The following is a 72089-nucleotide window of genomic DNA, read 5'->3' on the forward strand; positions in this document are numbered from 1 at the left end:
CCGTTCCCAATATTTGATCTATCTCTGGTTTTGCCCTACTAGAGATAGGAATAGCTCACAATTGACATAAAATATATGTCAAAACCAGAGATAGATCAAATATTGGGAACGGCCGTAAGCCGACCACATGACGTAGGTCCGTCAACTGCCTATAAATCATTTTCCTCGATGGTACAGTAAAAGAAGTAAAATATTTGAAAACTATCTACCAAATTTGTGGTTACTATTTTTTTTAATGTATTTAACTCAGGCATCTTGGCCCATATTATAAATACCTTATAGACTAACATACATACAATTATACTAAACTAACACTAAAACACGTATTAAACACGTACTTACTATGTACAATATGTAAATATAATATGTATAATAGTATGTATAATATGTAAGCTTCGTTGCATCTAACGTAATTTTGCTGTATAATGGAGCTGGCATCTTTATGAATTTTGGTTATTTGAACTCCTCCGTCGTAATCGGTTCTTAAATTGCGATACTTTTCTAAATTAGTTCTCTGGAGGTTCTATAATCTACGCTATTATCGTCCCATTTCTTTAGCCCTTTTATCTCAATGAATTGCGACCAACACAACTTCAGACCCAGTTGTACAATAATAATTGTACCCTGCAATACCGCTCGAGACGATCGCTCGATTGAGTCTTCTGCCATTTGCAGATAGTCGCAAAGTCGTCAAGATATGGTGCATGTAGGTCTCGGGATCGATTGATATAACAAGTGTCGTCGGTTGCCGCGCGCGATGTCGCCCCTGACACACAAACGTACTCGAGTCTCGAGCCCAATTGTTTCCAATTCGACGCACGATAATAGTCGACCCCGATTTTATTTCGCGGGCGTCCGGCTCTATCCCCGCGCCGTAAGGTCGCGAATCGCCGCTTCCTAGCTCGCATAATTTCATATATTTTAGTAAAACGATCGCCGAGTCTCCTTGATAAAATTTATCAGCAGCGGTTATTGAGGTCGCGTTTCGCTCAAATGTTTGAATTGTTCGCAGCCCTCGAAGCGGAAGCCGTACAACTCGTCGAGCGACGAGGCTGACGATGACTTCGACCATGAGACGGAACCGGAAGTGGAAGTCAAGATGGAGCCGCCGGACGTCCTCGTGGACTTCTACGATGAGCCGACGAAGATACACACGAAGAGAAGGCTGACGCGGAATCCGATAAAGTCTCCGCCGAGATTGGTCGAAGTTAGTTTACAATCTGCAGTTAGTCGAGACTCTGAAGTTAGTCGAGAGCCTGAAGTTAGACGAGAGCCGGAATTTAGACGAGAGCCCGAAGTTAGACGAGAGCCCGAAGTCAGACGAGAGCCGGAATTTAGACGAGAGGGTGAAGTAAGACGAATTGAGAAAGACGAGTGCGACAGCTTCGGTGAGTATATCGCGATGTCGCTTCGAAAACACGACGAGAGGACGAGAGCCACCATGAAGCAAGCCATCAACAACATTATCTTCGAACTAGAGATGAAGAAGTATAGCAAAGAGACTTACACCATCAATGAAGTCAATCCGTTAAACGGATAAAGAACTGTGATTAACTATAATTACTAATTAGCGTAAAGTTTGCAATGAGTTATTACTTAATACTTCATATTATGTCAGCATATCGTTATATTTTTTAGAATGATCTCTTGACTCATAGCGAGCTTAAATTAAAAAAAAACTTGTACATAACATAAGTATAATAATATGACAGTAATTAGATTCTAAGGTATATTCTAATATTATTCTAATATTTAGAACCTACTTAAATAAAGATGTCCCTTTTTTCAGTCTGATGTTTTCTTTCTTCTTATTAACACTAAAACACAATATTTTAATATATTAAATGCAAGTAATTCTTGAGAAAGCCTGTATGTATTTGCACCTAGAACTACTAAGTGTGTAAGTAAGTACTTACTTTAGCATAAGGCATGTCGCATATATTATGTCCGTCCAAACTTACTGTTCTAAAGTCAGGTCGTCTGACACTAGAAACGAGATATTTGTCCTTGTGAAAGAGACAGCAGCTACAGGTCAATAACCAAATTTCTCTCTATCAGTGGACCGGTCAGCTACTGCCTACTGCTGCCATCACAAAGGCTTGTGACCCAACTTTCCTCTGTCAGTGTACAATCAGTTTCATCATGCACGCTCTAATTCCTCCTATGTTATTAGCACCACTACCACATTAGCACATTATTCATAAAAAATCTCTTATCTATCGGAAATAAAAAGCCGATTTTGATGTTTATTTTCTATACTTGGCGCCCAGCCAGAAATTTATTTAACGCGTATTATAAACAAAACTCTGAATGATGAATTACTTACACTAGAAAACCCACACCTCCATACTAATATTTTGTCTTTGTCTAAGTACTCACATGCGGTTTTGCTCAATAGTTTTACTCCAAATCGAATAATAATTACTGTGTGGACCGCAAAACTGTCAGCTCGAAGGCTCGCATCGAGCCGGCTCGATGGAATTAAATATATCGATTTAGAATAAAACTATCGAGCAATGCTGAATGTATGGACGAAATCCCGAGCCGCTGGTTTTGCTCGACGTTATTGCTCAATCGAGCAAAACCGTATGTGAGTACTTAGCATTTCTCCTGTTTTATATCTTTAAAGCCAGCTAATCCAACTGATGACATTTGGGCCCCCGGGAATGAACGTAGTTTTCATTACGCTTTAGTCAATCCAATACAACCCGTAACCGCCTTCTTGCTTAAAAACATCATCATCAGTCAGGTAGAGGTGATGACGTCAGCACACATCTGCCAACGGCTATCACCAGATGATCGATTGGCCGACAAATCTTCGCACATGCTGGGCAGGTGATTTCCAAATACCCGGTTATAGAAATACTTAATAACCGACGAGAAATGTTTTTAAGACAACGTTTTTATGATATTCTAATTGGTGTAATAGTGCCCTCATTCAATCCACGCTCATAATATAGCTTAGGTCTACTGGCAGAATCTGATGGCAAAAAGTGAGAAAATAAATTGACTCTAGCCCCCCGGTATTGCTAGAGTCAATTTATTTTCTCTTTAATTGGAATAAAACATTTTGATCCATTTTTAGGGTTCCGTACCTCAAAAGGAAAAAACGGAACCCTTATAGGATCACTTTGTTTGTCTTATAGCGGCTTATTCTGTGTGCAAATATAAAAATTTATCCAATGATCAAGGAATAGGATATTTTTTGAAAATCTGCTGTCAAAAATTGCCATCAGATTCTGGTAGACCTATACTTTAGTAATTTGCGGCTAACTTTTAAGTTAGATGCAAATTCTCTTACTCATGATTTGCTCGTCGCGAAGAAACCGTATTTTTTTTTCAGGACAACAAAAAAGTGAGTTTACCGGAGGCCCAATCCCCTAACCTATTCCCTTCCCTTCCCTCCCCTATTACCCCATTTCCCTCTTAAAAGGCCGGCAACGCACTTGCAGCTCTTCTGATGCTGAGAGTGTCCATGGGCGACGGATGTTGCTTTCCATCAGGTGACCCGTTTGCTCGTTTGCCCCTTATTTCATAAAAAAAAAAAACTCCATAATTTCCTGCATTTTTTGTTGTGTCTACGTGCCGCGGCTCATACAACACACTTTTTTCATATTTCTTATTCTTTACCGATTCCATTTCACACTTCTCTATCCATTTCTGCTTTTTAATCGGACGCTGGCGATATATTAGAAGGTAAGCGCCATTGGATAACGTAGCTCTCCAAATTCATACGCTTGAGTCTCTCTTATCTTATCATTCTCGTTTCTGAGAACGATTGTGACGCGAACAACCGGTCGATCTTTAAAACCAGTTTACGGATGATTCGATATAAATTAATATTAATATTATTTGATTGCTGTTTTTGTATTTCTGTTGACGTTTGTAAAAACTTTCCTTAGTAGGATAAGGAAAGTTTATTCTGTAATTGGACGAAATCGTTGTTTTGTTCGACTAATAATATTTCCTTTGTAGTTATAAAAATGATTTTATGGAAATAAACCATAATTTTATGAAGTATATGACTAGATTAGGTTTTTAAAGATTTTTTTGCTATCATACAGAGTGGTTTAACGAGCGAAAAGTAGAATCTAGAACCAAATACAGTATCGGAAAGAGTAAAAGACGTATAATTGCTGATATTTCCAAGTTTAAAAGCAGCCAAAACCCTTTTATAGACGTCTGTGAAATAATAAAACCAGATAATAGTTATGTTAAGCATTGGAGTCACAAGAAATTGTTTGCCATTGCCCATAATTAAATCAATTATTTGTATGACATCACTTGTCAATCCTGTTTCTTGATAACGATTAAATACTCGTTAAATTTTGTTTTTGTTTTTTGCTATTTTTTATATTCTAGTCGATGAAGGCCGCAACTCCGTTGAAGTTGGAACCTTACATTTTTCCGGGATAAAAAGTATCGTATGTCTGATGTCATTTCCCGGCTCTCAAAGTATCTCCATACCAAATTCTAGCAAAATCAGTTCAGAGGTTTAGGCGTGAATGAAATTGGTAAGGAATATACAGCGGACAGCCAATGTATGTTCGACAACAAAACTAGTTACCACTTCTCAGCTCAATTTCTTGAGAGTGTCACATGTCACTTTTTAGCTTGGCTGTCGACAGTGGTTCACAGATCTATTGTCGACTGTGCACCCGAAGTGCCCGAAGACCAAAAGAAGAATAATTTGTCTTCTTAAAAGTAGTGTTTGGGGGAGTTGTCTACTTAGGTCTCAATTTTAGCGAGGTTTTTCTTAGAGACAGGTGTATCATTCAGGTGGTTTTATCAAAATTGACTATCAAAATAACACGCGTATTCGCTTATCTTATTAATAAATTAATCATTATTTCACTATACTTACATAATACAATCAGGATAAAGCTAAAAATATAATATGCACTCTATACTATTTTCCTCACCAACTCCAACATAACCTCACTTTTTCCTATTTCCTGGCGAAATTGATTCATTTCCAGCAATTTGGGGAAATTTCCGCCGCGCTTCGGTGTGGCCTTACTGCCAACTTTATACAACTTCATTATTATATATTATGTACTTGGTAACTTTTATCAGATTATATCGATTTTATACTCGATTTGAAGTAAAACTTAGTCTTTATTTGAAGAGTTATTTCCTGATTTCTGAAATTTGATCGCACAGAAATCTGTTTATCACGCGGTAACCGTACATTTTTCTGCAATAAAAATCTTGTGTCTTCTCCCAAATATCCTACACTTACTAATAGGTTACTTGACCAACTCTTTTTCTTCATGTAAATAGCTTCTTAATCATTCATTTTCACCAAAAAAAAAAATAATATTTTAATATTTTAAATAGTAGAAACCCATAAAAATGTTGATTGCAAAATATGCCTTTTTAAAATGGCGCCGAAAAAACTGTCCGCCATAGTGTGACGTCATATTTCTTGTGTTTTATAGTTTTCTTTATTGATTTTTTTTATGTGCTAAACCGGTAAACGTCTACGAGTCTAAAAAACATCCAAATCGGAAGTACCTATCGCAAAAGCGTTTTCGTCAGTAGGTTAGACTATCTATAATATAAAAATGAGTCGCTGAATGTGTTGCTAAGCGCAAAACTCGAGAACGGCTGAACGGATTGGGCTAATTTTAGTCTTAAAATATTCGTAGAAGTCCCGGGAAGGTTTTTAAGTGATACGAAGTTCACCGGGACAGCTAGTTACAAATAAAAAAAAATATAAAATCAAATTTTCAAATCGACTTTATTTATCAATCATAAGCTTTTATTTGATGATAAGGGTGAAATACGTTTTCCTAGGCCAAGTTCTACTAGAAATATGCATTTGTTCAATGAAATTGAATATAAGTCAAGTAGCCTATTACTACTAAGTATAAGTAAGTACTCATTATATTTGAAATCAGTTCAGCGTTATGACTAATATGAGGTAACAGACAGACACAATTTCGTATGTACCTACTAAGTAATATTAGTAATAACGTGACAGACGTTTTTCTAACTATAACAAGAACGACAGTTTTTTATGTAATTTCTGCATTGTCATGTTTTTATAACCCGTGGAATATTTTATGAAATTACCGTGTTCTTATGCAACTGTGACTCATGTGGTCATGTGGCATTTTCCTCCTTTTTTAACCGACTTCCAAAAAGGAGGAGGTTATATGTCCGGCTGTGGATATATTTTTATTTTTTATTTATTTAGTTAATTTGTTGTTACAATATCATAAACACTCGCAAATTACTGGCATAGACAAATCGTCGCCGATCACCGTGTATTACAATATAAACCTTAACTGCAAGACACAAGATTGAAATTCCAATAAACGTGCATTACCAACGTTATCTTTCCGGCGTGTTAGCTCTGAAAATGAGCTAAATAAAGTTGAATTTGCTTCAACAGTACAAGACACTTATTTTGTTTTGCAATAATGCAATTTAAACAAATGGCTCTTACACGTATGACGTTAGAGTTTAAATTTAGAACACTTTTTGCATCGCGATTCGCGAGTTCCGTTTATGATAAATTATTATGTTTTTGTCTGCTGAGGATAGGTATTATTATTTTTGCTGCGCTAACAGATTCGTTGCCATGGTAACGGCGTCCATGTTGCTTACGTCACAGCTAGGGTTGCCAGTTGCCACCTTTATTTTTTGCAAATAAAGTACATTGGCTACTTTAGGTGAGAAAAAAACAGTACACAGTATAAAATAAAGTAAGTATGATTTATAAAATTATCTGTAAGTATAAATAAAAATGAATGCTGTACTTTATTATTTTCGTAAAGTACAAAGTACAATTGCCTGAAATATCAAGTAACGTACAATACTTTATATTAAAGTACGGGTGGCAACCCTAGTCACAGCTAACGTCCAATCAAATGCCACTTTATGGAGGCACGGCAGTGTCCACGAAAAGACTAGAAGTTTTGTCGAAATTCAATATACTTCTTAGGTAAGTGTACTGTAAGACGTAAGTAATAAGTATACATGCACTAAAATTTCAGCTGGCATTTAAATTTATGATTATGACTAAGCAATAAAAATTTAAAAGGTTATCGTATTGCATAAATTCACAAGAAATACCCATTGCTCCAAATACATAAGTAAAACAAAAAAAAAACTGTACTTACCTAACTAATTTAATTCGTTGTTTTCGCGAAAATTAAAACTTCTAAGAAAACTCATTGCTTCTAGTTTTATGAATAGAAAAAACATCTTGAATTTCGTTTATGATTTACTTATCTAAGTACTAAAATAAACTTTATTATATTGTTCAGATATCAGACTTCGCCGTACTGAGTGGTGGATTCCTTGGAATTATGATTCATAATAATTAGGTCAGCTTCGGTATACCTAAGGATATTTTTTAACTATAATATGATTTTTGCATTCAAAGTAAGTAAGCTTTCCAAATAATTTATTAAAAAGAAACATAGTAGGTACTTACTAGTAAATATTATAATTTATTAAAATGATATTTTTCTTTTGCTACTATTGGTAGAAGTGCCAACTGCTGAGTCACAAGAATCAAGACGAGATTATAATAGGTACTACTAGATGACCTGATGAATATTGTATGGATTTCCACGAATATTTCAAGACTAAAGTTAGCTACATCGGTTTTAGCCGTTTTCCAGATTTAGCGAGACTAACAAAATTTAGAAAATCTTATAATAGATAGATAGATATTATGAACAGTGTTTGTGTACATGCAGCATGCAGTATACTGTACAGGCAAGATGTGATTTCGGCGTCCGGCATTGAAAAAAAATCATTTTAAATATTCTCATCAGTTATCCTTCTGCCTGCATTCATTCCCTAAACACTTTCCTCATTTATCATAAGGAAAATATAACCTAAATAAGTGCTCAGTAATATCTTTGTGTCCAAGTAGACTTACCGGTAATTACGAACCTGTAGCACTTGCCATCAGGTGTCACGGTAATGACACCGGCTCGTCACGTCAGTCGGCGTACGTGCGAGCTGACACGCGACCCGCGAGTTTTATCGATGATTTTCCTTTTGATCTATAGATCATATGTACATATCGAAAAAATCTGAAATAAAAATGTAGTACGATTTGTACATATTAAGAATACTATCTGTTTGACCGAGCAAGCTCGGTATTTGATGAAAATGACATTTTCTAAAAATGATTCCTAGCTAGATCGATTTATCGCCCCCGAAACCCCCTATACATATAGAAAATTTCATTAAAATCGTTGGAGCCGATTCCAAGATTCCAATTAGGTATATAAGTATATACAAGAATTGCTCGTTTAAAGATATAAGATATACTAGCTATTTGACCGAGCTTTGCTCGGTATTTGATAAAACACGAATAAAATGACATTTTCTAAAAATGATTCCTAGCTAGATCGATTTATCGCCCCCGAAACCCCCTATATACTAAATTTCATGAAAATCGTTGGAGCCGATTCCGAGATTCCAATTATATGTGTATATATACAAGAATTGCTCGTTTAAATATATAAAATAAGATAAATACGGTAGGTACACAATTAGTACTACTAGTATTAAGTATATCCCACAACCTGAGCACTTTTGTGGTATTCTGGTAAAAATTGATAGCCCATTGGCCATTTATCGAGGAAGGCTGTAGGCTATATTTTATCATGCTAAGACTGAAAGGAACGATGAAAAAAGAGGAAAATGTGGAAAAGACGGGGAAATTATTTGAAAGAGCTTATCTCACGAACTACTGGAGCAATTTTTATGTTATTTGGCACAGATAAGAAGTAGATCACGTGAAGGAGCATAGGCTATTTTTTGTAAACTAATTTGTCTGTGAAATATCTAATTTACGCGGGCGAAGCCGCGCGGACCGTCTAGAGTCTAGAGTCTAGTCCATCATAACTTTACCTATGCTTAAACCACCGCACGGATTTCAATAGTTGTAGAAAAAAAATCCATGTGGCCGGTAGCTAACTTATTTCATAGAAACTAACACATAAAATATCCTATAAGTAACAATTATGTGTTTTTTTTAATATAATATAAGTAAGTAATTGTTTACAAATATTTCCTGTAATAATCCAGTGTAAAAATCCAACAACAATAATTAGTAAGTATCTATGAGTTATGTTATGAGTTATGACATTGGAAATAAGGAATAGTACCCAATGGTCAATAGCTTTTGTCATAATTTTGAGAAACATAACAGCAGTCTGAACATTCTGAAATGTGTGGAAAATATCCTCGCCAGCTGTAAGTGTGGATTGCTGTTGCATCAGACATCATATTATTCATCATCATTATCATCAGCAACAATGCTTGTAAAACTTTTTTAAGCTATTAAAAGAAGCAAGTAGTTTATTGAACAAAAGTAGAGCTAAGATTAGGAATAATATGAAATTATTTTTGCTGGTGTTTGGTTGCTTTTGCTTAGCTGCTTTTTAGTTCCAAGTCCAATTATTATTTTGCAGATGTACGAAATGTTGATGTAGGTAGGTCAAGATCAAAAGTAGGTACAGATTCTAAAATTATTTTTTTAAATTCTTCGCAGAAAAACGTGGAAATTATCTACCTTACTATTATAAGTGTACTTATAAAATATGATTTATGAAATAATTAAGTACTTACAACATTAAGTACATTCCATATTAATTACAATCTTTATTCTTTCCAGTTAATTACAGAATTGTAGCAAATGGTAAAGTTCCGCTAAACAAGCCCTTATTCTGAGAACTTCTTATTTCCATCAATCAAACATAAGCAGCCCTCAATATTTATCAATTGGCTATTAAAGAAAAATTGAAAATTACAGCAGCAGCAGGTACGGCTACCTGAGGTCCTTCACCTCCGTCCGTCCCGCTCGCACATCCCCCGTCTCGCTCGCACGACGCACGAACAGTCACGTACGCAACAAAATGAACACCAACGCGAAACTAGGTTACACATTTTTAGACAGGATTTGGGCTATAAAAAGATATTTATTGTGATGAAAATAAATGTAACATAAATAAAGTGGACACAGTTTTTATAATAGATATAATCACATTTATTGGCAAAACCGCTGTCCGCTGTTTTTAAAAATAAAAATATTTTAACATCGAATAAATATAATATACAATGTTTTGCTTGTCTTTGTCTGGCATACTACAAAATAAGTATATCATAATACAGACAAAGAAAAGACAATGGACCTTGAATAGTTATAGCTAATAGAACTTTATTCTCTAAATATTTGAAATTGTTTATTCATATAATGGGGAACAAAGTATACTTAATAAACACACTGTCGTTTTTGCAAAGTCGGTTAAAAAACCGGCCATGTGCGTGTCGGACCACGCGCATTTATAGGGTTCCGTAGTACCACTAGTTTTTGATAATTTTTTATGGTCAATGAATGTACATTTATAACGTGTTTTACACCACTAACAACATCTCAATTACGTTCAAAGGAATTTGAACGAAAAGTTCCTTTTTACTTCGCCGAATACATTTATAGTTGATCGACTATTACTCAAAAACTTATGAAGTCTTCTTAGCCGCGATAGTTTTCCTTTTAAATTCAGCATATTTCTTACTCCTAAATTTTTTCACATTTCCAGAAGAAACCGTTTAGCTTGTTACGTAGTATAATTATATGACATTGGACTCTAACGATTTTTTCCACTTTTTTTTCTTTTTTCACAGACGGACAGACGGACAGACAGACAGACGTACAGACAGACGGACGGACAGACCGAAACTATAAGGGTTCCTTTAATTTTTTTAATTAATTTCATCAGCAGCTGTCTCAATGCAAATGCAGTATCTCTCAAGAAAGATGAGAAAACATGTATGCAGTTTTTACACGATTTCTTTGTCACTTCTTTAAAAACCGGCCAAGTGCATGTCGGGCCACGCGCAATATAGGGTCCCGACTTCCGTAGTACTTTTAGTTCCGTAATATTCCTAGGCAGTTGCCAGACCAACATCATATTTTGGTCGCATCATCTCAATTGAATGTTAATAATTGTGATCTTTTGGCTGGGTTTGACGCGCGACGCGACCAAACTACTTAGGTCCTGTCCCCCATCTGCCTTGGAATCAACTTCCCTGATAGTATATTTATAAAGTGTTTTACATTACTAACAACATCATCTCAGTTACCTTCGAAGGAATTTGAACGATAAGTTCCTTTATGCTTTGCCGAATACATTTTTAGTTGATCGACTGTTACTCAATAACTTATGAAGTCTTCTTAGCTGTGATAGTTTTCCTTTTAAATTCAGCATATTTGCTACACTCGTGAATTTTTTCACATTTCCAGAAGTAACCGCTTAGGCGTTTAGCTGGTAGAAGGGGCCTCTTACGATTTTTTCCACTTTAAAACTTACTTTTTCACAAACGGATCCCTAAATCGGAAAATGATCTATTCATACTCATAATATTTAAAAAAAATATCCAACGACACCCCACACGATGGGGTGGACGCGAAAAAAAATATTCAGCCCCGCTTGATGTGTACAGTGTAGGGATGGTACCATAAAAATATATATTTTAAGATTTTATGTACCATTTTGTCGGCATCATTAATATGTGCATTCATGCCAAATTTAACAGTTTGGAGGTCCTATAGTCTCTGAGCAAAACCGGGGACAGAAAGACAGATAGACAGACCGAAACTATAAGGGTTCCTTATTGACTACGGAACCCTAAAAATCAATAATATTATAGATACATTTTATGGAAATGTCGAAAGAAATTACTTGGGTAAATACCGTGAGTGCGTAGTCAAAATACGTTCGCCAGTTTCAAATTTCAATTGAATGTGAGGGATTTGTGATCAAGTAACAGTTAATAAATAATTTGTTTATTATTTGTATCAGTTATAAAACATCGCAAGCGCCATGATAATTCGATGCGTTATGTCAAATCCCATGTATTTTTGTCATGAAACTGGCGAATGCATTTTGGCTAAGTACCCTAGTCCTCAGCCCTTGCAGATTGCCCCCCGCTGTCGGGACCCCTCACCCCGACATGACAGGCGGAACGTGTTTTTGAGGGCCCGTCAATTTGAGATTCGTTCCAGATTAGTAGATACACATTATATTTTACTGACGGCTAAAATGAGGAGTATTTAATGTTTTTTTTAAATACTAACTTAGGTTGGAAAACTCGGAATTGAATTTTTAAGTCTGTTTCTTAACAAACTTTCATTAGCTTTGTCCAAATTGTGCCTTTTTTGTTCAATGTTCATCAAGGGCATAGAGCAGTCAACAGAGCACGTGAGGCATGCCCGCGACGCATGCGCTCTGACCGTATCCAAAACTTTCCCCTTGTTCTATTTTTCTGGAATTTCTTATGACCAAATAAGCCGCACATATTAAACCCAGTAAAATGTTCTCGTCGCACATGTTATAAAGCTGACAGACACTGCTACTGAACAAAAACAACAACGTTGGCGTCGCATTCAAGTATTGAAAGCGCCAAACGAAAGTAGAATGCAAAGAAGATGACGAAGATTGAAGACGAAAGCGCATAGTGTGGACATAGCTACATACAGCTATAATACAGACTCCTTAGGGAAGCTCTATCAAACTATCTGGGTAGTTGAAATTGTAAGGGCCACACTCAGAAATAGACATTAATTTAGACTGGGTTGCACCAGCTAACTTTAACTGTAACTTTATCTTTAACTCTAATTACAGTGCAAAATGTCAAATCTTTGGTTAAAGTTAAATATGGCGTCCTTACCTTCGCTCATACGTGAATTTCTCCGGTTAAAGTTATAGCTAAACGAAGCCATATTTAACTATAAAAATAACTTTAGTTAAACTTTAACCACGCCTCTGGTGCAACCCAACCTTAATCAAAATTGACAGAAAATGTATGAAATAATTATGTATCATTCTGAGTGTGGCTGAAAAAAGTCAGTGTCAGACTAGTGTCAGATAGAAAGTCCAACTAACCGTTGAGTTTTCCCTTCATGTTTAAACTTTGAAGTTTGAACCGACGACGCGCCATATCAAAAATTACGTTGTTAAAACGTGATTATGTAGGTATGACATAATTTGTGGTTTTAATCTCAAGTTACCTATTCTTGTTGTGGGATTTAATCAACAGAAAACAACATCATATACATAATATGGATTTTCGTGATTTAATTCCCTGAATTTCCTGGTTTTTATCGACAATAATATCTGTATTCATAGTTATTACATAATTTTGGTTATTACCAAGGATAAACCAAAACCATAGCACGGGCCAGAAAATGTTTCCGTCTCTTTGCCATTTCGACTATTACATAGACTTGCATGCACAATAGTCTAATTTATTGCAAAACATGGAGAAATAGATTATTTTGCCGTTTGATTTGGTAAGTCCAAACTCTGCTAAAAACTACAGAATTCTTAAGGATCTTCTTCACGTTGTGTCTTGAATCATGATAGATAGCAATGATTGTCACCAAGTTTGCTCAGCAGTATGTACGACTTACCACAGGGAATATTCTAACTGCCATCCTCACCGTCATCCAAGAATGTTTATTTTTGTCTGTCGTTATTTTCAGCAAATCAAACACTAAGACAAAGCTAAAGTAAATAAGGAACTAAGTTAATACAAAGAACCTTCCGAATTCACTCCCTGTTCAGTCGCAGATAGAATACTGATCAGGCTGTTTCGTCATACATATGCATTATGCATAGCATGGTCAATAAATGTAGGCATATTGTGTTAAAACTAGCTGTCCCGGCAAACGTTTCTTTACCATATAAAGTATTTCGCCCGAATTATTTTATTGAAGTGTCTAAATAAGTATGTCACCATGGCAACGTCCATCGCTATCCCGTCGCACAAACAATTGTCGCCGTCAGTCTCGAGTTGTAATAATTTACTATTATTTATTCAACAAATGCACTTATCAATATGAAAAGTACCCAGTAGCCGATTCTCAGATCCACTGAATATGCATATAAAATTTGGTTAAAATCAGTAAAGCCGTTTCGGAGGAGTACGCGGCCTAACATTGTGAACGAGAATTTTATACAGGATGTAACAAAAACAAGTGATAATACTGTAGGGTGTGTATGTGTTCCTTATAGAGAGTTCACTGTGAAAGTAGCAGCGCTGAAAGACCAAATTTTTTTTTCACTTTTGTATGAGGAAACTCGTGACGTTCGGGCGCTTGCCCATACAAAAGTGAAAAAATTTTTGGTCTTTCAGCGCTGCTACTTTCACAGTGAACTCTCTATAAGGAACACATACACACCCTAAAGTGTTATCACTTATTTTTGTTACACCTTGTATATTATAAGAAAATGTAAGTAGCTTTTGTTTTGATGAGATGAGACCCGATGATGATAAATGCTAAAGACATTTTCAATTTTTCTAATCGGGAATTTTAAGCAGAGGGCACTACTAGCATGTATACAGTAAATAATCCGACCAAAATCCGATATATTTCTGGGATATTTCACACGTCATGTCAGAATATTGACAGAAACGTTATCAAACGTCAAACAAATTTTTTGTTTACTGCTGCGGGCTGCCTCTAGCGTGAAAACATTGCACTTACATCTTTTTAAACAAGATTAAAATTGGTTTCGTCTATGTCTTAGCTACAATGGAACGAATATACACACAAACACGTCAAACCTCTTTGTTTTCGGCGGTCGTTAGTAAATCTGAATACGAACTACGAAGTAAGTAGGACAATATTAGAGCTTCGGAAACGAACGGTTACAAAATTAAATTCAAGACCTACTTATATCAAAATAGTTTATTTACAAAAACACTTTATACCATCTTCTCTTCAGATTTGGCACATTTTGGCTGCTTCTATTACATTATTATAATTTCAAGCGTTATTAAAATCGATTAAGAATACACACACACACCACAATGCCACAAATCCCTATTTAAAGTAGATTATAACTCCTAGCTTCTTCCTATGATTTTCCTATTGTATGGGAACCAGCAAAACAAATAATCGGAGTCTAATAATTTGGTGGTCTCGAAATTGTGCTGTTTCTCTTCAATGTGTCCTATCAAGGAAAGTCTTATTTTTTTTCTTCTTTATAATTCTGTTTTCTTTTTTTCGATTTTCGTGCACCACCAACGTCATCAATTACCGCCACCCGCCGTATGAGATTCAAGATGGCCGGCTTCAACTTGGCGGAGGTGCGCGAGGGCAGCCTTCTCAGCTCCGATGCCACGAGTTTCCCGTACAAAGCGAAAGGGTCCCCTTTCGATTTTCGATTCCCCTTCTTCACCTGGTCAAGGGCTGCGATAACCCTGTCCTCCCAACAGTCCTCGAGGGAATCACCAGACTGCTCAGAGTCCGAAGCCTCCTTTTTAATGTCCACCTTTACCGATGATGTCTGGATCTGGTGGATAAACAAGGGAATGAAATAAAGCAAACATTACGACCATCCATCGATGACATGCATGGGTTGCTAGTTGCTACAGCCTACCGTGGCCTTGACGGTATTTTAAAATTATATATTCAACATATGCAATTGCATACGTTAAATAGCTAGCGACAGAATCTACACAAAATATGAAACTGAAGAATGAATTCAGAAAGCGAATTATGGTTACCGGTTCTGGCAATTTCTGGCGTTTGGGCTTCGGACTGGAGGTGGGATCGTCGGAGAAAGTCGCTCCGGCGATCCTATCGTTATCGTCGTCCGAATCGGAATCTTCTTTCTGAAAATGATAGGACATATTGCAATATTAAGGGTTGGTTGGTGGATTGTCTAGGGTATAGGGGTAGAGTTTGGAATTGCGCAATTCATATCATGTAATCACAAGCAAACTGAAACCCACCTCAATTTTAACCGTCACTTCTTCCATTTCGTCGCCAGCCTGCCCCGGATGGCCGTCTATCTCCAGGTTTCCCGAGCTACTGATGCTGACCATCATGCTGGGGAGTCTCCCGGTCTGCAGGGTGGGGACGCTGCCCATCCTCAGGATCCTGTGGCCCCGGACCAGGCCGTATCTGAAGCAGGACTCCTCGAAGTGGATATTGCAGAGCGCGGTCCGTCGGTTCACTGGACCAGTTTTCCCTATGGCATCTAGCCACTGCTGTTGCAGATTCGCATCGGTAGGAAATCTAGAAATTGGTGCAATTTATTAAAAAAATTGTCGAAAATAAGTAGCGATTGTACGGATCCATTTCGTTACCCCGTCTTACTCGTATCACTTTACTACAACTTAAGGTTTATTCGATCAACGCGGCCGCAACAAACATTCAAATAAAATGCCACTTTATGACATTGGTTATACTAGGTATAATTTTTCTCTACGTCAGTCGTCACTTTCATCTTCCTCCCCCAAAGAGGGGGGGTTAGGGGATCGACAAAGTGTGTTTTCACTGTTCCCGGGTCTGGATGTGTATTAAAGAATAAAGATACACACATATTTAATACACATCCAGACCCGGGAACAGTGAAAACTTTTTTGTTCGCGACCCCCGGCTTGAGCTGCCACACACTCAACCAATTGAGCCACAGAGGTCGTCATCATCACGTCACACTAGAAATCGTGTGAGTTGTGACGTAGGTAATTTATGGGTGTTCCCAAAATGCCATTTTATTTGAATCCTTGTCGGTCGCGGTCGCTTAAGAGGATACACCAGGGGCGAGAGAAATTGAAAATAGGTGTTTGAAAGTGTATTGCTGTCTCACCAATCTCAAGTCTCCCACCGCAGAGCGCGATAGAGACAACACGACAAAAGTTGTAATAAAAGAACAGAAAATCTTCGATTCGTTGTCCGCTGATTCCTTCTCTAAAACTTAACCGATTTAAGTACTTTTTCATTAAGAATTAAAGCAAGGCTTGAGCTGTGTTCCTATGTTTTATTTTTTTTGTATATTTCAGCCAGTTTTGTTTTCTGGGTGTTTGAACACAGAGGAAAATCTGGCCATTTTTTTGGGGTTTTGGACGTTCTTATCTTTTTTAATAATAAAATTATGAAAAAAAGAAAACATAGGGACATGCTAATAGTGGCCATAGATATTCAGGAAAAAAATCATAACTCTACCGGCATTTTTTTACCGGGAGGAAACAGGGGACAACGTTTGTATGGAAAAACGGCGGTGTGGACTCCTCTTAAGAACAAAGATCGGGAAATCACATTTAGCGATCCCACAATAGACATATCATTCTGTCTACTCTGGCGATCCTTTTCAAAACTCATTTTAGAGCATTTTACTAAATTGATTACTTTTACAATAATTACTACAAAACTATTGGACTTATGGGCACTCATGGAGATAGGCCGTAAGAAATGAAACTGGGGGCTTAGCCAACACGTTTTATTTACTGATTCTTCATAGAATCGCCGATCGACGCGATTCTGTAAGGAAGCGATTACCTAAGACTTTATCGGTTTATTACAGAATCACTAGTTCAAATGTTTGCAACTGACATGACACGAGTTGAACTTGAATGTCATCTTAATATTATTATTATTATTGAACGCTTATGTCAATTGCGGCGATTATCATAAAGAAAACGTGTTGGCTAAGCCCTCTGACTACTTTTTAATTCAACAAACGGTTTTCGCGGGATATTTTTTCGCGGTCCGCGTCCGCCTGTTGCAAATTGCCTACCGCTGGTCTAGTGCTATTCAGAAATAATCGGACAAGTGCGAGTCGGTCTCGCGCACGAAGGGTTCCGTACCGTTATAGAGCAAAAATAGGCCAAATTGTGTTTTTTTTTGTATGGGAGCTCCCCTTTTAAATGTCTATTTAATTTTAAATTTAGTAATTGTCGTTATAGCCATAGAATTAGAACGTATTTTGATATCGTTGGTTATAGCGGCAACAGATTACAATCTGTCAAAGTCTAGTTACAGCGGTTCTTGAGACAGAATATGAATAGACATCGAAGTCTCAGTATGGAGTCCCGTTTTACCCTATGGGGAAAACGGGACTCCATACTGAGACTTCGGGGAGAAATTGGGTACGGAACCCCAAAAAGATATTATGCTTACCTATGATAAGATCGTCGTGGCTCCTCGTAACCTCGCCAGCCGCACCCGAAGCATCTGATTACCATCTCAAGGTTAAAAACACGTCAAATTAGAAAACTGTGTACAAAAGTTGTGTATTATTAATGTAAACATGAATTTCCACCAAGAACCAACAGTGTATTACTCAACTGATTACGAAAACAATAAATAAAAAATCTTATACGTCCACAAGGAACAACTGTAGGCGTCGAACTAAGTATTGATCGTAGCAAGCACGCTTCGTCTCTTTCGCACACCGCCGCTTCATACAACCTCTCGCTTTAACGGCTTTGTTATGGGTATTTGAACCTTAAGGTCAGAGCGATAAGATTCAAATTGAATTGTGCAATTTTAAGATTGCGATTTGCTTTTAGGGGAAGCTCGTATAAGAATTCTTTGTAAATAATTTGATTCGTTTTTTATGTTTTTTGTTATTAATAATAAAATTAGCAAAAAAAAAAGTTAATTTCATCAGAGAACATAATATTGTCATACCTAATACGTCTTGTTCTCTCTCTTAGACCTACTAAATTACTACTTACTTAATTGTTTTAGTCAATAATCAAATAGTCAATAATACTTTGGTTTCATTTAATTTTGATCTAAGTACTTAAATGTAAACAAGACGCGGCTATATCGCAATCGCAATAAAAAAAATGCAACATGACAAGTGGCAACAATTTCGACGACTTAATATAATTGGTTATTACTACCATATTAGTTACTAAGTACTGAGTTTTAATTCATTTTGTTTTCATTGTAAATTAGGCCATAACTTTTAATTCACTTAAAACTTATGCCCTTACCGACGTACTCAGAGACATTTAAATGATGATTAACCTCCAATTTAATGAAGAGTTTGACAGATAATGTATGGGGCTTATGCTACGAATAATAAAAACTAGGCTTATGTTAAAATATTGAATTACATTTAGTAGGTAATTAACACTCTCACTGCCACCCTTATAAAGATTTTTTCAGTGCAGCAGGCCGTGCGGGACGCCAGCGGCCGTAATTTTGTCTACCCTTGCAGGCCAAGGTGAAAATTCAGTAATGAGTTTAGCAGGCCATACGGGCCGCTGGCGGGCTCACTGTTTATTTTGACCAGCACGCCGTGCGGTCCGCTACGACCTTGTAATTTCATATCAATTTTGTAGTGCGTGGCCTGCTATTATAGAAAAGTAAAGCTACCAGATTAAAAGTTTACTTCTATACCTTCAATCCAAAAAAAAAAACATGGCTGTATCTTTAAATTTATGGGATTTCTAAGCGGGTTATTACAAAAATAAAAAAAAGCTATTAAAAATTAAAGAAAATTAGTTTTTATTAATAAAATAACACAATTATTCCCTTACCTGGCCTTTTCCCAGCAGTGGGACAGCATAGGCCTTATAATAGAGCTATGGATGTTGGCAAACCATTCGGAATACGCACTTGGATAGAATTTCTAGGTGGATGGCTGGTAGTCTGGGTCATCCTCAGAGTCCGACATAATGATTAAAAAAACGTTCAATTAGCGAAATGCACAAAAAAACAATGCAATTCCACAAAAAGCGCGCGAAAATGCGATTCTTGCAAGCCGTGCGGGCGGCCGGCGGGCTAATGATTCATTATTAGGTGTGGCGTGACAAACTTGTCAATTGTTTGAAATCATAACTGAAATTTTGTAAGAATTTGGCGCGAAAGATACGGTACGCCGGCAGCCCGTACGGCTTGCTAGTCTCGCTTAGTGTAACATATAGACGGCGTGCCGTACTCGAAAACATACGACCCGCCGGCGGCCCGTATGGCAGTGAGAGTGTTAATGTTCCACTGTGATTCCACTCTGAGTGCGGCAGTTTGAGATTTCCTCCACAATACTTCACATAAAATATATTGAGTTGAGTGCGGATAGGTTGAGTCGTGTGAGGAATTGAGAAAAAAGGAACCTCAAGATTTATGTCAAATTTTTGGGCATCGACTCGGGCGGAAAATGCTACCGCCAACTGCCAAATCACCAAGTCAGCAGCAAGTTTGTTGTCCTAGTTACAGAGCAGGTGGCTTACCACGTGTGCACGAAATGTCACGACACATACATTACAATACACCTGTCATGCAAACTGCATGACACTGACAAAAGCGCGAATCATCATCTCACGATCACTGATTCAGTAGTGATCAACTGATCACTCATCAAAACATTTCATGACATTTTTAATTTATAATCTGTCATCATTTTTTATTTCTAGAAGAAAAGAAATCTGGTGTTGCAATATTATAAATTATAATTGAGTAAAGAATAAAAATTAAATAAATATTAATAAACTAGATGACCTGGTGAACTTCGTATCTATTTCTACTATGCATTTATGCAAGTACACCGAAGGAGAAAAAAATTGTATTTATATTTTAATCTAAATAAATTGTTTGATAGTCTCTCTAAAAGTCGAGAACGGCTGAATCGATTGTCTTGTATCGGGGAATATAAAAACGGGGAAAGTTTAATATAATTTAGGAGGCAAGGGGTATAAAGGGGTAAGGCGGGTCCACACCAAGCGAGCAGCCTCGGGCGAGGCCGTACCCTCGCTTGGTGTAGTATCTCTTAGTAGTCTGTGGTGTGGACGTTGCTAAATGTATGGCTCTGGGTTGCCAGGGATCCCAATTACACTAACAGGGGGATGAAGGAATATTCTTGGAGAGAAATCAGCCGCAAAATAAATATTCCTGTTAAGGATCTAAAAAAAACGGAGTCTTTGTTAGGATCATACAGACTAGATTCTCCTATTTTTTATAGCTGTGTATAGCAAAATAAAAGCATAAGCTGCCACGGCTGTGCGTACATGCGACGCCATCGTATGTTTGAGCGAGGCTGCCTCTCTGTGTACGCCCATCCACCTCGCTCTCGGCGACCATGCCTCGCCCGTATATCGCGCGCGGCGGGCCTCGTCCGAGGCTGCTCGCTTGGTGTGGACCCGCCTAAACGGACGTTAAATAGAAGTCTTTGCTTGAGGCTGCTTGCTTGATGTGGACCCGCCTTATGAGTTAGGATGGGGTCATCTAGTAATATTTAATTAAAAACGCTAGTAATTCCCTACTTTGAAAGTGAGAAGCAGTTTTACAAAATAAACTTGTTTTAAATTTATTTTCTACACAATTCTATATTTTGCATTATTGCATAAGAAACTAGATTCGAATGATTAATTTATCATGCATCCGTAGTGACGAAATCATCACCAGTTCTCGATCACCGGTGACAGGAAGGCACCTGTCATCAGTATCATCACGCGTCATCGTGACACATCACGCGTCAGTCGCGTGGCAGTTTCTAGAAGTGGTCTTATCACTGCTATCAGGTGACTCGCAGACTGTTCGGCTCCGGCGTGTTACTTTATACGAGCGATAGAACATTCATATAGTATATTGTATATTCTTTGATATTCCTGGAGAACTGATTAGATACTCTATTTTCTGAATCATGATAAATTAAATTTTTGAGCTCTCTTTTAGAGCTAAGTTTTGGTCTTGGCTTTTATTTTGTGCTTATCCTGTAGATCTGCGAATCTTAAACACATAATATAATATTCATACTGATTACTGACGTTGTTGCAGACTAAAAGGCGTACAACCCTGGATCGCGCTGTCAAAGTTTCAGGCAACTCAAAAATGACATGGCTAATGGCTTCGTCGAAGGATCTTCCTTTGAGGTTCTCAAGCATATTCGTATAACGCATATTATTATGGCAATAAATGCTACATCAGCGGGGCTAAAATTGGGGCTCCTCTCAATCAATTCAGCAAATGAATTGTCAAAACTGTCAATGTCAAATTAGTACGAATTACTAGACATGAATTGCAAGCAGGCTTGCATTTTGCGATTTTTAGAAAATAAATTATATTATGATTCATAATATGATTCTCCAAAGCGACCATTTTAGCCCGGCTGTTAATTTTATTAATATTATGTAAAAAAAATTATATCTTTCAAGAAATTCGATTGTCCAAATTATGAAAAAGGCAATGCTAAGCTCTTTTTCGGCTCAAATTATCTCGACTTCCCCTATTTTTGTTTAGATTTTGACTCATTATAATAGCCAAGTTCCCCTCTGAATTTACCTACCTATTTAAAATATTACTACTTACATTATTTTTTATGATTCAACCGGGTGCGGCTGTAAGCTGTGATATCACTCTGATAAGTGATATCACAGCTCACAAGTCACAGCCTGTCTGATACTGCTCACGTTGCTTTGAATTGTGATCACTGATCAGTGATCACGAACACACTGCATCCGTGATATAAGTCGATATAGCTACAAATATGCTAGAAAATTTATATTTACTTGAATTATATTAGCATTAAGAATATTGCCTGGCAGATTGAGCTTTTCTAGGAGTAAATAACTTAAAAATGCGTGGTTCTCCACGAGCCTGGATTATTTTGCTCCCATTAAAACCCTACACAGCACAAAATTTCACGGAAATACTTACCTACCCGTTGCCTAGAAACCCCTTATTAATGAACAATATTATTATCTTACTTATTTAAGGTATAAGAGGTATTGTAAATTATTTAGTCATCAAATCAAGTAAGTGTGATAGAAGAATAATTTGATACGAGGTAGAGCCATACTTCGGCACGAATGGGCCGGCTCGACCGGAGAAATACCACGGGCTTACAGAAAACCGGCGTGAAACAGCGTTTGCGTTGTGTTTCGCCGAGTGAGTGAGTTTACCGGAGGCCCAATCCCCTACCCATGAAGCTAATATAGAGTGCTACCCTATTCCCTTCCCTACCCTCCCCTACCCTATTCCCTCTTAAAAGGCCGGCAATGCACCTGCAGCTCTTCTAATGCTACGAGTGTCCATGGGCGGAAGTTGCTTTCCATCAGGTAACCCGTTTGCTCGTTTGCCCCTTATTTCATTAAAAAAAAAAAGTGTGGACGGTCACTATGACACGTCATACGACTATCTTGTTAAACCACCAGGGGGCAGTGACAAAACTTAAAATAAAGTTTTAAATTAATTGAGCCAACCCAATTTTAATTAATTAGTTATCTTCTTACAAAAAAAAACTAAATGTTTTAATGAATATTATATCGACCTTCCGTACAATAACAACAAAAACATATTTACCAACACTTAGATATTATTGTTATCGACTATTAAAAGTAATTATGGTAGTTATCAGTCACATTCGCGGTCGTATTTATGATAATATCGATATAACGGAAAGAATTTACATAAAAACCACATAAAATGTAGAAAAATCCGGTTTTTATTGTCAGTGAAAAATAAAATTTCATATGAGTCATCCTGACGCAATCGAGAGCATGCTTTGAAATTATGAATAATAATCTACATAATAATGTATTTAGGAGTGAGCACACTGAGACGGGCCGTGCCGGGGCTCATCGCAAAAATCCGCCTCCATACAATTTGTATGGAAACGGAAATCTGCTGCGCCCCGACACAGTGTGCGATACGCGCATCCTCTTCCATACAAATTGTATGGAGGCGGATTTTTGCGATGAGCCCCGGCACGCTGAGCCCCGGCCCCCGGCACGGCCCGTCTCAGTGTGCTCACTCCTTAACACGACCGTTTGGAAAGTAAGGATGGGGCATAAAGAACATTTTGCGTGGACCTTAAATCTTCATGCAGTAAACTGGCGTTCTATGCGCAATGTATTCTCGCCATGACATTGGTCCAAACGGCAGTATTGCCGCAGTAGAAATGAGAAAAGACGTAACGAGAAACTTTTGGAAACAAGAAAATCATAGATTTCCATTGTCAATCAGTCACTTGGTCTGTTCCACCGTGGAAATACCCTTTCTATGGTGGTCAATGGTCATCCTAAACGTGATGAGGCAGTACTGCCTGCTAGTTAGCAATTTCGTGGAATTTGTGTCTAATTTATTTCCACTGTTTATTGCGATTTTTTTTTAATGAAATAAGGGGGCAAACGAGCAAACGGGTCACCTGATGGAAAGCAACATTCCGTCGCCCATGGACACTCGCAGCATCAGAAGAGCTGCAAGTGTGTTGCCGGCCTTTTAAGAGGGATCAGGGTAATAGGGGAGGGTAAGGAAAGGAAGAGAAGGGAATAGAGGAGGTTAGAGAAGGGAAGGGAAGGGAATAGGGGAGGGTAGGGAAGGGAATAGGGTAGGGGGTTGGGCCTCCGGTAAACTCACTCACTCGGCGAAATACAGCGCAAGCGCTGTTTCACGCCGGTTTTCTGTGAGAACGTGGTATTTCTCCGGTCGAGCCAGCCCATTCGTGCCGAAGCATGGCTCTCCCACGATTACATTTGTAGGTATAAAATGAAGTTAATAAGTAAAGGCACTCTCGTTGAAGACACTTTAACATTACGACAGGGCGTACCGTAGGGTAGGTTACCGACTATGTAGTCTGTAGTAACTCGTATGAGTTACTACAGACTACATAGTCGATTCTCAGCAAAGGTCGCTTAAACCGCGCTTCGTGTTTAACGGTCATAATTTAACTGCTACAGTTAAATCACTACACATCAAACATTCGATTAGAACTACGGCTTAAACCGTTTTTAACTATTATGTTATTACCTTTAACTGGATAAAAATCTAACCGTTAATTTATTTCACTTTAAAAGTTAATAAAGCTCTTTGATATAGTTATTCGTTATCTCTTTTTACAAAGTTTTGTCAATTTGATGGAAGGAAACAGACCAAACAGGCGACTGCCTGTTACTCGACACAGACGTAAAAGTTTGGGACCGCGATGTAATCTATATATATAAAAATCAATTGCTGTTCGTTAGTCTCGCTAAAACTCGAGAACGGCTGAACGGATTTATCTTATCTTGGTCTTGAATTATTCGTGGAGGTCTAGGGAAGGTTTAAAAGGTGAGAAAAATTCGAATAATCGCCGGGAAAATCCTCAAAACAGCATTTTTCTATTTCCCATACAAACGTTTTCTAAATAAAATGGAGAGTCAATTTGTAATTTATTACCGCTGCATAAAGTTCAAATTCGCGTGCGCGTTGGAGGACCTAATATCGCGTTCTGAAACTCAACAAAAGTGAAAGTGAATCGCGAACGCGACAAAATTGCATAGTCTCAAAATACATAGTACATAAATAAACACAATTTTAGCTAACTTCAGTTGTTACTCTGTCCGATTATTTTTTTATTTTAGCTAACTTAAGTTGTTACTCTGTCCGATTATTTTTTTAATAAGACTATATAGAAATCGAAAGATAAATCTATATATATAAAAATCAATTGCTGTTCGTTAGTCTCGCTAAAACTCGAGAACGGCTGAACGGATTTATCTTATCTTGGCCAATTTTGATGAAATTTTTTGTGTGTGTTCGTGGAGATTCGAGAATGGTTTAGATTTACAGTTTGGTCTACTGGAAAATGTTTTTTCAATTAATTTCTTATTTATAAGGAGTTGTTGATTTTGGAATGTTTTACATTAGATCCGGCGGACGGCGTTATCATCGCATTCAATATTATTCTATTTCAATTTTAGTTTGTCCTGACAGATGGTGCTACGATTAATTTGAAAAAAATTTTGTTATTCAATTCATGTGCTGATTAAAATATTAAATAAATAACACATAGGCTACAATTTTAACCGACTTTCAAAATGGGGGAGGTGTTATGTTCGTTTTCTTATATTCAACGATTACTCCGCCGTTGGTTAACCGATTTTCAAAATTTTTCTTTTGGTATATAGGGTATATATTTGGGTATATATTTGGTAATCCCAATTTGGTATTATATTCAGAAAAGTGATGATCTGATGAAGGATCCATAAGTAATCGAGGGAACTCCTCAAAACTTATAGGGAAACATATGGTGACTTCGGTTTCGTGAGAAGTATTCTAAGCATATGCTACCAACAAGTAAGATTTTGCACCGAGATATACCTGGTATACTGTGGTTCGGAAGGTGCTGAGAGAATTCCTGATTCTTTATAGATACAAGTTTGGGAGTTTCGGCGTTGTTTTAAGAACAGAAAGCATATGCTACTATGCAAATTACATTCTTCATCATCATCATCATCATCATCATCACTACCATATCATAGTCTTTTAGATCGAGACTCGAGTTTGTCAAGCGATAATTAAAAAAAATCTATATCTACCTAATATTATAAACCTGAAGAGTATGTTTGCTTGAACGCGTCAATCTCAGAAACTACAGGTCCGATTTAAAAACTTATCTCAGTGTTAGATAGATCATTTATCGAGTAAGACTCATCATTTATCGAGAAGGTTATATTATATTATTACTCTAAGACTAATACGACAGAAGAAACTCAGGAAAATGTGGGAAAAACGGGGGAAATATTTTTTATGGGAAAATGTACCTACGGATTCTGTAAAATTTCTAATTTACGCGGGCGAAGCCGCGCGGGACATCTAGTCTATAATATAAAAATGAGTCGCTGAATGTGTTGCTAAGCGCAAAAGTCGAGAACGGTTGGACCGATTTCGCTAATTCTTTTTTTAAAATATTCCTTGAAGTACGAGGATGGTTCTTATGGAGAGAAAAAAAAATTAAATTTCCTGAAAAAGTCTAAAAACAACACTTTTATATATAAAATGGATTTTCAATTGTCTTAGTAACGCTAAAACTCGAAAACGGCTGAACGGATTGGGCTAATTTTAGTCTTAAAATATTCGTAGATGTCCAGGGAAGGTTTTAAAGTGACACGAAGTTCACCGGGACAGCTAGTCTATATATATAAAACTCAAAGGTGACTGACTGACATGGTGATCTATCAACGCACAGCCCAAACCACTGGACGGATCGGGCTGAAATTTTGCATGCAGGTAGATGTTATGACGTAGGCATCCGCTAAGAAAGGATTTTGATAAATTCCAACCCCAAGGGGTTAAAATAGGGCATGAAAGTTTGTATATACTACTTCTTAATGCGAGCGAAGCCGCGGGCAAAAGCTTGTAACTAATAAGTCTCAACTTAAAAAAAAACCAACTCCCAGCACTGCTACTTTCACAGTGAACTCTACCTAAGGGACTCATGTCTCATACATACCTTAAAGTATGTATGTACTTACTATCATTTTATTTTAACCGACTTCAAGAAAAGGATATTAACAATTCGACGCGTGTACATAATAATATGATATTTGCAGAGCTGCCTAGTTTTGGTATATTACGTTAGCCTACATTAGCGTCTGACCAATTGTGTCAAATTTCAAATCCAGTCCCAACTGATTGCATCATTCTTTATTCAAATACATACTTAATATATTGTTATTTCATCAATTTATATTCTTTGAATCTTCATCAGCTGTTTAACGGCCAAACTTTCATTTTCACATTATCCGTTTATCCGGATAAAGCACTTCGGTTCCAGGTATGACGGGTGTGATCACATCTGGTGCAGCACGAGTACACCGCGGTCTCGGCTACACCCGGCGGACATCTGCGCCTCGGTGTCGTGTGGTTATTGACAAAATATTGTGATGATACAACCATAATGACGTAAAAGGGTCATATAATCAGCTGTTATGATTCACAACTATTTTACCTCTGCCAGGGCCATAACAGCAACAGAATAAGGGTTACTTTGCAGTATCCGCGATAGCTGGTAATGTAATTGTAATGGGAGTCAACACGAAAAATCAGTTGGCGCATTCGCAACTGTTTTACCTCTGGCAAGGTCTTTATGTCATCTATATAAGGGTTACTTTAGAACTGGTAATGTAATTGTAAAGGTACTGTAACAATTGAAACGGGATTCCCTACAGTTCTCTCCTCTGTGCCAAATCGCGATTGTTATGAACAGCTGACTTTACTTCCTTTTGTAGAATGGCGAGCAACCAGCTATTACTAGAATTCCTCTTATAAGCTAATATATATTTAGCTAGAATAGCTATTAATTATCAGCTAGAATTTTGTTTCTGGATAGTTTACAATTATGAGTGCTGAGTATTGGTATTTGGTTGATTTGATTTTGACCCAAAATATAAATGGATGTAAAAGTTAAAATACATAACTAATGGTAATAGACGGTAGTCACAGTTTTAAAAGTTTGCGAGGATGGTATTTGATACTCTTTCACGAGAAAACTACAAAACAGATATTAATTATAGGTAAAGTGATAAAGACATACGTTTATTACTTTTTATCCCGGAAAAGTATCAAGTTCGCGTGGGATGTATGATATTGTATCACAGAGAATTTTTTCGTAGGCGGAGCCAAGATAGAGAACCTACAGACATACATATTATGCTCACAAACTTGAATTTTTAATAACATACGATTGTACAAAGTATAATGTAAAGACTACTAAGAAGAGCACGTATTCCACCATCCGCCATCGCACCTGCAACTCTTCTGATGTTGCGTGTATCCATAGGTGTCGGGAGCTGCTTTCCATCAGGTGACTCAGCCCCCTAATTTTATATAAAAACAACTACGAATCTTTAAATTTCAACATTAACTTTGTCCCAGAAAGGTTGTTTAATATTCCGAGCTAGTGGGTCGGCATTTTTCTCAGCGGAGTGCGAAATTACACTGCCGCCATTTTGTTATCAAAGGTGTTCCTGTTTACCGCAGACGGGACACATTTCGCTCCAGAACCGTACATTTTCCGCGATAGAAAGTATCCTATGTTTTTCCCGGGACTATTGGTATCTCCATACCAATTTTCAGCAAAATCGATTCAGCGACTTGGGCATGAAGAGCTGACAGACTTATGTACACTAGTATAAATGGGTATGAACATGGCAAAGGCGTGTGATGAACAAATATATTACACAGAGTACAGACTACAGACGATTATGGACATGTGGAAGTGCGTATTCGTCAATGATCGACTTCGTTTGTTCTTACTTTAGAGCTTAGACAGCTGCGCTATCGTGGTAGTCCATCATGGCTGAACAAGTCTTAAATTTTTTTGTCCAACTTACAACTTACTCGTTCAATCGGCAAATCAACGCAAACATATTCACACGCCGGTTTTTTCATTAGGCAATTCCTCTACCGATTCCATGATATGAAGTGCGAGGTATTAAAAAAGCCGGGCTTATTATTATGATCAGTTCATGGCATCATAACAGTAGAAAATTTCATAGAATTTATTAGTCATTTTTAGGACAAAACGTCAAAATTTTCACTTATAATACCACAAGAGCTTCGAAATTATCGGATATTTCCCGATAGGTTCGTTGCAAACAAATGAAGGATTCAAGTTTTTCAGGTTAAAAAATCACGAGCGCGAAGCGCGAGTGATTTTTCCTGAAAAACTTGACGACTTTATTTGTTTGCAGGGAACCTTGAGGGAAATGCCAGATAATTTTGAAGCTCGTGTGGTATTCGGGGGATTATTTTTCCGTCCCAAATGTCAGCCAATATAATTGCACCATGAGACACAATTGAATTCAACCTGTCAGTTTGACGTGTTTGTCTTTTATATATAGCAACTACCAGAGAAAATTTTCAAAAAATTATCAGTATAATACCATGTAGGTTGTACCACGTGACGTCGAATGGTGCAATTCTATTGGTCGATATTTGGGTCGGAAAAATAATCCTTGTAATCCTGTTTCTGTGATCCAAAGATTCTACGGTGGCATTCCTTCAGGAACGGGATCGCGTCTGCGCCGCCCGTAGCGAAATATAATTTTCCGCCCTACGTTCCCGCCCACCCTACTGCAGATCCCTATCATTATCTATATTGAATATTGCTGATAAGTGTGTTTGTGTCAATTTGCTGACAGCCAGGCGGAGGCCATTTCCTCAACATTTCCTTAAAGATTCCCTGGAAGTAGGAGCTATATTTAGAATACCCACTGTGCTATTTTCGCATATTCGATTGAATATTTTTTCTTTATTTAGTAGCTGTATCAATCATAAAAATATCGCTTTAGAAACTTATCACTTAGTTATAAACCTTTTTAGGGTTCCGTAGTCAACAGGAACCCTTATTACCGTAGTTTCGGTCTGTCCATCCGTCTGTCTGTCCGTGTGTCTGTCCGCGGTTTTGCTCAGATACTATAGGACCTACAAAGCTAAAATTCTGCATAAAATCGTATATAAAATCTTAAAAAAAATATAATATGTTATTTATTAAAATATAATTTTTTTTGCGTCCACCCCATCGTGTGGGGTCAGGGGTGTCGTTGGATATGTTTTTTTAAATATTATTAGTATTCATAGATTAAATATTTTCCGATTTAGGGATCCATTTGTGAAATAGTAAGTTTTTAAGTGGAAGAAATCGTTACAGTTCAGTGTCCCCCCCTTCTATCAGCTAAACGGTTGTTTCTGGAAATGTGAAAAAATTCACGGGAGTATTAAATATGCTGAATAGAAAAAAAAACATTCGGCGAAGTATAAAGGAAATTTTCGTTCAAATTCCAACACATACATTCATTGACCAATGACCATACAAAAATTATCAAAAACTAGCGATACTAGACGGAACCCTATATTGCGCGTGGCAATTATTAAAAAAACTCGTTTTTTTTTAAACAATTTATCGAAAAAATATTGATGCAGCACAAAAAATAATTACAATTCTTAGGAATTGTAATTTTTGTGCTGCCTAGATCTTCAACGCAGTTGCTACTTCTCTAGTCGTTGTCCATCTGGCTATAAACATGATCCTTATGCCTGTTTTCACCAACGGTCTCCTAACGCTAAGTGTTCCCTAGCGATCTTTGCGGGTCAAATATCTCTTAAAACAAACACATTTAAAAAAAAAAGTAATATTTTGCAAAAGTTCTTACGCCCTGAGGACGAACGTGACACACAAAAATTCGTGAAATCTTGTAGGATATGTACCCTTAATGGCCGCTAGGAGGTGGTTGGTGAAAACAGGCATTAGTTCATTAAATTTGCTTTGTCTATATTCTGCTGTACACTAAAACCCTTTCTCCAATGACCGGGCTAGCTTATATCAAAACCATATCAAGCCCCATATAAAATGCTGCCTAGTTTCCCCCTCCAGGCTATATCCTCAGTTTTCACCGCTTTCCCCGCTCAGGCTAGAAATTAGCCTGCAACGAGTTAGAAAGCCGACGTGTGTTTCGTTACATTTGAATTAATGACTAATCCAGTCGAGACAGGTGGAGGGGGTTCGAATCTTGTTTAAATTAAAAATACTAATTTCTGATTTCCATTTTTTTTTGTATAATTATTCCATAATAAAATCAGCCAAGTCGGACTCGCGCACGAAGGGTTCCGTACCGTTATAGACGGAAAATAGGCCAAAAATTGTGTTTTTGCATACAAAAAAAATTAAATTTTTTTATTTTTTTTTAAATGTTATTATTAATTATTAAAGTAGACGTATAACTAAGGCCTTTATGAAAATTTCAAGTGCCTAGCTGTTGCCATTATTCATTACGAGCGAAGACCAAAAAAATTACGTTTGTTGTATGGGAGCCCCCCTTAAATATTAATTTTATTTTGTTTTTAGTATTTGTTGTTATAGTGGCAACAGAAATACACAATCTGTGAAAATTTCAGAAGTCTAGCTATAGCGGTTATTGAGTTACAGCCTGGAGACAGACAGATAGACGGACAGACAGACAGACAGACAGACAGACATCGAAGTCTCAGTAATAGGGTCCCGTTTTTACCCTTTGGGTACGGAACCCTATAAAGTATATAGCATGGCCTATAGTTCCTTTTTCTTTAAACATTCAAGGTTAAGATTACATTTGGGCTAGCAACCACGACGCAATTCAAGTTTCAACAAGGCAATCAATAAAACAATAGAAGGCAATATTTGTTACTTTTCAAAATCCCGTGGAATTTTAGCTAAAACAATTTAACCAAAGAGTAAATTACTAATGTGGATAGGACAGTCTAATATTATTTTCGATATACTACTCCCCCTTGTATCTTCTGTAGAACGGCTCCGGAGTCCCTCTTTTTCCTCTCTTCTTCTTCTTCTATAGCGCCGTCTTCCATCCCTTGTAGATGGTACTCGCCGATTTCCCTCCTTTTCCCTTCTAGAGAGGGCGAATATACCTCAGCATCCCTCTTTTTCTTTTCTAGTTTGGGCACGCTATGTCCCTCGCCTTCCACCTGTACTTGAGGTTTCCCAGCTTCCCTCCTCTTCCTCTGTACATCGCCAAATTCCCTCTCTTTTAATTGGTATTCAACGCCTTCCCTCCTCTTTCTCTCTAGCGGGGCTATATATACCTCATCCTTCTTTTGTACTTTAGGTTCATACCCCCCGGCTTCCCTCCTCTTTCTCTCTAGCTGGGGTACATTATATCCCTGATCCTTCTTCTGTACTCTAGGTTCATACCCCGCAGCCTCCCTCCTCTTCCTATAAGTTGTACCAACCTTCATTAAATATTTCGGTTGCGCCGCACTGCGCTTGAAGATAAGGTTATCTGTCTCAGAAACTTCTGGTCTCCTGTAATTTCCGTCATCTTCTAAGCTGCTGCTGTCAGATTCTGAGCTGCTGCTGCTATCCATGCTTTTTATGCTTCTTTTGTTGGGCCCCTCGTCTGGACTGTCAAAAACTTCGGCAGCGATGTTTAAGCTGTCGTCATCGAGGATTTGCGGACTTCTCTTGAATATGCCATTGTCTCCTTCTGCCTGCTGATAGTGAGTGGCAGCACTGGCAGCTGCCAGCGTGGAAACGAGCACAAGCCACTTCAACATGGTCAGTAAAATTAGAAACCAGCCTCACACTTTTATATATACCATCTTCTTAAGCCACAATTGGTTTTTAATTCACTGTCATTAATGATAACAGATATTGACCGATTTATACCGCGTAGACCTGAGATAAGAGAGAAAACTGGCCGTAATTGCACAATATTATTACGCCTCCAACGATTTTCAAGAAATTTAGTATATAGGGGGTTTCAGGGGCGATAAATCGATCTAGCTAGGAATCATTTTTAAAAAATGTCATTTCATTCGTGTTTTATTGAATACCGAGCAAAGCTCGGTCAAACAGCTAGTGATAATTAAACTTCAATTTATTGAAGAGTTTGACAGTAAATGTATGGTGTTTATGTCAAAATCTTCATTTATTTATCATAGGGAATTACTATTCTGGCCATTTATCATGGCTCTTGTGGAAGACCGGCGCTGAATATGCCCCTGGGTGTACCAGCACATGCCGAGCATGAGCCAATTTGCGGCTGCAATTTGGAATTGTCTTGTTTTAAAGTACATACAGTTCGACAAGGCTTTAAATGAATATGTCAATGATGTCAAAGGGCGCTGCTGGTAAAGGAAAACTGTCAAAAATGACGTTTATATAATATGATAGGAGCGTTAGTTCCTTTTCTCGCCACGCATAAACAGCCTTGTCGAGCTGTAATATGTAAATCTGTATCATGAATGTAGTTGCAAATAAACTTTATTATTATTATTATTATTCACTGTTTGCGGCAGTTAGACTTAATAATAAATAAGCTAAGATGCGTAAGGCTAACGTTTCTTAAATTAGTAGAAAATTGATACCTATCGAAAGAACTAAATTCTAAGTAGATAAATTACAACAAATGAGTCATATTAAAGTTTAATATTCGCTTCAACATAATCCAATTTCATCATACAAAAAGTGAACCTAATTATCTTATAAATTACACAATAAGCGAAATATAGTATGAGTAATAATTAATGAGTAACAACCGCCTAGCAACAGCCGTGATACCGAAACACGGCCTTAGTCACGCTACGTCCGGAAACGTCATTTCAAGTATTCACGCATGATTCTGCTAGAAAAAATGACAAAAAACCTAGGGGTCTTCCTGCAAAACTAAAAAGTCGTATGGAAAAGAATTATGCTAGAAAAAGTGCTTAGAAGCAGCTAAATATTATATTTAGCCCGGTTAAAACTTCGCGAAGTTGTGTAACAGTTTTTTCATAACCACAAAGAAGAAGTAAGCGAGTTAATGACGAATTGAGGCTAAGAACACTCTCGATCATTTCAGGTTTTGAATACACAAATAATATAAAAGTCGGTTCTTCCGTTGCTGACAATGCCACGGAAAGGTAAACTTATACACCGGACGTTAATATGGCAATATTAACTTAATAACAGTAAGATCTAGAACATGTTCCAGTAAAAGCATGTAAAAGTAACGAGCGATCAGGCGATAGAAAGTGAGTCGTGCCGCGTGCGGCGTGCGGCGTGCGTCACATCACTGATCACACGCAACTCGCAAGTTTCGTCAGCCAGTACCAGCCATCACTACTCACTGCAGAAATTTCGTTATTATAACTTTTTTAAATTTATGTGTTAATGTGATAAAATACTAGCTGTCCCGGCAAACGTTTCTTTGCCATATAAAGTATTTCGCCCGTATTATTTTATTGAAGTGACTAAATAAGTATGTCACCATGGCAACGTCCATCGCTATCCCGTCGCACAAACAATGGTCGCCGTCAGTCTCGAGTTGTAATAATTGACTATTATTTATTTAACAAATGCACCTATCAATATAAAAAGTACCCAGTAGCCGATTCTCAAACCCACTGAATATGCATATAAAATTTGGTTAAAATCAGTAAAGCCGCTTCGGAGGAGTACGCGGCCTAACATTGTGACACGAGAATTTTATACATAAGATAAGGTTATAACTTGGACTAATTCTAAGAAGTTTAATTTATCAATAGCTTCGCATAGAATACAATAATTCAGTGTTTTGTTGAAAGAATTAGGTTTTTGGGACACATCTGCTTGAAATTGTGGATGGATATCAGAACACTATAAGTTATTGTTCTAGTTGTAAGGTTAAATTGAGAATGAGATTAATCTTCATCATCATCACCCTGCACGTGGTTATTGCACGTTATTTCATCATTATCATCGCTCGCGTCATCAACCATGCTGTGTGTCACGTAGCTTCACGATAATTCGTTATGGATGGTCTGAACTCGGAGGTAAAAAAATATTAAGTGTACTTACTTCTGTCATAATTTTAGAAAATATTATCTCTACATTTGTTTGGAAACCTGGCTAGTTTTTAGAATTCCGTACCCAAAGGGTAAAAACGGGACCCTATTACTAAGACTTCGTTGTCTTAGTAATAGGGTCCCGTTGTCCGTCTGTCCGTCCGTCTGTCTGTCTCCAGGCTGTATCTCAAGAACCGCTATAGCTAGACTAGACTTCTGAAATTTTCACAGATAAAATTACTATTTAAGGGGGGCTCCCACGCAACAAACGTGATTTTTTCGGTATTTTTCGCTCTATATCAATAATGGCAAGAGGTAGGCATTTGAATTTTTCACACATTCTTTTGTTATATTATGTGTCCTTTAATATTTAATAATAACATTGAAATAAAATTAAAATTTAATGGGGGCTCCCAATTCCCATACAAAAACACCATTTTTACCCTATTTTTGCTCTGTATCGGTACGGAACCCTACATGCGCGAGTCCGACTCGTACATGGCCGATTTTTTACTTAAATATTTATTTGCTCTGTGGCTTTTATCCAAATTACAAAAAGTAATCCCACAAAAAACGTTTATTTTCCCGAACATTCTAAGGCTTGCTACAGCCTACACCTAATAACAACCCTATAGGCTATAACCTACTTTTTGGTCACGATCTTCTCTCCCTTTTTCCTTCCCTAAAAGTCTAGTAGTCCTAGAAGTTCTATCTGGGGGCACGGGAGTGCCCCCGCCAAGATGAGCCAAGCGAAGCGCGCAAGGGCACCTTTTCTCGAAACGTTTCGTCGTATTTTTGAACCCTCGTAACTTTGGTTTGGATAGAGCCAGATAGGTGAATTATTCTTAGTTTCTAGTAGAACTAGATACGCGGGTACGGTCACGTAGACTAACGAGCTAGCGATTACACTAATAGCTGTTGCTAAGTGCTCCAACGTCACCGATGACCTGATGATTGCTTCCATCAATCAGTATTATCTGATTCTGCTTATTTGCTTTAACAACGTTTTTATATTACCTTTGAAATTTAAAGATAGCAAAACCCATTTAAAATCATGGAATCTTGTGGCAATTTTTGTCAAATTTTGATATTAGGTACTTACTTACTTAATTATAAGTATTTTCATTGTTTTTTTTTTTTTTTATTTTTTAAAACAGCTTTAACCATAATCTTAGCTTATAATTTCATCGTATTATATTTATTGTAAGCCAACAGCTACTTATTGCGAACCAGTTAAGTATCTTGTTTTACTTTGAAAAAAATCACGCGTGAACAAAGCAATAACTTGTTCCAACTTGTTCGCTCCAGAAGGTTCTTTCAGAATAAAGACGTTATTGAAGGCACGTAGGCACTTGCTCCCGAGTCCCGACCTCAAAAAGGGACAATGGAGCCCTATTTTGACAGGTTACAGGTAGGTAGTCAGTTTTGGTCAAATCACAAGGAGTTTCTCAGTATGACTAATATCGTAATTCGTAACAAACAAAGAAACAATTTTCTTACTAGCTGAGTATTATATTTCTATTATTATACCTCGAGGAGTTTTCTAGAAAATATAGTAGTTAATGAGGTAGGTAAGTACATACTAATTTTAGTATCTGCCAGAAATGTTATGAAAATACAAGAATAAATTAATGACTTTTGGAAAATGTACAATGTACTTACTTACCTACACGTAAAATATTTGAGTTTCTACACTGAATAATTTATTCTGAATAAAATTACTTTGAAATTTCTGCACCTTTCCTTATTTATTATAGAATAAAGATTTAAAAAAATAAAAATATTTTACTGGAAAAAAAATCTTTTTTTGGCGCAACGGAGGTCGGAGTTGCATGAGTCATCTGGAATCTAGATTCTAGTATAATAAATAATAATTGATACAAAGTCAAAACTTATATGAAAATTTAAATGCTCTCGTTATTTTGATAACATGATCATACATCGCAATAATTTCTTCCATCATAAAAGCAGAATTATTTTAGTACGTTGTCGGTAAAGGGTCAATTCAGACTGCAATGCGACGCGTAAATGCATTTCTAAAATTGTATGGATTTGACAGATTTGCACTTGACGTCTCACACGAATAGAATCTGTCAATTCAGATTTCAGTACAAATTTAGAAATGCATCTACGCGTCGCATTGCGGTCTGAAATGACCCTAAAACAGCGCCTAGCAACAAGCAACATTGATAAGAATTGCACGATAATTGCTGAGCGGTGAGACTCACTGAGTGAGAGTACGTGAGCGTGTTCCGACGTGTCATGACGAGACGTGACGTGACGTGACGTGACGTGACGAGACGGCGGACGAGCACTTGCCAACAGCTGCTATTGTTCCATTGTAAGCAGACGCATTGTCTTAGGACTTAGGTAATGTAATTACTTAACTTTTTAAGCTGGAAAATGCTAGGAATTATAATGAATACCTAGTCTACATGAAAGTCATGAAACAATGCACTTATTAGTATTAAAGGGAATTCAGAGAAACCGAGAGAATTCTCATTTAATTTTTAGGGTTCCATACCCAAGGGGTAAAAACGGGACCCTAATATTAATTAAGGCCGTCCCCAGAGGAAACGACCTTGACCTTACATTTGCCGCGTTGCTGAGATCGCACCAAAATCTTTTTTTTTACTTATCTTAGTTCAAAGAAGACCAAAAAAAAAATTTAAGCGTGGAATATGCAAAGACTTCTATTTAAACTAAGGGAATATGTAGTTTAAATGATATTGTCGATCTATTAGCGTGTGTTTCAAATAAAAGTAATTTGTAAATACTAGGGAGATGCTGAATGTATGCTTGAATTTGAATAAATTGGTTTTACTTTGGAAGCTGATAATATCAATTATCATAACAAAAATAGGAAATTAATAACGTGGAGAGGAATGTTCGTATGCTGAAGATTATCGGTGTATTTTTATTATAATTTTGTAGCTTTCAAATTATGAGTTATAATTTATAAAGCTCTAAAAAGCGGTAAATTACGGCATCTCCGTAGGGGGACCACCTTAACATCTAAATCTAAATAAATTATTAAATATGTATATAGAAATTTATATAATATTTATAATAATTTAGCTGTAGTACCAAACCTAGGTAACCTAGGTGCCAAAATATACCTTTGTATATAGACCTGCGAATAATAAAATTGTATCATGTAGGTACTTGCTCTTTAATTTTGTTAAAAGCTAGGTTCTTTTATGTTAAGATTATTTCAAACGAAGATGCTTAATTCTATAGCTGCTAAAATATTCATAAGGTTGAAATACCATCAATTTTTGTTTGTTGTTTGCTATAGCTATTTTGTTGTTTATAATTTTACTCTTAATTTATTTAATCGTTGCAATTAACTTTACATTACAAGTTAATTTTAACCGCCATTATCAAAAAATTGTTTTAATTTGAATAAAAATAATTACTTTGTAGTAAAAATAGTATCACGGCTATTTTCAGCCGAAAATTAATTATTTTAATTGCGTACATGTAATTTATTTGTGTTATAGTCATGACGTTATTCAAATCTACATAAAAAGTTTTAAAAATGTTAAAAGAACGAACAATTAAAGCTAAAAATAGCTTTACTGTCGTGGGAAAAATTATTGTTTTGAATTAAAACTTATTTTTAAATATCATTATTATCGTCATCATCATCATCTAGTTTTGATGATGCCCGGTGACATCGTTTTTTACACGGATACTGTTTATTTTGCCGAAGAAACACTCTAGTATATTATAATAATCCTGGAAACTATTGCCATCACGCTTCACCCTGCGCCGGCACGTGTATTGTGATAGAGACAGATATAGTAAATCGAGGTAACGTAGTCCTCTGATTCCTTCTTCAAAATAGAGCCTATCTAATTATTACTTTTTTAATATTTTCAGGAAGAGTGAGTCTATGCCTCTACGTTTTTATTTCATCTTAGAGATCTTTCAAATTTGTTTTGTGGTCGGTTAATTGGGTACGGGGCATTCATTCATATTTTTATTTATTTGTAAATTTAGAAAAAATCGAACGTAGAGGCATAGCTTTAACACTTTAACAGAATTTGCAGATTCCAATATTGTAAAAAAAAACATTAATCTAGATTCTAATTTCTAGAGTCTAGATCAGGAGTAAGTAAATTGGGGAATACGTTTGTATGGAAAAACAGTGTTAGTAAGTAGTAGTTAAGTATGTATTTCAATAAATCCGATTCGGTTCAGTAGGTAGTTAAGCGTAAAGAGGCAACATAAAGACAGACAGGCATAGACAGATCACAGAAGAATAGTCAAAGCACTTAGCACTGAGCACATTTTTGCGTTGATTAGTATGGATTTAAAAATATAACAATAATTATACCTATATCGTGCTTACATTATACAATATCCTTACCTAAAATGTTTGAGTTATAGTGTTGTTTACGTTACATTCGGTTTATTTTAAAATTATCCGCGCAATTTTTTGCATTTTTAAATTATTCAAATCTTGATTTCAGTGTAGTTGTAATAACTAGTATTCAAAGTTTTTATCAAACTAATTTGAGATCCAAATTAATATACCGAAGCGGGTATGAAATTGCCGTGTACTTTATAGCAAGTAATATTATTTTATTTTAGAATCATAATGTTAATCGGGATAATTATATTAATATCAATTATTATTTTACAATTATGGAAAATCTATATCGTTACATATTATACATGTATACTTACTCGTGTAGAGGATTTCACATATTTATGAGAAAAATTATAATGTGTGTGAGTCACTGACAAACTGGTGTATCATCAATCATAATGAACCTTATTTGTACATAGATAAGGTCGATAATACACAAGCGCAACGGCGGTGCGGGTTCGATTCTGACGGGCACTTGCCAACAGTTGCGTCAGCCCATTGTCTTCTCTATCCGCTTACATCGACGTACAATCATTAACTTAGCAGAAGAAAAAAATAAAAGAAAGTAAGAATTTTATTCTTGCTATTCAGCAGTTTGTAGAAGAACAGAAAAAATACAATGGTACAATTTTAAGGTTTTACCCTGCTTGATGGCTTTTTGTTACTACTAATGAAGCAAGTTATTATTATAATAAATTATTATAATTTATAACATAGTTTTTCGTCAATAACTATTGTCTGTCTGTCTCTCTTCTCTAATGTCGTCATTCTAATTTCATGTAATCTTAATCATGATTTTCTTACAGTTGCTAAGACGCTCGCCCTACGGAGATGCCGTAATTTACCGTTTTTAGAGCCTTATTAACTTATAATTTGAAAGCTACAAAATTTTATAATAAAAATACAGCAATAATCTTCAGCATATGAACGTTCCATTCATAGTTATTACATAATTTCCTATTTTTGTTTATTATACTCATGATATCAGCTTCCAAAGTAATACCAATTTATTTAAATTCAAGTATACATTCATTATCTCCCTAGTATTTACAAATTACGGTTATTTGAAACACACACCAGTAGATCGACAATTTAATTAACTACATACTCGACGTTTGCATTTATTTAGGTTAATTTTGAACTTAGATAATAATTATATAAGTAAAAAATTGGATTTTGGCGCGATCTCGGCAACGCGGCAAATGTATGGTCAAAGTCGTTTGCTCAGGGGATGGCCTTAAGATTTAAATTTTAATCACAAATCACTTTCGATCAGTTTATAACATCAATGTATTTATTTTATAACACATCAATGTGTTATGACAGGATGCACAGTATAATAGCAAGTCTAGGCATTGTCTGATGACATTGCACTGTCGCTCATCAGTTACTGGCTAAAGCAGTAATCAGTGACAGCTAGTAGCTACATATTCGTAACATCATCAATACACAAAGCGAACGTTTTGCGAGAAAAGCATTATCCAGGATACAAAACATAGACCCTAAGGTGTACATTTTTCATACATTATATATTATTATTCTTAGTTATTTAACTTTAAGAGGAGTCCACACCGCCCTTTTTTCCATACAAACGCTGTCCCCTGTTTCCTCCCTGGATAATGCTAGTAGAGATAATTTTTTTCCTGAATATCTACGGCCACTAATACAATGTCCCTGTTTTCTTTTTTTTTCATAATTTAATTATTAAATAAGATATGAACGTTCAAAAACCCAAAAAAATGGCCAGATTTTCCGCTGTGTTCAAACGTCCAGAAAACAGATTTGGCTAGATTATGCAAAAAAAAGCAAAACATAGGAACACAGCTCAATCCTTTTTTTAATCTTTAATGAAAAAACTACTTAAATCGGTTAAGTTTTGGAGAAGGAATCAGGGGACAACGAATCGTTGATTTTCTGGATTTTCTGCAGTTGTCTCTATCGCGTTCTGCGGTATAGGCTTGAGGTAAGGGAGACAGCTATAGATATTACAAGTACTTTTTTTTCATTTCTCTAGCCCCTGGTGTATCCTCTTAAGAGTCACACTGCACATGTAGTACTTACTTTTCTGGTTAAATAATTCTTAAAATTAGTATAAACTTAATTAATAAAACTAGCGATTTACAAATATAGTAATCTCTGTCAACATTTGTTGTTAAAATATAACAAGAACCTGTTTTTTGGAGATCTGCATAAACAATACACCTTTTGTGTTGTCGGTTAAACATACAACAGTTCTGTTAGAATTTAGATGGACATGTTAAAAGACGCTTGGAAGCTAGTTGGTAGTCTGTACTCTGTAGTAATTATCAACACCTACGCTGGTTAGTGAAGTTAGTACTTACTTCCTACACGATTCACTTGTGTACTGTACGGTTTTACTATGGCACAGTGTACAGTGTACTTACTGTATTTTACAATATACGAGCTTTTGGCTTCGTTCGCGTAAGCAGTATTATTATATTATACAAACTTTCATCCCCTATCTTAACCCTTTGGAGGTAGAATTGATCAAAATCCTTTCTTAGCGGATTCAATTATTATAATAATAGGAAAATTTGTTCTATGTTTGAAAACATTTCTGTCAATATTCTAACATGACTCTTGCATGTCGGATTATAGGCGTCCGGAACTCCGTTGCCCCAAAATTAGTTTTTAGCGCAGAACCGTTTTCTGGGATAAAAAGTATCCACTATTCTAATTCCTATGTGATATTATGTCCTTTCTCGGGACTCGGGATAGACATACACATTTATAATATTAGTTAATATGGTTACAGTCGAATTGACAAGCCTCCTCCTTTTTGGAAGTCGGTTAAAAACCACTTCCATCGAAATGTTACCATTACAAACTTCCCAATTATCCGCCTCCACCGTCACAGCGTGATCAAAGTCCTAATTAATATCATATCAAAGTTGCTAATGCCATCAGCGGTAAGAGCTCCGAGTTTCCCCCGTCCCCACGGGAATACCCCACTTCCCCCATTCCCCCATGTAATAGTATAAGCATATAGTAGGGTAACTCAGAAACTTGAAATGAAATAAACAGAGTTTTCTGCACGTTCAACGTGATAACTTTTTTGTTTGTCAAAATTTTTTTGGTCAAATCGCATTCGATAGTTTTCAAGAATGAATAAGATGAATAAAATTAAATCAAGAAATTAAAAAAAAACCCGCCAAACAACTTTAATAAATAATGAAATAATATATTTTACTGACTTTAAGTTTAAATAATTCCTAAGTGTAAAGTGATATTTTAGTCCATAATTGTTGTCCACCCGTTTGGATGCTACTATGCCACAGACAGACAGACAGACCGAAAGACAGACACGTCAAACTTATAACACCCCTTTTTGTCGGGGGTTAAAAAGAGATATTTTGGCAAAACGCGTAGCTTTGTGGCAAGGCGCGATACGTTGTGTCAAATCCGAATTCCTATACATACATTTTTTATTATAAGTACGCTAAATATAGCTGTCGAAACTTTCTAACACAGTTTCACTAAATATCCTGATATTGCCTTCAACTTATCTGAACTCACGCTCATCTATCTGTGCGTGCGCCTGATTCGGTCAGTTTATTATGAAGTTAGTCTACTGTATATTATTTATATTATACTGCTAATATCATAAACCTCATTTTCGGATCGTTTGGCAACGAGATCATTTGTGGTGTATTCCTAAATCTTAAATTAAGAGTTACTTAAGTTAAGGATACGTCTTTTAGTGTGTAATGATGATTTTACTCGACTACGCCATTAACATGGAGGGATAGAAAATTATTTACTTTAAAACTAAAATATAATTGAAACAGTAAAAAAGCTGCACTTACCTACAAATAACTTTTCTCCTAAATGCTGTTTTTTCCAGACAACCTTGGGTAACTATTATAATAAATAATAATATTATAGCTAAACCACCGATTCATAATAATATTATAAATGCGTCACTCGTCAGTGTGTCTGTCTGTTACCTCTTCACGCCTAAACCGCTGAACCGATTTTGCTGAAATTTGAGTCCCGGGAAAGGACATAGGATACTCCCGAAAAAATGTACGGTTCTCAAGCAAAACGCATTTTGGTGTTGTAGCCGTCATCTCGTCGTTTTTAATAATAAAAATCTGCAGATTTTTATTCACCTAAGTTTGTAAGCTTTTCAATCGACATCAAAAATAAAGTTTTCAGTTTTGACTAACTGAACGTGTGTAACATCCTAAATAGTTTTTTTTTCATACACACATTATATCGAAGAGCTGTGAATGGAACACGTGTCTTTAGTAGATCGCTCGCTCGCTGCGGCGCTGCCATACACACATGTTCCCACGGTCGCGGTGTAACGGGCCGCTAAAAGACATACACACATACAGTACGGTTAACACTAACAGTACTACGACTTTAATGGTTATCGAGAGTTTTTCATATAAGGCTCTGGCGGTTTACTATATAATTATATTTTATATTCTGTGGCTCTGGACCCTTAGCCTGTTTTTATTATTTTAGTATCGAAAATATTATATGAAAATTAACATTAGCGATTTCTAAAGGTAACACTACTTACGTTTTATATTGAGTTTCTACAATGAAATAAGCTTTTAAATTACATGGCTAAGGCCCTGTTTGTAAATAATAATGGAGATTGACGAACATTATTTGGTTCAATCGTAGAATAAGCAAATGTAATACATGTAGGAAAAAAATCCAGCCCCTGTCTGTGGCACAATACGCATCCCTTGTGTCCAGTTGCCAAAATAGAAGAAAAAAAAATCCATCTACTTAGTACTACGGATTTTTTTAAATGAAACTTTCGTCGCCCATGGACACTCAAAGGAGCTGCAGGTGCGTTGCCGGCCTTTTGAAGGAATAGGGTAATAGGGGAGGGTAGGGATGGGAGGGGAAGGGAATAGGGGAGGGTGGGGAAGGGAATAGGGTAGGGGATTTGGGCCTCCGGTCAACTCACTCACTCGGCGAAACACAGCGCAAGCGCTGTTTCACGCCGGTTTTCTATGAGAACGTGGTATTTCTCCGGTCGAGCCGGCCCATTCGTGCCGAAGCATGGCTCTCCCACGTATATACTATACTTTGGTAGGTCGAAAACAAAGGCTAAATAAACTATAACAGGATTTCTATCTTGTCAAAAACCTATTTCCATTCCAGAATTTAGTAGCTAGGGTCTTCTTCTACAGCGTAAACACTAAACAGTCCTAAGCACTTCATTTTTTCTCCGCCTTTGCCCTACATAAAAAAAGTTAATCTAATTTTCGGCAACAAATCAATTGTACAAACAAGTCCATCAATTTAAATATAACGGCGACTCAAGTTGAGTGTCCGTTTGTGTTATCTAATTACAGCCCTACGCTCAGTAGAGACTAGAGAGGGGGGATATTAGTATCGATAGAATTGGATGGAAATCTGACAGCCGTTGTTTTTTTTTATGAAATAAGGGGGCAAACGAGCAAACTGGTCACCTGATGGAAAGCGACTTCCGTCACCCATGGGCTCTCGCAGCATCAGAAGAGCTGCTGATAGGGGAGGGTAGGGAAGGGAATAGGGTAGGGGATTGGGCCTCCGGTAAACTCACTCACACGGCGAAACACAGCGCAAGCGCTGTTTCACGCCGGTTTTCTGTGAGAACGTGCTATTTTTCCGGTCGAGCCGGGCCATTCGTGCCGAAGCATGGCTCTCCCACGTATGTTGTACATATTCTAGTAACTTCAGTCAAAATACCATACTCACACTTCAGTCATACAACTACATTAGCTGGGCAGTTAAGTAGTAAAAAGTTGTTCAGCTATATTATGAAAAGATATAATATTGAATGCTTTAATGTCAATCTTCTATTCAAGAACTAAAGTAAAACTAACAATATTTAGCTTTAGAAACAATAACCAAGTACTAAACATGAAAAATAAATAACTTAGAGTAAGTTAAAATTATTATTTATTTCTCATTGAAATACAATTTTGATCGTACAATTAATTCTCTGTTGACAATATCGACATTGTCCCCTGTCGCCCCTGTTGTCCCTGCGAAGGCGACGAGGGGACAGATGGCCCCAGTGGCCCCAGCTCGAGTGCCATTCATGTTATTGGACCCCGATTTCATTTAGCTTTTTAATTGAATAAAAAAATCGTAATTCTTCTCTTAATGTTTTTCTATTCTCGGATTCCTCGTTTAAAAAGCTTTGTTTGCTTGCGCCTAAGCCACTGACGTGATTACGGTATACGGTATGACTTTGAGCAGATCTTATTAAGTTATTTATGTTACGAAAAATAAAAACTACTTATATGTTTTGTAAAATATAGGCCACTCATGTACACAATAGATTTGTTTGTTTGTTGCCTTATGAAGTTCACACCACTGGCGTGATTTTAGTGAAACTTGGTACAGATATTAATCATACTATAAAGAAGGTACACTACTTATATTTACGGCAAAATGTACGGTTTCTGCGAAGAAAATCGATTTCTACGCGACGACGACTAGAGCTGCATTGCTATGCAAATGGAATTCATGTCTATGTAACAAAATAAGCTTATTGTAAACTAGACGACGCCCGCATCTCCGTTGCGCCTAAGTTCAGTCATCGCAGAGGAACCGTAAATTTTACCGGGATAAAAAGTAACCTACGACCTTTTCCGGGACTCAAAGTATCTCCATACCAAATTTCAGCAAAATCGATGTAGCAGTTCGGGCGTGAAGAGGTAGGTAACAGCCACACTGGCATTTGTAATATTAGCACATATTAATATGTATTGCAAATTGTAATGTAAAGACTAAAGTATTTACATGACTATAATACTTTCGCGTTAGTCACACCTGTATATTATATGTATTTATGTATGTAGGTCACATTATGAATCATGTTTAATTACTTTTACTTATTATAAAATTATCATATCCATCTGGTAAGTCATTGTTATGTGCACAATAGTTTAATAATTGTATGAATCATAGTAATTACTGCACAAGGGGTTAATACGTTTAGTAGGTTAAGCTTTGTCCTTGATTGGTTTAGCACGAATGTGACAACGAGGTTAAAGAAATAGAAAAACTAAAAATATTGTTTTAAACTCTCAGAATTATTATCATTTATCACCTGATCAAAAGTAAGATGATCGATGCGTCAAATGCGCTTGATCTATTAACAATGGACTAAGGTTTTGAGCTATGAGAGAGCAGAGAGTAGTCTTGTGTATTGCGAACGCACCTGGGCATTAGAAAACAACTTCGCAACCGATCTCGAATCTCTTGCTAATCTCCATGTAACATTTCTAAGTTAACTAATAACTACTACGCCTAACACTTCAGCTTTATACAATGTCTAAAGAGTTGCAATAGTGACTGTAGCCTGTAGTTTACGTACAATCAGGCGATCTATCCTCTCGTTTATCATCAATCAATCAATAAGCAGTTACCGTGACTCGGCATTACTTTAACAATAACCGTCGAAGCTATAATAGTCAGCATTCGGCATAGCAACGTTGACAGCTGTTAGCGCAGGGGGACTTTGGCATATAAATTGTTAAAAAACGGTAATTGTTTTTATTATTATTGTTTTAAACTTTAACCTAGCATGTGTCGGTTAAATAGCAATATGCATAAAAATGCAGTTAAAATTGTAATTAATGTTGATAGGGTAGAAATAGCTCGTAAAGGTGTAAAGAAGACAATAGATTAGAAATTACTAGTAGTTTTTTTACTATTTAACTACTAGATGAGTTAGAAATAGGACGATTTTAATTCTTAGACACACTTGGCCTTGTCTATTAAATGTGACTTTTTAACATAATACGATAGCGGATCAAACGTTGTTGATCATAAGTAATAAATATCAATAATTATTGATATTTATTACTTATTAGTAACATGGTTTAGGTAAGAGCAAAAGACTGGCAAAAAAACCTTGATTATTGTTTCACAAAATTAAAAAGAATATAATTAAGTTATTATACAATTCGTCACGCGTATAATTCCACATCTGTCGGAAAACCCCGAATTTTGTAATATCAAACAGGATACAGCTTGTGTAAGAGGTATATCTATACTAATATTATAAAGAGGTAAACTTTGTTTGTTTGTTTGTTTGTTTGTTTAATTGTAATGAATAGGCTCAAAAACTACTGGACCGATTTTAAAAATTCTTTCACCATTCGAAAGCTACATTATTTACGAGTAACATAGGCTACTTTTTATTTTGGAAAATACAGGGTTCCGTAAGATATTTCAGTTTTTCGGAAACAACCAGAAAATTTACTTATTTTGCGTACGCTGCCTAAACTATAAAAGATAGAACCATACAATGTTCTAAATAAATGTAGATCTTATAAATATCTACAAAAATGTCCGCGACACACTATACCTATCTGTGTCGAGTGAGGCACAACAACCATTTTTTTTATTTAAAAATCTTGATTTTTTTGGACTACATTTAAACGCATTTAATTTACTCATGCTAATAATCCTTATCAAAATAAATTATTTCATCTCTAAGTACAGTTTATGTAGACAATAGTTGGTCTTTGATTGATTAAAATTGGACGTTTGGTTTAGAAGTTATGGCGAAATTAAAATATTGCGATTTACGCCCGTTTCGAAGTGGGCGCTGCTACCAAGGCGGGGTCGGGGGTGCGCTCGCGGCAGAGGAGTTTAGATCTATTCAGAGTATTGACTATTGAGTAGTAATGTAGATCTATCAGTAGTATCGACGGAGAGCTGACGACCAAATCAGCCATGTAGCTTCAGCTGTGTTAAAACTCCGTTAGCTACTTCCCTGAACAACCCTTTCTGATAATCTGCGTGCTGGCAGGCTGTGGGCGGTGGGTGTGGGAGTAGTGGGGTGGGGAAAAAATTGGAAAAAATGTAGTTTCAGCGACTTAATAGTGTTTGCGATGGTACCTACATGTTAATTTATAATTTTTTCACATAGATAATAACGAATAACCGGCCAAGTGCGAGACGGGCTCACGCACGAAGGGTTCTGTATTTCAGAAGTCTATCTATAGATATAAATTTCAGAAGTCTATCTATAGCGGTCCTTGTGATACAGCCTGGAGTCATACAGTCAGACAGACAGTCATATTTTTTTCATTTTTCCCCACCCCACCACTCCCACACCCACCGCCCATGGCCTGCCAGCACGCAGATTATCAGAAAGGGTTGTTCAGGGAAGTAGCTAACGGAGTTTTAACACAGCTGAAGCTACATGACTGATTTGGTCGTCAGCTCTTAGGCGAGTAGTAGTAGAAGATCTATGAGTAAACAAACAAAGTTTACCTCTTTATAATATTAGTATAGATTAAAAACTACTGAATCGATTTTAATCATTTTTTCAGTGAGTGACATAGGCTATATATTTTTTACCCGTGCGAAGCCGGGGCGGGTCGCTAGTCTAGTATAATTAGATGCACTTTAAGTTTTTACATCGTAAAACTTAATTTACACTCTAAGTAATCAGGGTTCCTTATTAATATTGCTGGCTTAGTTTTCTGGCTGTTTCCGCGGTCTAGTATTTCTGTTTATCAAAAATTATTAAGAAGACATAAGCCGTAAAACCCCACATTGTGTGGGGGTCTTACGGCCTATATTACAGACATCGGCAAACATTGTATAATTATGTGGGTCACATAGTTATACAATGTTTGCCGTTGTCTATAATGCCACTTTTCTATCGCATCGGATAAAGACAAAACATTTTAAAACTACAACGCCTGCACTCTGTATAGCAGTGATGCCAGATTGGGGGGAATCCCCCCAAATTTGGGGGTTTTTTTAGGTGATGGGGGGAAAATTGGGGGGAACAATTTTTTGGGGGGATTGTTGGAGGAAAAAATCTGGGAACAGACGGCGAAATCTAAGTACTATGGGACCGTTTTTACCCTTTGGTTACGACTTACGGAACCATAAAAATGATCAAGGAGCTCGCGAAGATGCTGATTCTATTAAGATTGGACGCTATTGCAGAAATAGTGTACATTCATCGTATCCATTTGTGAAATTCCCATTCATAATGAACAAAATTTTTCTTTTATAATTTATGGGGGGATTTTTCTTGAAATCCCGAATTTTGGGGGGATTTCGCGGAACACTTGGGGAGAAACCGAGTTGGCCGTCTGGCAACACTGCTGTATAGTACCAATAAGTGTAAACATTTTCTTTACAATGAAAAATAACGTCGTTTAGCCCAGAAATCAGAATAGAATTATTAAGTTCCTTTTGTTGGTGTCTACTTCAAATTTTTACGAAAACTCTTACCCTGGTGACCTGTGTGTCGACCCGGACTCGCTTGTGCAAGATATACACTGTACAGTCATAACTCAAAGTGACATACAAACGTTATCCTTTAAATATAAATGGTTCAAGGTATACGACTGGTTTTACCACTTTTTATAATAAATTATAGGCACTGACTTTTTGTTAAAAGTCATTAAATTAGCAGTAAGTATTTTTGATTATCTTGGAGACAATTTTATTTTACTAAACAATACATAATGTGTATTTGATTACATTTGAAACAGTTAATTTGAAAACTATCACAAATACATACATACAACTGATTCAATCACTGCATCATATTATGATGCACACACTATTAGAATTTAGAATCTGCTAATTTTATATCACAGTAGAATAGGATGCAGTTAAAACTGGAAATTGTGGAGTATCGTATTCTAAATTTTAGTAAACGAAAAAGTATTATTGATTGGTCCTAACTGTAAAGAACAGTTTCTAATGCCAATTCAGTCATGTTAAACAAGTCTTCTGACTCTATGACGCTATACGACCCAGCTTCTAGCTCTACATTAAAAAAAAATGCACATTTAACCATTAAGCTACTTATACCTTTAGAACCGTACTACAATGACCCTTTTGCGCCAAGTTTCGGCGTATCTCGGCCGATATACGAGTACGTGGAAAACCGGCTTCGATTCCGAGAACTCGGTTCGTGCTTTTGGGTCCTCATTGTTACGTGTGGACGGGTCATAAAAGTTTATATTATGTAGACATCAATACTTTTGGGACTAAAGGCACCCATATACGCATATATGGCAGATTGTACCGGTCAGAATGATTGTAGGCCGATCTGACGCGTTTTATGGATTAAATAAAAATAAATAAATAAAATAAAAATTGTTTTATTTCTGAATAAATTTGAATCAAATATTTTCAGAATGTTGAACTACATGTTGCCTACCACCGGTTCGGGAACTAACCCGGCGAGAAGAACCGGCGTAAGAAACTCGCACGGGGCCACTTTTTAGTAAAAAAGTGGAAAATTTGTCTTTTAAAAAAATAAAATTTTCAATGTAAATAACTTAATCTATACAATATGAATACACAATTGTAAGTCACATATAATAAATGTAGAAGCAGCCTTGCAAGCAGCCATCCTACTCCCAAGATGTGCTATCGTTTAGGAAATCTTTGACCGTATAGTAGGCTTTGGCACACAAACGTTCTTTAATTACTTTTTTAAATTTATTAATTGATAGATTTTGAACGTTTTCCGGGATTTTATTGTAAAGGCGTATACATTGACCTTTAAAAGATTTACTTATTTTGCTAAGTCTGATCACTGGTATTTCCAGCTTGTGCCTATTTCTAGTGTTTCTACCGTGACTATCACTTTTAGTTTTAAATTTAGTTAAATTCTTTCTAACATACAATACGTTATCCAAAATGTATTGAGAAGCAACAGTTAGAATACCAATTTCTTTAAACTTTTCTTTCAGAGATTCAAAAGCTGACATTTTATAAATTGAGCGTATAGCTCGCTTCTGCAGCACAAAAATTGTATTGATGTCGGCAGCGTTTCCCCATAAAAGGATACCATAAGACATTCTACTGTGAAAATAACTAAAATAAACTAGTCTTGCCGTGTCTTCATCAGAAATTTCCCTAATTTTTCTGACTGCATATGCATATGGATTCTAGTGTGGATGCATGAGTCCGTTAAGTTTAAATGTCCGTTAATTTAGTCTGCAAATAGCCCGACTGGAACTATCGGCCTCTCTGTATATTACAGCCTAAAAGCTTGCTATTCCTTCTTGAGTAGGCATTAAGATGATTAAGATTTTCCGACCAAATTAGGAATGGTCAATTCTGACGTTGTAATGACAACTTCTGTAAAACCTCCAACTTTCAGACAAATTTCGATAGCGCGATAGGACTGTGACTTTATTTAAGGGCACAGTAAAAAAATTTGGCCGTTTTTCAGACCTACAGGATAAGCACAAAAAACTACAACGAAATCTATCCAGCCATTTTAAAGAAGGTTAGCAAGAAACAACGCGACACAAGCGTTTTGGATTTAAGATGATACTTACACTGGATTCTCTGGTGGATCGAGTTCGATTTCCAATGTGGCTGATGAGTTTTCAGCTACGTCGACCATGTTGAATTTTGCAACGTCCACCCTAAACATCATGATGAATAGCGTAAACAAAATGTTAACGTTATTTTTCTCCGTGTTCATAATAATTTAATCTTTGATTCTTATAATCAAAGAATTGAATGTTCATACTAGACAGGTATAACAAAACAATCTGATTTAATACTTTAGACTGAGATGGAGGATGGATGGAGAAGGGGTCTCCCCTTTATAGAGATTCCCGTGAAAGTGGCAGCGTTAAAACATTAGCTTTTTCGATTTTTAAATGGTCTGTACGAGTACGATGACTTAAGTCGTTTGGGCGCTCGATCCAAGTCTTTAAAAATCTTTCAACGCTGCGTCTTTCAAGTTTCAAACGTTCAACGTCTTAATATCTATCTATGGACGCTTCACACCACGTCAGTCTGGCCCCGTGCTAACTGCTAAGTACCTGAAGGACTTATGTTACAGGTACCAGACAACGGAAATATATTTAATACTTTTATAAGTACTATACAATATACATACTTATATTAAAGATTTTTATTATAATATAATAAAAATCTTTAATATATGTATTTATTACCCTGAAGTTTATGGATGGTACTTACATAGGGTTTCCCGGTGGATCGACTTCTATTTCCAATGTGGCAGATGAGTTTTCTGTCGCGTCGGCCAGCTTGCCTTTTGCATTATGGCCCCTTCTGAACATAATGTTAGTTAATAATTAATATTATTAACGTTAATATATTTTTTTCATAATCTAATATATTGTATAACTAGCTGTCCCGGTGAACTTTGTGTCACTTTAAAACCTTCCCTGGACTTCTACGAATATTTTAAGACTAAAATCAGCCCAATCCGTTCAGCCGTTTTCGAGTTTTAGCGCGACTAACACATTTGAAAATCCATTTTTATATATAAAATGTATATTATATAATTCTCGTGTCACAGTGTTATGGCGTATCCACACATGGCGTGGATACGCCAGTAGTGCGCGAACTCCTCCAAACGACTCAACTGATTCTAATGAAATTTTGTATGCACATTCGTTAGGCCCGAGAAATGAGAATAGGTTTTTTATACAGTTATTTTTTATATTGATACTAGAAATAGTTTATAATATGTTACGTGCTATATTATAGTATAAGAGCAAATGCGCTCGATACTATCCAGGACATAACAGCTAAGTATGTACTTAATATCAAATTTTGCAGCATTATTTTTTCTTTTTCAAAAATGGCTCCCTTGTAAGGGCCTGTCCACATCTCTACATCCCGACGTCGTTAACGTGTAACGGTGAGGTAACATGGCACGTTACGTTGCACGTTGCACTAATAACTGAGCAAGTGCACTGCGCAACGGATCGACCCACGTGACACGTCGGCCGACGGACGTGCAGTTTTACGGTGACGTTGCCGTACCGTACACTTTTTCTATTCGAATAACATACTCCAGGGGTCACCAAATGGCGGACCGCGGTCCGCATCCGGACCGCCGCGCACTGTGTGCGGACCAAGCATGTTCGAAGATAGTCTTCGTTCATCTTAGGACTTCAACATCTCCAGGATTTAATGTCAATATCTATAGCTTGCACCAATATTTCACTCCAAACTTCGGAGAGATAATTAGCTACAAAAAATGGTTACTTTTCTCATTGATATCTAAAAAATACCTTTGTAATTTCCGTAATTACCTTTATTTATTATTTTTTTATATAAAACGAGCTTTTGCCCGCGGCTTCGCTCGCGTTAAGAAGTATTATTATATACAAACTTTCATCCCCTATTTGAACTCCTTGGGGTTGGAATTTATCAAAATCCTTTCTTAGCGGATGCCTACGTTATAACATCTACCTGCATGCCAAATTTCAGCCCGATCCATCCAGTAGTTTGGGATGTGCGTTGATAGATCACTATGTCAATCAGTCAGTCACCTTTGAGTTTTATATATACAGATGTGTGGACCGCGAAGGTCATTTCATGTCTTAAAACGGACCCGAGCGAAACTAATTGGTGACCCCTGACTTACCCTATAATTAATGCACAATAGGTAGAATTTTACAGGGCACGGCGACGTGCAACGTTGCGTCGTCGTGACGTGCATTTTCACGTTACGTTGACGTAAATTTGCACGTCGCGACAACGTTACGTGCCACGGCCCACGACCGCACCGTTCCACGTTGACGACGTCGCGACGCGCGACGTGGAGATGTGGACATGATAATCTGATAATAATATGATTTTAATTTTGATCGATGATTGACAAAATAAATGAAAACTTAGACGCTAAGCGTAGATACACGACAAATGAACATTACTTACTTTTTCCTATTTAATGCCAAAAGTCGTCCTCTCTCTCGGTTGAGTCTTCTGACGGCCGCGGCTGATTTCTTTTTGCATTTCTTGCCCATAACGAAGACAAAGTGGTGATATAAATACGATAGATCAAAATGTATGTTGGCGCAAAAGAACTAGCGCAGTACGGTCGTCCTCGAGGCTCGAACGCCGAAGCGCGACTGACGTCTGAGTTCTGACATGGCCGCCTGCGAAGTAAAGCTGGGTGCTCACTGAGCAGTGTTGCATGTATCGGGTACTGTATCAAGTGAGTACATTACCCGCTGCGAAGTGCGAATTCTAGCCTATGTCATACAGTGGTAATTTATATAAATTCAAATAAATTTAATGAAAGATGAAAAAAATAAAGCGTGTTTATAAACTATTATTTTATAGTTGATACAACTTATCTGATCTGATACGCATGTTCCACGCAACACTGTTAAGGGAGTACCCAGCTTTATGTAGATTATGTATGTACGGCACTTTTATAAAAAAAAAAATTATGAACATCATACATAATATTATTTTAATAAAACCAAATACAACACATGCATCCAGATTTATTCTTTTTCTTTCGTTCATTTCAATGTTCAGTACAAAAGTTGTCAAAAAGTTTTTTTTATGAAATAAGGGGGCAAACGAGCAAACGGGTCACCTGATGGAAAGCAACTTCCGTCGCCCATGGACACTCGCAGCATCAGAAGAGCTGCAGGTTTTAAATACATAGTTTAGAACGAATATTCATTCAAAGCTAGGTGCATATACAGAGTGTAACAAAAATAAGTGATAATACTTTAGGGTGTGTACGTGTTCCTTGTAGAGAGTTCACTGTGAAAGTAGCAGCGCTGAAAGACCAAAAATTTTTTTCACTTTTGTATGGGGAAACTCGTGACGCTCGGGCCGTTGAAATATCATGACGCAAAAAAACAAAACCCAAGCATTACTTTTTAATCTATAAAGTAAAAACGCACCTACAACTCCTCCGGTATTGCATAAAACGGCAATCGCTTACCACTTACCATTTCTCATTATTCCATAAAAGCACTTCCATTGAAGTATGATAGTAAATCCAGGTGGCAAAGCTAACTAGCGTGCAGTTAGCAACAGCCAACAGCTACTTTTTTCAAGTTTGCCACTACAAACTAACCATGACTGATACTATACAATCCAAAATAAACCCTAACATTTACCGGTAAAGTCGAAAACCGCATAAATCGTATTTCTATTTTCTTTTCTCTAATGTTGAAACATTAAATCTATTTCCGTTCGATTGAATTTCCACTCTAGTAGCACGTCGTTGGGTTTAAAATGCAATAAACTAAATTTACGATTGACGGCCGCGAGCACAATCGAAACGGCGTAAGCGGCGAGATTTCGGACTTTCATTTTCGACTGTATGTCCTGGGTAGTAAGGTGTACTTTGATTTTAGTATAAAACGATTACGAATTGTATTGAAACAATAAAGCTGGGTCTATATTTTTGGAAGTAAAAAACAATGAACAAAGCGGGCGTAGGGTAACCATGCTATTTCAATAATTAGATACCTCTTTCCAAAATCAATTTCCCACATATAGGGAGAATGGACCTAATTGCGATTCCAAAATGTATGAAATTAGTGAAGGTTGGACGAACCTTAGGGAGTTAATTTAAAATTGTACCTTTTTCTGGAAAGACGTCCATTTTTGTGATATCCTGCGTTTCTTTGCTTTACGGTAAATTGGAAAAAGGAATATTCGCATAAAGTGTACAGGTTTAAGCATAAGGGCGACAGACTCTGACTCGCTTACACAAAAAAATCCGCCAAGTGCGAGTCGGACTAGCGCACGAAGGGTTCCGTACCATTTAAGAGCAAAAAAAGGCAACAAATTTATTTTTGTATGGGATATTTATTTTATTATTAATTATGAAAGTTGTAATACTATTAATAAGTATTTTGTGAATATTTTAAGTGCCTACGTCTAGCCATTTTTGATATACTTATGTACCTAAAGCAAAAAATTCCAAAAAAAATCAAGTTTGTTGTATGGGAGCCTTAAATATTTAATTTATTTCGTTTTTAGTATTTTTTGTATAGCGGCAACAGAAATACATAATCTGTAAAAATTTCAACTCTCTAGCTATCACCGTTCTTGAGATACAGACAGACGGACAGACAGACATTGAAGTCTTAGTAATAGGGTCCTGTTTTTAACCTTTGGGTACGGAACCCTAAAAAACAGCATTTTGGCAGGCAAGCAACTTTTATCCCAAAAACTTCATTCGTGTGTCCACCCACAATCATTGCAAAGGGTAGTTTTTAGTTAATTACTATCGAGAGGTTTGAAAAGCTGATGACGATGATGATGATTAGAAATGAGACGAAAATCGCGATAAAAACGAGAAACTTGCTAAAGATTTCCTTTTGTTATGCTAATAATTGAAATACTTTGAATAATTTAGTGGAAAAGTTGCGAGTTTATTAAAAATTAAATATTTAGCTGCTCTAGCTATGACTTCGTATATTTTCTATGGCATACTAAATGCGAATGAGCACGAGCTTTGATAAGGGGGGGGGTCTTCTAACGTAAAAAAGCGGCCAAGTGCGAGTTGGACTCGCCCATGAAGAGTTCTGCAAGTATAATAATAATTATTGTACTGTGTGGAGGGGGGGGGGGGAGGGGTCCGGACCCCCAGGAACCTCCCCCCTCCCTATATACGCCCATGCCAATGAGTATCTGTCTGTTAATTCTTTCCGCTTTATCTATTGATGAACTTTGGTGTGACTGTGAAGATATAAACGACTCATGTAAAAGGGTTAGGACAGTTTTGTTACGGGGAAAATGTGTGGTATCCGGTTATTCATAATTCAGATTTTTCAACTACAACTGCTTTCAAAAAATTACAAGGACAAAACATTGTGTAAAGTAGACAAAAAGAAAATGTATGGAAGTGTAAACCTCTGCAACTACAAGGCTACATGTGCAGGTGTAGGAATGTCAAAAACATTACTTCTGTTCATATAATTCAATTTATGATTGATTTTCATGCCGGGTAAAGTTACTTGGACTTGTAGACAACATTGCCCACCTTGATTTTTTCACGCAAATATGAACTTTGAGCAATGGCATCAAAATCCAGTAAAAGAATTCGTCACCACGCACAATTCGCTCACAAACTGCACCACAATTTGCCCGCAAAAATACGTGCCGTTTTTTAGAAGTTCCAACAAGTTACTTAATAAAGTTAGCACTACGGGGTATTGTCTATGTTACCAGTCATATAACCTATTTTCTGCGAAATTAAACAAATGTTGACAAAATATTAAAATACCTCTGTACATCAAAGATTTGCTTAAAATGGATCTTGCATCTTTTATTAGGGACGTTTAGAAGTGTTACAAATATAATATAAATTCGTGTTGTATTAGTGTTAAAATTGAGCTTAGGACCTTTAACTAATGCACGAGGAAATAAGATAGCACTATCAGCTGTCCTTGTCGGATACTACAACCTTATCTTTATTATTCTAGAACACGCTTGAAAACCTATAAAAGTACTAATAACTAAAGAATAGGTGAATGAGAATTCATCTTTACTAGAGATCGCCCAATGGTCGAAATTCGACCTAAGTTTCAACAATATTAGGACTACTACCTATACTTATTTTGTAAAAAAATATTGACTATCATATTTTTTTCAACTATTGTCTCTGGGCCTTAGCTGATCTCAGACTGGCCGTGTAAGCATTGTCTAATAGTAAATATAAGATTCAATAAAAAACTAGAATCCATTTTCAATTTGTCACCTTGTTGTCAACAGACTTCAACCATAAATAAAAGAGTATAATTCGTATATGTATAGGCTTGTCACTCAAAAATCTGTCATTTTTCCTAGTGCGTGTGTTGTATTGTTTTATTTGTTAAAAAATGTATGATAAAAGCATAATTTCAAAATAATATTAGCTCGATGCACTCCACCACCATATAAACTTTAACTATGCAAAATTTCATTCACCTACGTTTCCCCATTTTTCGTCAAAAGGGGTACAAAGTTTTTGGCGGCTCACGTATTAATATATATAGATAGATAGATAGATTATATCTCTTATTTAAGTTTCGGTGACGCGGACGGTAACCGGTTATACTAAAAGCTAAAACCGGATCAGCATCGCAGGAGTAGCTTGAAAGATCCCAACTTTTTATATCCCCATCCGACGCATGTATCACCTTATACCTGTTATAAGCTTGCATTGTCCTATCTCCTAATCGAACTAAGATAAAACATGTTGTCAAAATGGGAATCGAACCCACGATTTTACAACTTTAAGGTGCTAACCACTTGACCGCAGGCCATGTAATTAAGTACATAATATTATAAGCCGCATAGGACCAATGTAGTGTGTTTTAGGTTTTCCTTAGGTCAGATTTAGTGACTGCTTACTTGATAACTTCTAAGATAAGATGCCAAATGTCTATTTAAAATTATTGATGATGATGAAATAATCCGTTTATATCCAGTTCAGTTTAAAGTGCTACCTTTGACCTAATGCCACAGAACACATTTACTCCTAGCCTAGTGCTGTGACTTTAAATACTTAAATTATCATTTGTAATACAATAACCGTTCAATACAGAAACAATGCCACATCAAATTCGTGGCATACTATGATTGGTACTACTAATATAATAATATTATATTCTGTGATTAAATTGAGCAGAGTGTAACATGTCCTAAATTTTTCTTTTACCTCTCCGCTCAGCTGGCAACTTGTATGTTATCCTGTGGGAACAATTTTTTGGGACGAAATGTCAACTTTCCGGCGCCCCAGCTGTTCGAGCAAAAACTGTTCCGTTCCAGAGCTTTAACGGCACTCATCCAGCCCCCGTCGTACGCCAGTCGCCAACTCAGGAAATGCTAATTGCAAACATTTTGCATATCGCTGTCTTTTTTCTTTGGAAATGACAACTGAAAAAGTTTGTCATTTCCATAGAAAAAAAGCAAGGCATCGCAGAATGCTTCTGCAAATGACCGTATTTTATACTTTATAATATCCTCTTTGCAAATGACAAGTCTTGATTGTAGTTTTAAAAACCTAGTAGACCTAGGTAGGTATCTAGTAGGTTTGTAATACTACGGTCTATGCACATTGTGATTTGTGTAGTGTATTCTTGTATTTCCTGTTTCTTTGTTTAGTTTGAGTTGTAGTTCTTGTTAGAATATGCGAATTGTGTAAATTACAATTTCTTTCCCATGTACTTAAAAAAATCTAACAGCTACTTCTTTGTGAATATTTTGTCTTACTTTGAACTGATTGGTTAAAACCATGTCAGTTATCGGAATATATATGTATAAGTATATAATGTATTTCAGTGTAATCGAAGTACATTATGTCAGTAATGTAATTTGTTGATATTGAATTGGCAGAGTACAGTGTTTGGTTGATATTGACAAATTCTATTTGTTTTGTATATTTAGAACAAGTTTCTTGGTAATATCTACCATTAATTTCTTTTATTTATCTCAGACCCAATAAATTGTATCCACCACCAAAGGTATTTTTTCGTTCAAGTATTTTACAAAAGTTATTACAATATTTTTTAGGCTGATTTCGCTTAAAATTCCAGTCTCAAAAATATTTACATGGTACGACAACTCAAGTATTATCTACAACTTAAAACATACCACCCAGAGTTTTTGATTAGAGTTAAATAAAAAACAATGCATCATTTGATTCGTTTATTAAAAACAAAGTCGGTAAACATTAATATTCAGTCCAGCCGAGTTAGCCGGCGCGAACGTAGAATACTAAACGTATAGCTCAAAACAATACCCTGTGTCTTTCGTCAGGTTAAAGTAGACAATCGTTTTATGCAATAGGAAACATTTTACATGCAACAGCTGTCTGTCAAACACGACAGAATTTCAAACAAAACCATTATTGTGTCGCTATGTACACTGATTTAGACATTACAATAACAATTTTGATTACACCACATCGCTGTTTAAAATTATGTGCATACAAGAATTTAAATCAGTACAAGTTACAGAGAACATATTTTAAAAGGAGTTAATTAAAAATTATTTGAGAGAACATTTTTTCTAAAGCCCGGAATTTTCGGACCATGAATTTAACACTGTCCAAAGATTAACTAAACTTTAAGCTCGTATTATCCGTACTTATAGAATTAACGTTTTAAACATTATCATAGATAAAATGTAATCCCATTATACAAGATTGACCGATTGAATTTTAAACCAATACACAGACTTTAACACTGAAATAATATTTTTAAATTATGCTATGTATTTGTTTTAATATGTTATTGAAACCATTCCGTAATAATTAAGGTTGATTTTTTTTCTATCCTGTCGGCATTTTTGCAATAGTATTGTCATAGATATACATAGTTATAATCGTTATTCGCAACACAAAGAAGTTTCTAAGAATTAAATAATGTAGGCATAATAAACTTCGAAACAGCATACAATTACAATATAACCAAGAGAAATATTTTAGGTAACAATAAAACCTGAGTTTCTACTTACAGAAATAATTACATGGTATTATAAGTTATTATCTACCTACTATACTTTTTGCTTCAAAAGTGCCGTGCTGTATTTTATATTCATTTTAGGTTGCTAATTAAGTAATATACATTTTGAAAATTTTCCTCTACTTTTACGATACTAAAACTTTGCACTTTGAAATGGAAAAATTTACTTTATTAATTTCGATTTCGATGTACATACAGCATTTAAATTATCTTAATGATTATTAGCAATGTTTTGCTGAGCGTACACTATATTGATTGTTTATTAATTTCACCTACACATATTAAAATACATATTTTCAATATAAGTCACAATAATTATTATATTAATATAATATTTAAACTGACATATTTTTTTCCTCATTTTAAAACTTCTTTACCCTTTCAGTAAGAAATAATTTTACAAGAACGACAAATAATAACAAACTTTTGTATTTATTCCAAGTTCTCACTTTTCATTTTAATTACCACAGCACCTTTGATAGGTTTATGCCTAAACCCATAATAATATTATGTTAAAAATTAGATCTTCCTTCTATTACGAATCATCTGATAAAAGTGTCAATGAAAGTGGTGAAAACACGTAACAAAGAACGCGGAATAATACCTGACAAGAAAAAACTGGTTGAGACACGATCATGACATGTCGACGCCAGTTTTGCCAATTTGCGAAATGTATTTGGATGGAAAAGTTTAGGAGCCGTTTTACTCGTAGACAACTTGGCAACATTCTATATTTTAGACAGAATCACGCAGAAGCCTACATTAGAAATAATTTCGTATCAAAATAAAGGCTTCAGTGCTTTTAATCTCATAAAGAGTAACACAAAACAGAAGCAATAATGTACATAGTATAATCCTTCTTTCAAAGCCTGAGCTTACTCGTATCAAATGTAGGTTTTATTAATTTTAATAAAGACACTTTGTTCGCTATCTTATCGAGGCAAAGCAAACACAAATACATATTGTGATAACTGATAGCGGGGCGGTATAAGTTATCTGTGGATGTGAATTATGTATTCATGTTGCGTAACTTAATTTGGTCATTTTATACGAAGCCATGAAAATCTCGACAGTAAATCTCGTTGTTTGAGAAATACGATAGGAGATATTATGTATAACTATTAGCTCACAAAGAAGCACTGTTAGAATTTTAACGACACTGAATATATATATATTCAGTGCAGGAGTTCTAGGAGGTTCAAACAATTTTTATGACAATGCTTCTGAACTTTTCACTCTTGATTTACAAGTCCAATATTGAATAACAAATTGAACTTATCATTCGTTTCAGTGATTGTTTTTGTCGATTTTGTTGATAAGTTAATTACTTTGGTGGATTAACTAGACTGAACTGGTTCAGAATTCTTTTTTTAATTTTAGTCTATAAAGAACATTTTATGTGTCGTAGATCATAAAAATGGAGTAATAAATAATGTCTTTTCCAACTCTCACAAAAACTACTCTACCACTTGTCGTTCCAAGTTTTTAATCTTGATGAATTGTTTTAATTAGAAACATATTTTTTGTCGTGTAAAAAACAACACGTTAAGTATTAGAATAATTTGCGAGCGCGTTGAGTCACAAGCGTCAAGGCCAGTTTGCCGGCCGGTACATGGCAACTGTTTTTTTGCCTTTCTTTTTGTTGTTACTCTCGTGCACCGTTCTATCGGTTGCCAAGGCGAGCTCTAACAAAAAATCACCATCTACTTATTACACTTTAGCTGATAGAACTACAATTTTTATCGCTATGAATTAATATGTATTAACTTTTGAGATTTATACAAAATATATTTTAAATAATATGTAATGTTTGTTTAGAAATTTTAACCTTACCTTCTTAGTTGTTATAATTTAAAACGAGTTAGAAATTTTCCACTTTCCTTAACTTTGTTTTTAGATTTCCAATTTTATGAATCATTTTGTTTGTCCAATTTATCCAATACTGGTTTAAAATAAATAAAAAAAAAACACTTATTTTTAGTTTATAATAACAGGAAACTATATTTTAGACGTTCTTTGCTGGTGATAATTAAATAAAAAGAGAAGAAACTCGATGTCGTAAACGAGAAACCGGTTTGAAGATGGAGGACTTAACGAATTAGACAAGTTTTGAAATGTCCAGTTTACAGTTTTAATATCTCTCGATTTCCGATGTGATAGTACTGGTTTTGGATTTATTTTATAACTTGTTAATAAACAAATTGCTAAAGAAACATAATTTACCTGCACAAAAATATTTATTGGTTGATACTCAAGTTCTTTGTTGACGACCGAGTTTTTTACTATTCTTTATGTTTTTAATATAAAAGTTATTGTTTTATGTACTTACTTAAATTCTTACGGATCTTAGAACGTTAAAACTTACGTTTTCATGTTATTTTATATCCAGGGTTAGATCTTTCGACACATCAAATTTTCTCATAAACTCATTAAAAAAATATATTTCTTTGTCACTAGAACAGTTCGTTAAATACGATTGTTATAATATTAACTTTTCCAATTTTTTTACTTTACTTTTATGAACATCACAAATCTTTCATTTTTACATTTTTTTACTATTAGAATCCCAGATTTTGAAAAAAATTACGATTTCATCGTTATCAATGTAAATTGTTGTTCAATTACACAATTTACATCAGCTAACTGATTGTTTACTAAACAAACGTTTTCTCCGAGAGAAACGTATAGAAGTTTCTAGATAGCTGATGCAACACTGAAATCATTTCATCGAGTTAACAGACAACGGTTATCGCCTAAGGCTACATTGTGTCTTGTGAGCCGCTTCCACTGTTGCCAAGTGCAACTAACAAAACCCATTGTTTCCGACAATGGGAACAAGAATCACACATTAATACACAATTGAAATTATGAATAAATTACAAAATGTCGGCGCGTTGTGTCGTTAATTGTGATGTATTTGTTACAATTTTGCTCGTTAGATTACTTTAGCTACAACTTGTAAAGTCTCTGAATCTTATAGTCCCTGAAACTTGATTTGGTACTTTTAACATTTTGGCTTATTTGGAACCACACTCGCGTTTATTATTATCACTGTTACATGGGATTGAACCGTTTTCGTCGGTATGGGTTTCCGCGAACTACCGATAGCGACCGGGAAGTGGAACAAAGAAGCCGGCCGGCCGGCGCGCCGCGGCGACGTGCGCTCCGCGCGGCGGGCGATGGCGACTGGCGCGCGGGGTCCCCGCGCCCGCCCGCACGAGCGCCCCCCGCGCTCCTCGCCCGGCCCTCTATATATAGCCGGGGCGCGGCGGCCGCCGGCAGTCCGTCACAGACAGCGATAGGGTCGGGAGGTCGCAGGGCACAGCTAGCCCCTCACAACAGATCGCAGTCGATGCGTTGACCGCTCCGTCGATCTCGACACGGAAGCCGGTATCGGGCCGGCCGGTGCACTCTCAGTACAAAAGACACTTGTGATATTTTTCTAGTATAAGTTCCGGGGCGGATCGCTCTCGTCTCTCGTTTTGTAAAAGTGTACAATATAAGTAAAAATTTGGAAAACATGGAGATCCTGCCCGTCACCAGCCAGTTTAACGTCGGATTCAGTGGTGAAAAAGGTGAGGACGGCTCGCTTTCTACCGGGGGGTGGGGGGAGGCGGCTTTCTAACCGGCGAGCGCGAGTCAGCTGTTGCCAGGCGGCGCGCGCACGCCGGCTCGAACGAGGCTCGATAAACTCCGACTTTAAACAATCTTTTCAACAATAACACAGTCAGCAACTATTTGCTACAAGTCGTAACTTGCTATTTTCCTTCAACTTGCTACTTTTTTTCAAATCGAATCTTTATCGGCGCTCGTCCTAGAGTCGTCGCGGTCAGCTGATGTAACAGCTGTTCGCGGTTTTCTCGCTCGTTACCGAGAGTTCTAACCTGGTTCTCGTTGCAGCATGGACGCCAACCTGGCGGGAAGCGTCGCCGGCGCCCACGGAGGCGGCGCTGGCGGGGCGGCTGGAGCGCGAGCTGAGGGCCGCCAAGGGCGCCAGCGCGCTAGCGGACGCCGAGGTGCTGGTGCCGGCGGAGCTGCTGGCGCGGGCGGCGCGGCAGGCGCTGGCGCTGGCGGAGGGGGAGCCGTGCGGGGCGCGGGGTGCGGCGGTCATCGTCGACGTCGCCGGCCGCCGCCTCGCCGCGTTCAAGGTGGACCCCAGCACGCTCACCACGCACGAGATACACCTTCATCTAGACCACGACGCCACCAACTGGACCAGCCTGCTGCCGCAGTTCTTAAAGTGAGTGTTCCAACCTACTTAGTTGTTTATGTTCCAACCTAGTTTGTTGTCCATTGTTGTCGCTACAAGTCCTATCATGTTGAGTGAGGAGTCCCAAGTCCCAACAATTGCAGTCAAAGTTACTCTCAATCGACTTTCAAATTAACTTCCCTGTTAAACGATCAATCGTCGAAGTAAACTTCCGTGTATATTTGAAACAACTAAGTATAACAATTAAATCCAAAGTTATCGAGCCCCATTAAGTATCACGGAGCAGAGGAATCCGTGGAGTCGCTACTCTTACATTTTTTTGACATAACTAATAAAGTTTGTTCTTTGCAGAAATTTAACGCGAGGCGGCACCATCATCATCAGCCCCCAGTTCACGATAGAAAAGAAAAAGTTGTTCCGGAGCCAGACGGAGTGAGCGAGCGAGTGATAAGAGTCGACTGATTGCCCTCCTCGATCTACGTATCGTTATTTTAACAAATATCAATATTATTATATGTATATTAATTATATTATATTTTTAATAAGAGAAAAAAAGCACAGCGTGATATCTAAGTATAGATGTAATATAAGCGCCGCCGCGCCCGCGGGCCGCCGTAGTGTTGGGCCGCGCCGTGTCGGCGTCGGCGACGGCGGCGGCGGGCGCGGCGCGTGCGGCGGCGAGCGGCGGCGGGCACCGATCTCCCCCCTCACCCGCCGGCACCGCCCCGCGCCCGCCCCGCGCGTCGCCCTTGTTCTATGGGGTGTGATGAGTGGTTGTGGTGTTGAGTGGCGCGGCGACATTCGGTGCGCACCGTGATCTCATCTGTCGCCGCGTGTGTGATATGCCCAGAACGATTAGTGTTACGTGTTCTCTGTTTCGAGTTCTATTCTCGAGTTGCGTAGATGGTGTAATACTTGTATGTAATTGTATTTATTAGAGGCGACCCCGCGGGGTCGGATACGTGTTTTTTGTAATTGTACTAGTTCGTACGTTTGTTTGTGATACTACTATAAAAAAGTTTTAAGAGATGTATACTTTATCTAGAGCGCATGAGTCGAGACGGCCGCGCGAGCGGAGGCAATAAGATGGGCCGAAAGAGATCTCAGGTTATATTATTATAGTTGTAATGAGTATTAAGTTATTTAAGTTAATATAAAAGAGTAATTTTGTAAGATTGTTTTTATCGGCGCGAAATCCCGCGCCCGTAGTCCAGTGGGTGATAAGATTTTGTACTAACTGTACCTCGACGGGACGTCGTCTCGTTCGAGTCTTATACGTTCTCTTTATCCAGTGTAAAGTACATTCGAAATGTTACTGCAACCGTTTTAAATGGAAATATAATATGTGTCCGTAGGGTCCAGTGTTCTAAACGCACAATATTACTAGCATTAGCTCACTCTCGTCGGAAATGATTTTAACTGTAAACTTTTCTAACTAAAATGTCGACTTAAAAAACTAACAATAAATGTATCAATTTATAATTGATATTTATTTCATAGGCAGTAAAAAATTGTAGAAATTATAAAAAAATACATAGTTTCAAATAATGGACGATGTGGTTTTCTTTCCCCCGAAAATACCTGCTTCAAAACTACACTTTAAATTACGGAATAAATTACATCGAAGAATACGAGATTCAAATAACAACAACAGGAATTTTGTTTCGAGGAGATCGATTATAAAGTTTCCTACGAGCGCCACAAAAACACACCTATAAACGTCAGGAGAGTCGTAACGAATGGCGTCTATTAACATATATCACCATAAAAACCCGACCCACCTCGAAAACAAAGAACGGGTTTCATCGAACCGGTTCCGTCGATACGGGCCTAGCACTAGTCCGAGCTCTAGCTAGAGAGCGGAGAGCACATTATACATTCAATATTTACACAAACGCACTACAGAGATAGTCGTAACACCGAATATATGTTAATATGTTCACCTCCTGACCCGCGCGGCAAGACGGTAGCCACTAGCCATACTCGTAAAGATACCGGATAACGAATGGAGCCGCTGAGGTAATTTCATATTATATTCAGAAGGGAAAGTCGCAATTATAAATAACAAGCACTACCGTGTAACCTAATAGGATTACCGTAATTATGTTGGGAGTTGACTGACCCACCTCGTTCTAATAAGAAAGACTCGAGGCAATATTTCGAAGGCAAGTAAACAAGACTATTGGTGCAATTTTTTCTTATATTTCAGACTTGATATAAAGACACTATGTAATAACGATGTGGCCCTTCTGATTAGGAATTGCAAATTGGATGGGGTAATAATTCTGAGCGGACATTTATATTTCAATTAGTCCGGAGACGTGAGTGCTATAATAATTTATTGTGTTATTAATCTCCAGGAGCTAACGACGAGAATTGCTACAACTAAACAAATAGCAACTTATGTGCAGCTCAATTAGTATTAAAAGTTACATCATTTGCCTGATGTCATTAGGAAAGTCACAAACTTATCGCGTATTCGCATTTTCCTTCACATTTGAGGCATCAAAACATTTGTGTTTTGATGATTTTCTATTCATTATCTTAGAATTTATCTTTAAGGATACCTGACTCATGTTTTTCAATTTTATATAACAGTGACCTACAAAATAGCGACTAACAGACTGATCGTTAAATCTTAACTGCCATACACGTCCCTCGCCATATAAGTATATTTTTTATACTCCATTCTACGCCCACAGTACCATCCTACCTGTCCATGGTTACATAACACGTCTATGTTAATCAGTTGTTATTTTCCCATTAGACTTCATAAAAACTTCATAAAGCTAAGACTTATATAGGATTTTATTGAGTCACCTTTATACTTGTATATTGTGTCTTAAATATAAATAGCCACTTGATCTGTATTTTACATATTATTATTATTTAAAAGCCACTTACAAAAATTAAAAACAAAATTTTGTAAAAAAAAAAACTATTAATGTCGACTCCACTCTTTTCCTTGTTCCGAACGCAAAGCGATTTTTTGCAATCAAATTTGTTATTTCATATTTTATAAAAAATACTCCTGATCAATATAATCTTTCTTATAAGGTACTTAAGTATATTAACTTTTTGTTTAGCTTTATCCGTTAATAAATGAGCAGATTTCAACAGAAAGTTTCCCAAGAAATTAACGTAATGAAATCATTCATAGGCGAAAAGTTTATCTTCACACCCCTCTTCCGGGAGGGGTGAAGGGGGTTGGGTGGTTAACTTCAGGTGTTCGGGGATAATTCACAACACGAACTTCGTGATAACACACTCGATTGGGCACAGCTTGGGGTTTTGGCTTTTGTTAAAGACAAAATGATTTAATATTGTTAATAACAGAGGTAATAGGTATGTATTATGTTATCATAAGTTAGGTATATATTATACTTAACTGATTTGTGTTACATGAGCTTTTCGCATATAGTAATAGACATTTGAGGCAAAGGTGTGCTCAAATTGATTTTTTTTTATGAAATAAGAGGGCAAACGAGCAAACGGGTCACCTGATGGAAAGCAACTTCCGTCGCCCATGGACACTCGCAGCATCAGAAGAGCTGCAGGTGCGTTGCCGGCAATAGGGGAGGGTAGGGATGGGAAGGGAAGGGAAGGGAATAGGATAGGATAGGGAAGAGAATTGGGCCTCCGGTAAACTCCCTCACTCGGCGTGAAACAGCGCAAGCGCTGTTTCACGCCGGTTTTCTGTGAGAACGTGGTATTTCTCCGGTCGAGCCGGCCCATTCGTGCCGGAGCATGGCTCTCTCACGTATAAAGCTGGCTCCACTTCAAAGTTATTTGGGGCCATTTTGATGCCATAACTTTTTCTTGTAATAATTTTTAGTCGTGATTGTTTTTACTTACTAGATTTATTTTGAAACTCTTGTCTATGTATACTTTACATTGCAATAATCTATGTTCATCAAAATATATCCAGTAAGTTCGGAAGGTGTAATCTATATATTAATACGTGAGCCAATAACTTTGTATCCCTTTTGACGAAAAATGGGGAAATGTAGGTGAATGAATTTTGCACAGTTATAGTTTATATGGTGAAGGAGTGCATCGAGCTAATATTATTTTGAAATTATGCTTCTATCATACATTTTTTTAACAAATAAAACATTACACACACTGCAACACACACACTAGGAAAGATGACAGATTTTTGAATGACAAGCCTATACATACGAATTGTAATCTTTTATTTATGGTTGAAGTCTGTTGACAACAAGGTGACAAATTAAAAATGGATTATAGTTTTTTTTATTGAATCTTAGATACTATTAGACAATGCTTACACGGCCAGTCTCCGATTAGCTGAGTCCCAGAGACAAGAGTTGAAAAAATATGATGAAAGTCAATATTTTTTTATAAAATATACTTAGCTAAGTCCTAAGGTCGAATTTCGACCATTGGGCGGTCTCTAGTCAAATTAAATCTATCTTTATACCAACAACTCTACTTATATCAAAAGTACATTTCGATTTTGAATCAAGGCAATACACTTACAATCAGGTGTCTGTGCCAATGCGAAATAACAGAGTAGGTACCTACTGAGTTACTTAACACTTTGTACTTTCTAACTTACAACCGTTGTGATAACCTTTAATTTGTTCAATATTATAACGTGACTAGCTGTCCCGGTGAACTTCGTGTCACTTTAAAACTTTCCCTGGACTTCTACGAATATTTTAAGACAAAAATCAGCCCAATCCGTTCAGCCGTTTTCGAGTTTTAGCGCGACTAACACATTTGAAAATTCATTTTTATATATAAGAAGACTAGCTGTCACTTTAAAACATTCCCTGGACTTCTATGAATATTTAAAGACTAAAATCAGCCCAATCCGTTCAGCCGTTTTCGAGTTTTAGCGCGAAATCCATTTTTATATACTTATAAGATTAGTGTAATTATTGTTGATTCCTATCTCCTCTTATTGCTGAATTTATATTGTATAATATGGCTTATTCATCATCATCACTAACAATATTGTGCTCTGATTGAATTTGATACTGCTGGATTCAAGAAAGTTAAGAATATCATAGTTTAAAGCACCCAGTTTGCATCCAATTAATTATTATTAAACAACAAAAAGAGTCAGAAAATTCTTATAGAATGTCAAAACTTTAATGAACTTTTGGTGTTTCGTCTGATTCCAAATAGTACCTACTACATAAATCTAAATCACACTTATTTTCTGCAAGTTGTAACTGAGATAAAATATATTAATATACTTACAAAGGTCGGGTTGCACCAGAGGCGTGGTTAAAGTTAAAGTTATGGTCAAAGTTATGTTTATAGTTAAGGCTAATTTAACTTTAACCTTAACTTTGACCACAGAATTTGACAGAAGACGTTGCTGGTCCGACAAGGCTTTATAAGAACGTGGGCGGGGGGGAGCTACTGTTAAAGGAGAACTGTCAAAAATGGCGTTTTTGTATGATGACAGCGTTAGTTCCTTTTTTCCTTGCCTTGTCGAGCTCTATGGTTATGGTTAAATATGGCGTCTTGATGGCGTCCATTTTTAACTTTAATCAAAGATTTGACATTTTGCATTGTAGTTAAAGTTACAGTTAGGTATACTTAGTTAAAGTAAGTTGGTGCAACCCACCCTTAATGCATGATTAATACGATTTAAAAAAATGTTTAATGATGATGATCACGATTCACGATGATGATGATAATGATGGTGATGTGAAACACGATCCGACCACGACAAATATACGATATACCGTTATCAAACATAAGCCATTACAGATATACAATAGATAAGTACGATATCTCCAGACATACGTAACCTTTATTATATTAACAACCAGACTGGCTGACGACAACGAGGGAAACAAGCTGAAACCCTATGTTTTTGTCCAGTTTTCAGGGGTTCAGTGTTAAAACTTAAAACATTAACATTGGGTCAAAATCATGAGAGACATTGGACTCAAAGTTTTGTGACATTTCTCATGGTTTTGACTGTACAACTAAGTAACATTAAGAAGAAATAAGCTATTTTTGTATTTCCTAATTCATATTCTATTTAAGTCCAAAGCCGGCGAGTCCAACAAAGTAATATTCAAAACAATAACTAAATAGGTACTGTACATTCATACATCGGCTGAATATTGATATCAACTGCACAGTGCACTGTTCGATTCAATAAAAACTTATCATAATGCAATACGAATCCACGTACGTGATTGTGAAGTTAAAACTTCGGTACTAAACTTTTATATTTATAACTTTAAAACCACTAAACCGATTTCTATGCTGTTTTCACAATTAGATAGCATATTTAAAGACGAACATTTAAATGTATGTATGATGTGTGTTAACTTTATCTAAACGAAGTTATGGGCCAAAGATTGTAGAAATAAGATTTCGAATGCGACAACTAGCGCCATCTCTGGCCAGCGCTCGCAAACTATCGTACGATGTGACGTCACAAGGCAAACGTCGATTGTTTTGCAACCTGAATAACATTATGGTAATCTGCCAGCCCAACTTTGGCGATTATGAATATTTTCTTATCGAGTTTTAGGTATTCTTTTGTCAGTTTGTACTAAATATCTCTATGGGCCATCTGGGCCATGGCCCATGATGGATATCTATGTTTGCCATTTGCCACATGCTATGGCAAACACAATCCCATAGGTCATCGATAAATATGTAGGTACACTCTCTACAGGTTCATATTGGTCCATCATCGTAAACGTGGAGAGACTGCATTTAGGTTAACCACTTACCACGGTCTCGGCAGAAAAACGACAAATTTTCGGGTTTTAGCTAAAATATAAAGATTAAACTGCTTTACAAGTGGCACTTGGCATCAGGCAATCTGCCTACTTGACGACCGACTGTGAGTAGTTACCTATAGGTATACAATGTCAAGTATGATACATAATACATAGTATAGGTAAACAAGGTGATATTATGTTACGGTTAGCTCAGACTTTGTGTCGCTAACTCACTAGTCGCTAGCATATTATTATAATATGGATGTTTAGTACATAGTAAGTACTTACATAATAATATTAATATTATGCAACGGGAATTTTTTTCCTGGGTAAAATTTTTGTCATAATAATATTATGACAGGAATAAAATTCATCCTAACTAATAACTATTATATTAAAAGTATATTAATTAAGGTAAAAGGTTTGGTATTTCACAGTCCGTCAAGAAAGTGAAGAAATTAAAAAGTGGCAACATCGTAGTGTCATCCCTTTTTTCTTAGATTGATTTGAAAGGATTGACACTAAGATGTTGCCACTTTTTAATTTCTTCACTTTCTTGACAGACTATAAATTAAAGAGACCTTAGTACATGTACGTTGTGTAAAATTATGATCTGGTAGCTATCTGGTAATTAAGAAGTATATTTTGCAATTACATTTTCGATGCAATCTCGGCTTAAACATTGTTTGTCTGCCTGCAACATTGCACT

The 72089-nt window shown here is 36.6% G+C and overlaps 3 protein-coding genes across 7 annotated transcripts in view; 2 read left to right on the forward strand and 1 right to left on the reverse strand.

Moving 5' to 3' along the window:
• LOC121735568 overlaps positions 1–1684 on the forward strand; it is a 16936-nt gene extending 15252 nt beyond the window's left edge. For all 5 annotated transcript variants that reach the window (XM_042126421.1, XM_042126420.1, XM_042126423.1 and 2 more), the window contains one exon: positions 1013–1684. In XM_042126421.1, the coding sequence (XP_041982355.1) occupies positions 1013–1540 (528 nt within the window). In that variant the 3' untranslated portion in view covers positions 1541–1684. The remainder of the gene's footprint in view (positions 1–1012) is intronic.
• Positions 1685–14710: 13026 nt separating this feature from the next.
• LOC121735606 lies at positions 14711–54078 on the reverse strand. The gene is made up of 7 exons (XM_042126468.1): positions 53898–54078; positions 52185–52277; positions 51530–51619; positions 17948–18001; positions 15778–16063; positions 15550–15657; positions 14711–15335 (listed from the first exon to the last, which is right to left on the reverse strand). The coding sequence occupies exons 1-7, from the start codon at positions 53984–53986 to the stop codon at positions 15009–15011; spliced, it is 1047 nt and encodes a 348-aa protein (XP_041982402.1). The 5' UTR covers positions 53987–54078; the 3' UTR covers positions 14711–15008.
• A 9658-nt stretch (positions 54079–63736) lies between these two features.
• Positions 63737–66207, forward strand: LOC121735401 (protein charybde-like). Its single transcript, XM_042126225.1, has 3 exons — positions 63737–64020; positions 64346–64685; positions 65007–66207. Exons 1-3 carry the CDS (start codon positions 63966–63968, stop codon positions 65089–65091), a joined length of 480 nt encoding a protein of 159 aa, XP_041982159.1. The 5' UTR covers positions 63737–63965; the 3' UTR covers positions 65092–66207.
• The last annotated feature ends 5882 nt before the right edge of the window (positions 66208–72089 follow it).

The sequence above is a fragment of the Aricia agestis genome, chromosome 17, assembly GCF_905147365.1.
Source record: "Aricia agestis chromosome 17, ilAriAges1.1, whole genome shotgun sequence".
Lineage (NCBI taxonomy): Eukaryota > Metazoa > Arthropoda > Insecta > Lepidoptera > Lycaenidae > Aricia > Aricia agestis.

What these genes read in the sequence shown, in the direction of transcription:
- LOC121735606 (XM_042126468.1), bottom strand. Translation starts at nt 53,986, where the DNA reads ATGGGCAAGAAATGCAAAAAGAAATCAGCCGCGGCCGTCAGAAGACTC. An exon ending in GATCCACCGGGAAACCCTAT is followed by an intron (nt 51,620 to 52,184) that starts GTAAGTACCATC and finishes CATGATGTTTAG; the next exon opens with GGTGGACGTTGCAAAATTCA. An exon ending in GATCCACCAGAGAATCCAGT is followed by an intron (nt 18,002 to 51,529) that starts GTAAGTATCATC and finishes GATGGTAATCAG; the next exon opens with ATGCTTCGGGTGCGGCTGGC.
- LOC121735401 (XM_042126225.1), top strand. Translation starts at nt 63,966, where the DNA reads ATGGAGATCCTGCCCGTCACCAGCCAGTTTAACGTCGGATTCAGTGGT. An exon ending in CGGATTCAGTGGTGAAAAAG is followed by an intron (nt 64,021 to 64,345) that starts GTGAGGACGGCT and finishes TTCTCGTTGCAG; the next exon opens with CATGGACGCCAACCTGGCGG. An exon ending in CTGCTGCCGCAGTTCTTAAA is followed by an intron (nt 64,686 to 65,006) that starts GTGAGTGTTCCA and finishes TGTTCTTTGCAG; the next exon opens with AAATTTAACGCGAGGCGGCA.